Here is a 71,934-nt window from a genome sequence, read left to right as displayed (position 1 = left end):
TTGAAACGCTCTAACCTGTATCGTTACAGCTTGCGCAAAATTCAAATGAAGTATTGTTCAAAATGACTGACTTGATGCGGCCGTTTAAGCTTGGAGAGGACATTGGTTTGTTCCTGGTTAACTTTGAGCGAACGTGCGAGAAGCAGGGGTTCTCTCGGGAAACGTGGCCACAGCGCTTGCTCACTTTGTTACCCGGCGAGGCGGCCGACGTAGTCGCTCGCTTGAAGAGAGAGGAGGCAGAGGATTTCGACAAAGTGAAATCGAGTCTGCTAAAAAAGTACAGGCTGTCAGCGGAGGCGTTCCGTCGGAAGTTTCGGGAAAATGAGAAAGGCAGAAGTGAGTCATATACAGTGTTTGCCTACAGGCTAATGTCAAACATGCAGGAGTGGCTCAAAGAAGAGAAAGCGTTTGGTGACCACGAGAAAGTTCTGCAGTGTTTCGGGCTAGAACAGTTTTATAGTCGGTTACCTGAGAGCGTGCGGTACTGGGTCTTGGATAGGCCAGACGTTAGTACGCTAAAGCCGCCGAGCTAGCCGAGGAGTTTGTGACTCGTCGGGCTCGCGGAGCTAAGGACGGTCAAAAGGGTGAATTTGGCTCCAAGTTTGAGAGGCCGAAGTTCACACCCATGAGAGCAAAGGGGAACACACGTAGTGCGCATGCGCAAAGTTCACGCCCATGAGGAAGCGGTTCGAGACGAGGCAAGCGCGCGTGTGTTATACGTGCCAGAAGCCGGGTCACTTTTCGGCGCAGTGTCCGACCGAACGTAAGGAGACGGCGGCAGCCGAAGCCGAACGCAGAAAGCGGTTCGAGACGAGGCAAGCGCGCGTGTGTTAACGTGCCAGAAGCCGGGTCACTTTTCGGCGCAGTGTCCAGGAACAAAAACAAAAGTCGTGTTTTTGTCATTATGCAGCACTGACGAGAACATGAAGCTCCTCGAGCCTTACATGCGAGACCTCCTCGTGAACGGGAAAGAGTGCCGAGTGCTTCGCGATTCCGCAGCTACAATGGATGTAGTTCACCCCTCTTACGTAGAACCCGATATGTTCACGGGCGAGTGCGCATGGATCAAGCAAGCCGTGGAAGCTCATAGCGTGTGTCTGCCCTAGCAAAAGTGCTTATTGAAGGACCTTTCGGAGCACTTGAGACGGAGGCGGCAGTGTCATCTATGCTGCCCCCCCAGTACCCTTACCTATTTTCGAACAGGTCCGATCACCTCCTGCGCGAGAAGGGGCTTTTGTTTGGTGAGGCTAGCGTTCAGGCCTTAACCAGATCGAAGGTTCGGGAGCTCGCTGCAAAGGCGGTAGTTGCGGGGCCGACGTTGTCGAACAATGAGAAAGGGTCAGAGGCGCAGCAAGCTGATATTCAGAGCACGTCCGAACTGAATAAAATTGAGCCTGTAGCGTTGAAGGCACCAGATACCGGAGAGGAAATGCCCGATAAGGGAAAGTTAGAAGAGCTATCTGCAGATTTGCTCATCGCGCCTACGTCAGACGGACTTGATAGGTTGCTTTGATAGCCGAGCAAAAAAAGGATGGCAGCCTAGAAAACATACGCTGCATTGTCAAGGAAGGTATCGCCAAGAAAAATGCTCATTTTGTGGAAAGAGGCGGGGTCCTGTACCGGAAGTATTTATACCGCAGGGGAGTGGAGTTCGATCAGCTGATCGTGCCTCAGTGCTACCGTCAGGATCTGTTGCGCTTGTCGCATGGGGGTTCGTGGTGCGGACACCTAGGAGTTAAGAAAACTAAGGACCGTCTCTTGCAAGAGTACTATTGGCCAGGGTGTTTTCGGGACGCAGACCACTTTGTGAGGACATGTGACACCTGTCAGCGGGTGGGCAAACCAGGGGACAAATCGAGGGCGCCGTTGAAGTTGGTACCTATCATTACGGAGCCTTTTAGACGGCTTGTTATTGATACAGTGGGACCTCTGCCGGTAACAGCCACGGGGTACAGACACATTTTGACTGTGATCTGCCCAGCGACAAAGTTCCCTGAAGCAGTGCCGCTTAAAGAACTCAGCTCAGTTGAGACAGTCAATGCACTACTGTCCATATTTGCGCGAGTTGGTTTTCCTACGGAAATCCAGTCAGATCAGGGCATGGTGTTTACGAGCGCTTTGACGACAGCCTTTCTCGAAAGGTGCGGGGTAAAGCTGTTACACAGCTCAGTGTACCACCCACAGTCGAATTCCGTTGAGAAGCTCCACTCCGTCATGAAGCGCGTGTTGAGAGCATTGTGTTTTGCACAACAAATTGACTGGGAGCTGTGTCTGCCTGGGGTGATGTTTGCATTGAGGACCGCGCCGCATGCGGCTACGGGGTTTTCGCCAGCTGAGCTAGTGTACGGTCGCTCGCTGCGATCTCCGCTTCGCATGCTTCGAGACGGATCACTGCCCTCTCCAATGGCTGCAGACCATCTCTTCCATAAATGGCCGCCTCCTGCGCTGGAGCCTCGCTTTGCAACAATATTCCTTTGAGGTGCGTTACAAAAAGGGGAGTCTCAACGGTAACGCCGATGGCTTAAGTCGAAGCCCCTAACGTAGGAATCAGCCTCAGAGTTGTTTGTTACTGATGTTTTTCTTCCTGAGGCAGGATTTTTAACATATTGCTTTTGTTTAGTGTTTCAATGTGATGACGTGCTTTCTAGTGCAATTTTCCAATTTGTGGACGCGTTCTGAGTGCTGCTAAACTACTGTAAGGAACTAGGCAGTAGTATAAAAGGGCAAAGAGCCTGGCAGGACTTGGTGAGGGTTGTTTCGTGCTTGCTGACTGAGCGGTTGAGTTTCGGCATAGTGCTAACGCTTGCCGGGAACGAGAACAAAAATGTCAACTCTCCCGAAGTCACTTTGCAGTGTCCTGTGTGAACCTGAACGAGAGAACGAGGCCTTCTCTGTGCGCTGCGCTCAAGAAACGCCGAAGGACGCCCGACTTCGGTTATGAGCATCATCGAGCGACATCCCTCCGGACAGCGGATGCAGTCCCCTGACCATCGGGATCTCCTTCCCCCGGCGGGGCGGTCTGTTACGTTTCGCCTACGACGCGCGGTATAGCCGGCGCGGATGCAACGGACGCCGGGGCTTCGTTCAAAGCGGCGGACATTTTGGCCCGTTCAGCGCCGCCGATACGCCTCCCCGCCAAGCGCGTCCGGGCATGTTTCAATGCCACGTGTCTTCATGTGCGCGTGTGTGTGTGTGTGTGCATGTTGGTGCCCACGCTTGTCAAAGCGCGGCAGCCGGGGAGAGGAGCTCCCCAAGTGTGAAGCGAGGAGGTCTGACCGGCGCCGGCCCGGCGGATGCGTCATTACACTCGTCTCAACCTGTCTATCAGCGTGTCCGTGCGCCGTCACGTGCGCCTCTGACGAGACGTTCCTTCTTGCCAGCGACTGCGAGAGTATAAAAGCAGCTGCCCCGGACGCCAAGAGGGAGGCTCCGATTTCTTCCGTCGAGTTACGTGCTCTCCCGTCTCTCCACTTCGGTCGACCTGACCGCCCGCTCTTTTGCGATGCTAGAATAAACAAGTTGTTCTGTTACCAGTCGACCCATGATTTGCCGGGACCTTCGGATGCTTCCAGTTGTGCCCCAGGCCGCCAGGCCAACGCTACCCTTGGGGCTTGCGACCCATTTGCAACAACGGGTGTCAGCGCTGAGATTCCAACAACAGACTAGTTGGTGGTTAAGAGTATTAAATTTTAGTGCAAGCAGGACAACGCTGAAAGGAGTCAAGACAAGACACTACTGTCAAGTAACTTATCGATTATGTCAGACCATTGCTTATAAAAGAAACCTAAGGTGTATACACAGAGGAACCATGACGATGGGTAGTTTAAGAGATTAAATCATACAAATTATTCAAAAAGTTAGCGTTGTGTGGAGCGTGACAGAAGCAACAAGGACAGGCACACAGTCATGTCATCCCGTTGGTTTTGTGACACAACTGTATGAAGCAACAGAGCGATGAATTGGGCTGGTTGGTGTACGTTAATCGTTATCACGCTTTGAGCAGCACACCCTAACGGGGACAAAATGGAGACTGACTCTGAACGAAGACACAAACTAACGCACTAGAACCATCATTTGCACAATTTGCGCATTGTCTCATTAGAGCTGATTCTAGACTTGAGGTATCAAGGTTGTGGCGCCATGTATCACAAAGAATTAAGAAATAAGTTTGCGAAAAGAAACTTTCCGAGTCTGTAAAATTTACTGTTGGCATGCATAATAAAATTGACTTGACATGTTACAAGGCGTTCATGGGCCAGACTGGCCACTGTATGTACGACTGAGAGCACGAGCGGCCTCTACCAAAAGTAACTGGCTCTCATTTAGGACAACACGGCAATATATGCACGTGTCAAGCTGTTTTCAAACCGACCGAGATATTGAAAAGAAGCCAAGACACCACTGCCGAGGATTGTCACATATTTTTAAGACGCTTCATTTAAAGTTTGTTCTTAAGCAATAACAGTTTCGAAATTGTCTGCTACAAGCTTTTAAACCTGCCATTCTCACGCTTGTTGCAGGTACAGTCAGCAGCAAAAGTTTGCGGGATCTCCAGTGCGTGGCGGAGCGACGCGAAACTGCATTGCGGCGCCACCTGCCGCGCCCAGTGTCGAGGCTAATGGCACTTCCGCGTCAGGCATTCTTTGCGCATGTCTGTCCTTTCATCGCTGTCAGGCACGTCGCATCGCTTGGTTCCCCGGGATGCGCTTTTAACTCACGTTATAGCCGCTGAATCGCTGTAGGACCGTCGCCGCATGTCTGCGTCGGCTGCTGCGATGGTGGGCGGAGATTCCGAGTGTCTTTTGCGCGGCAGGCTACGTTCTCTGAAGAAATGTTATCTTCCATGTCGTGTTGCCGAACAAAGAAGCGCCATTTTTCTATTGATAACGCGAGCATCGATGCGCTGTGTTTGTGATCCACAATTCCTGTCCGTCCTTCACTGCTTCTGAAACCACAGTTTGTGTTGTAGAGTGTACTCCGACGATGCCGCCTCGCGTTCCGGAACACGAAAGAAGGTACATTGCACGCCTCTTCGTGGAACGCGTGCCCCCCCCCAAAAGAAAAAAATACGTCGCCTGACAGGAAGGTCTAAATCAGCTGTAGCGCGAGTGGTAAAAGCCTTCCGAGACGATTGAGGAAGGATTGCTGACGCCCACCGCAGTGGAAGACCGAGGATCTCTGGCGAAGAAGACAAACTGATAATTGCCGCTGTTGTCGCTGATTCTTTCTTGAGCGCCAAAGAAATCAAGAACGAGCTCGGCCTTCATATGTCATGCGATACAATTAGAAGGCGCCTTGAAGAAGCGGGATTGCGAAATTGTGTCGCAGCTCAAAAGCCATTCTTAACAGCGAACCAACGAGCGCAGCGGCTGGAATTCGCTAGGGCGTACGAGCATGGGGTGTTGAAGAATGGAGCGAAGTCATCTTTACTGACGAATCCACGTTCTGCACCAGGTGGGACCAACAGCAGAGTGTTTGGCGGCCTCTGAACTGCAGGTATGGCTGTTCACGTCTTTAACACAAAGTGTTTCAATATAAGATAAGACTCTGTACTGCAAAACGAAGTGGAACCTGCATTTTGTCTTTGGCGAGCAGCTTACTGTCTAAGTCAATACTAAGCTGTCTAAGAGTACTGTCTAAGGTTACTTTTAAGGAAATTTAGCAACTCAGCTAGCAGCATTCTCGTTGAAATGTTTTTTTTTTTTAACAGTACCCAATTCTCAACAGGGCAAACAGTCATGACAGTTTAGAATAGTTTAGCCTACTTTTTCGCCCGCCGAATTCTGTTAAAGCCTATTGTCTGTGGCGATAAATGTTGTACGCGCCGCAGGTATGGCGCAGTTCATAATGGCAGTTTTTTTTCTCGTTCTTTTTTAGATACCGACCGGAGTACACGCAGTGTGTGCTGTCGAGTGGTCGGTGCAGCGTTGCCGTCTGGGGAGCCATCAGCAAAGATGGACTTGGCCCTTTAGTCCGCATCGATGGAACGTTTATTGCTCAGTCGTACTGCGACATCATTAAGGAGACCCTGGTGCCGTACGCCCTGAACGGCCCGTTCCCTGACGGGTTTTACTGGCTGCAGCACGACCGTAGCCCAGTGCACACTGCGCGCCTTGCGGGAGCTACTCTCGACTCTTGCGGTGTGCTGCGTTTGCCATGGCCTCCAAGCGCCGCGTATGTCAATTTAATTGAGAATCTGTGGGGCATAATGAAAAGGCGCCTCGCTGCCGAAAGTCATCGCATCCCCAACGCCGATGCTCTTTGGAGAGCAATCCAAGAGTCATGGGACGCACTAAGAGCAGAAACTGAGACTGTAAGGGCGCTGTATGCGTCAATGCCACAAAGAATTGCCGAAGTCATTGCGTCAGAAGGCCACTACACCGGCCACTAACTGGCACTTGCCCTAGTTTTCTACATGCTGTCTTGTTTGCTTGCTTTTTCTGTTTGGATGTGTGTGTTTGAGCAAAACATCCCAGTATAAATATATCCTTTTCACCACCATTGATTTGGTACTTATTTTTCACATTTGCAAATGCTTTCTTGTAGCCTCATGCTCAGAATCAAACCCGGGCACGTAATGTATCCTATTTCACATCAGGTGCCACATTAGAGGTGTATGCATTCTACAGTTAAGCATGATGGCACGATCACTTACCGCGGCAAATCATTTTTTTGCGGTAACAGAACGTGAGGACCCACGCGCCGTGCGATGATACAAATGACTGTAGATAAAAATATGATCCAGATCACAGTGGACGACCTCCATGGGTATCCTCATAACTGAAGCGAAACTCGGACATGTCACGCCAGGAAGGTGGCCAGGAATTGTTTTTCGGGAATGGGCGAAGATTTCTGCACCAAGCAGTTGACGGAGATTTATTGGGTGGCACATGCCCATCAAAGAAAGTGCACTCGAATAATGTTCCACGTTCAACTGTCACGCTTCATGGGAGATAGCATTTATTCAGACAACAGCGCGTTGCGCAAAAGGCACCGGTGAACTCCGTCCATCGCGCCAGCCATACGAGATTAGCTACAATTACCACACGGTGCCTCAGCGACTTCTGCGAGTCCCATAGGCGCACCGCTACGGCACCCCTGGGAACCAAGCGATGCGACATGCCTGACAGCGATGAAAGCACAGACATGCGCAAAGAATGCCTGACGCCGAAGTGCCATTAGCCTCGACACTGGGCGCGGTTGCGGCAGGTGGCTCCGCAATGCAGTTTCGCGTCGCTTCGCCACGCACTGGAGATCCCGCAAACTTTTGCTTCTGACTGTACCTATCGTCTGGTTACGTCAGGCAAGGTATAGCCATTTCGTACACAGTGGGAATATAAACTGCACGCTTGGCTGTCCGAGTCAGATGCCGGGCACTTCGGAGCAGACTGCAGCCGCTCTACATGCCGGTTGGTATTCTCCGGTAAATTTGTTACAGGCAATCACTTCCAGTGTTCAAGCCCTAGTTGCACTTAAGAAAACGACAATTCGAGGTTGTGGTCGTAACAAACCTAGACAAGTTGAGGAAGGCAGTAAAGGAATGCGATGAAGAAAAACCTTAGGCGTTTATTTCTGGAAACACACGCAAACCGGGCTGTACGCTTGGAACGTTAGTCATTGAAGAGCGTGAAGAGGGGACGTGGTAAAGAACTGTTGGAAGACACCCACAGTGCAAGCTGAACACTATTTTTCCGTATGACCTTTTCATCATTAGCAATTTCGTTACCCTGGTAGACGAATTGAGACAAGAATTGTCAGAAGCCACATTAGCCTTTTCTGTTTACAGGACTTGGTTCTACTTAGTTCTCAAGATGAACATGTCGCAGTTAGAGACTTATTGAGAAATCTGGTGAACGGCCCTTGCAGACGGCTTGTAGTGTAAGTGTAGAAAACTTTTAAAGTCCCTAAGCAAGTATTTGTCTTCAACAAATACGGGCGTGGAACCGGCGAGATGACGGTGACCCTTACAAGTTTTCTACTGCTCACGCAGGTGTTTTCGGCGAATTTTTCCACGGCGGTCCTTTCTCACGGATTACCGTTCGACGACGTATGCCTGGAATTGAAGACGAAGAACCACTGTCGACCAACAGATTTGTTCGAGGCCTTCGAGCTGAAACAGTGTCCAGCCGGTGACGAATTTGAACATTTTCCGATTCCAAGCCGGCAACATTGCCAAGTGGGCGTTGACGCTGTCCAGTGTCAGCTACAAAACCACCGGAGCACCACTGTGACGATGGGGCGTGGAACTGGCGAGATGGCGGTGACTCTTACAAGTTTTCTACTGCTCACGCAGGTTGGCTCTGTTTAACCTTTGAAAGCGTCGCGCTACATTTTGCCGGTTTCACCCCAAAACAACGCTTTATCTTACTCTTTCCCGTCGGCGGCGCGGTTCTGTGTTGTCGAATCGTGTGCATGTCAAGCGGCATTTTTCACTTTTTCGTAGCCCGGCATTTTATCTAGTTATTTTGCTGCTTTGTGGCGGAGATATTGTGTAGCCCAGGTCCACCAACTGCTGAGCAAGTCCAAGAACTGTTAAATGGTCAAAGTGCAATACGTTGCAAGTTATCGCAGCTCACCGCAGACATTACTGACGTTAAAGCTCGGCTTCTTTCGTTGGAAACTAAGCTAGCAAAGATCGACACAATTGAAAAAAACCTTGGCTAACGTTGAAGATCTGCAGCGACAAGATCATGATGCTTTGGCAAGCATGATTAAAAAATTGGACGACTTGGAAAATCGTGAGAGGCGAAATAATTTGCTTTTTTATGTCTTGACGGATTGTAATGCCAATGAGACGGCAACCCAGTCTGAAGAACTCATCATAAGTCAGTGCACTGCGAAGCTTGAATTGCCTTCGTTAGCTATTGAACGTGCACACAGGCTGGGTAAATTCTGCGAAGGAAAAAATCGGCCCATCATTGTTCGCTTCAATTCTTTTAAAGACCGCCAAGCCTTGCTGACAAAAGCAATCAATTTCAAGGGATCGAACGTTGCTGTATCTGAAGACTTGTGCCGTACTGTCCGTGATAAGCGAAAGAAATTATGGGCGTATGCCAAACAAAACAGCGAAGAAGGCTTGAAACCAGTTCTGAAGTTTGATACGCTTCACTTGGGGAACAGGCGCTTTGAATGGGACAGTAAAGCCGGCGTAAAACCGGCACGGGAGCAAAGACAAAGTAATGTTAATGCTGCGATATGCCCCGTCAGCGTTCTGTTAGTGAACTGCCGCAGTGTCAAAAATAACGTTAATGATTTTAACTTTTTTCTACGTACCATCCAACCGACCATTGTTTTGGGAACAGAATCTTGGCTTGACCCGACTATCGCAAGCGCTGAAGTATTTCCGGACACTTACGAGCGTTTTCGTCGAGACCGCCGTGCACGTGGCGGATGGTGTTTATTCTTGTCCTTAATAGTATCCCGAGCGTGCAAATGCAATTTCCGGATAATGAAACTAAATCGATTTTTTGTAAAGTAAGGCTATGGAAACTTGTAACGGTATGTGAGACTTGTAACGAGCTATGGAAAGAAGAATGATTGGTATAACGTTAAGGGATGAGAAAAGAGCAGATTGGGTGAGGCAACAAACGCGAGTTAATGATATCTTAGTTGAAATCAAGAAAAAGAAATGGGCATGGGCAGGACACGTAATGAGGAGGGAAGATAACCGATGGTCATTAAGAGTTACGGAATGGATTCCAAGGGAAGGAAAGCGTAGCAGAGGGCGGCAGAAATTAGGTGGGCGGATGAGATTAAGAAGTTTGCAGGGACAACATGGCCACAATTAGTACATGACCGGGGTAGTTGAAGTATGGGAGAGGCCTTTCCCCTGCAGTGGCCATAACCAGGCTGATGATGATGATGATGAAGGCTGCCGAATGGGAAAGCAATTGTTCTTCGGTCATTTTATAGGCCTCCTGGTCCTTCTGTAGAACGACTAGTTCATTTAGCCAATTTTCTTGAAACTATTCACAATGAATGCCTTGTTATAGGGGAACTTTAACCTTCCGTGTATTGACTGGTCAGCTGGGGAACCGAGGGATACTGCTCGAGGGAGCCTATACTCAACTTCCTTTGATATTTTAGATCAGAACATTTTCTATCAGTATGTGCACGAGCCATCGCGCACTGACGGAACAGGTCACGTACTCGACCTTTGCTCTGTAACGTACTTGATGGTGCATATAATGTACGGGCGTTGCCAGGTTTGAGCGATCACAGCGTTGTTCTAGCAGATTCATCAGTTCTGTATCTGAAGGTTGCAAAAACACCTAGTCAAAATATTTATGCCTACAGCAAGGGCAACTACGAGGCGATTAGCGCTGCTTTCGAGTCGTTATTTGCAACTTTTGATGCACTCGCAGATAATATAGATATCGAACAACTGTGGAATACTTTCAAATTTAAATTGTTTGAACTAGGTGAAGCTTTTGTCCAATCACGAGTTATACCAAGTAGGCGAGCTTGACACAAACCCTGGTTTAACACAGAGTTCTGTGCCCTTGTTCGACAACAGCGACGAAATTATCAGACTCAAGGCGTCTAATTCGCCAGAGGATTCGGCCTTGCTGAAAGCAACAAAAACTGAATTTAGGCAAAAGTCCGACATCGCTAAGGACTTTTATTTCTGTAATGTAGAAAAAGACTTGTCAGGGGTACCAAAGAATTTCGGAGGTATGTGAAGCGTAATGGCAAAGACCACAGATCAATCAATACCTGCTTTGAAAAATGAGGAAACAATTATTCATGATAGTGAGTCTCAATTTGAAATTTTTAGCCATCATTTTTCATCTGTGTTATTGCCGTCTAGCTCACGTACTGTCTGTTTTGAATTACCTGCTGAGATAGACCGCACGCCAGAAGTCACCTTTTGTATCGATAGTATCCGTAAATTATTAAAAGATGTGAACCAGGCTAAGGCATGCGGCCCTGATGACATTACTGCCGCTATCATACGGACTTGTGCGGACGCTTTATGCTTTAATTTGGCCCGAATGTTTCAGAAGTCCTCAATGAAATCGACATGCCTGATGATTGGAAATTGGCGCGAGTCGTGTCCATACATAAGAGTGGGGTGCGCAACTCCGTTCAGAACTATAGGCCCGTTTCCTTAACTAGTATAACCTGCAAAATTATGGAGCATGTAATATACAGTTGTGTTATGGCCCGTTTAACTAAACATAATCTCCTAAGCCCCAGCCAACATGGTTTCAGGCGTGGTTTATATTGCAATACACAGTTGGTAGAATTTATTCATGATTTAGCCTCGGCAGTTGATAAGCAACAAGTTGTGGACTGCGTTTTCTTAGATTTCAGTAAAGCGTTTGATGTAGTCGCACACAGTCTTCTACTCTCCAAATGCATAGCTTATAACTTAGATGCTAAAATAATAGCCTGGATTGGTGAATATTTGTCATTGCGGAAACAGGCTGTGGTTCTGAACGGTGTATCTTCGCAATATTCATCAGTTACGTAGGGAGTTCCCCAAGGCTGTTTTGGGGCCACTATTGCTTTTGCTGTATATTATTGATATTTCAGCTGGTATACAGTCTTCATTCAGGATGTTTGCCGATGACTGTGTTGTTTAAAGAGTCGCAGATGCCATTTCCGATTCACAAATCCTGCAACTTGACCTAAACAGTACAGCAGACTGGTGTGTGCGTTGGGATATGTCATTAAATATAAATGAGACTCACCTTCACAAGAAAACGAGCCAATCATCCGTATAGGTATAGAATTCACGATTCAACTCTAAAAATAAGCAAGGAATTTAAATATCTAGGTGTGTTTTTTACTTCTTATTTACGATGGAACAAGCACGTTAACTATACTGGAAATAAGGCAGCATCAGTTTTGTGATTCTTGCGGCGCAATTTTAGTCATTTACCGAGTAGCTTAAAGACGCAGTTTTATTTCAGTCATGTACGTTCAATACTTGAATATGGATGCGTTTGTTGCGACCCACGCAGATCTGAGCTTATAAATAAATTAGAAAAAATCCAGAATAGGGCAGTTAGATTTATTCTTGGTAACTAGACCAGGCAGCTTAGCATGAAAGATAGCAAACTTAAATGGCAAGAGCTGAAGGATCGTAGAAGGCATATCAGATTAAAATACGATATTTATTATTCTAAAATGGGTGTAAACCGCGAACCACACTACATATCTAAGCGACTTGACCACTGTTTGAAGGTCAGGGAATTTTCTTGTAGGGGTGACGTCTTCCGTTATTCCTTTTTTATTAGAACTGTTCGAGATTGGAACTGTTTGCCATCGAGCATTGTATACATCACAGAAAATGATGCTTTTTTTCCACGCGTTGAAATAATTTGTTCATGTATTCATTCAAGTTTGTAACCTCCCTGCTGTGATGCCCTACGGGCCGGTGCAGGTAACCAATACATAATATAAATAAACGCTTATTTATAATAACTTTTATGTACACAAAAAGAGAGTTTGCATTGGGTCAAGCTCCAGTGCTTTGTAATATCTTTCTAGCAAACTTTGGCAGCAAGCTTAAACAAAAATTAGACGATAAGCGCATGCTTAGAATATTCAGGTACGCAGATTGTTTTCTGATTTTGTTGCCCATGTTGTTCCCCATGTTGTTCCCCAGATGTATTGCTGCCTTTTCAATCTAGCCATTTAATGCTATTCAACAGAGGAATTGTTAAATTGTGTTTTCAAAGTTCATTAGGTAACAGTCGCTCACACACTGGTATGACAGGCTTTCGATCACAACTGCAACATCTGTCGGGAGCTGGTTATCCCCAAGCACTGCAAAAAGCAGTGTCCTAGGCTCAGCCGAAGTATTTTTTTTCACACTCGCCAATCTGTCAAAAAGATTGCCAATTGTGAGAAATAGGTCGTCATGTCAGATGGTGCATGATGTCACCAGTAGAGGAATTGCAATGGAAATGTTTAACAATGCCTAGGAGACTGCTGATCGAATCGATGAATTTCTGTAGGTGAGGTAAAGAAAGGGTTAACTCATTATTGACTCGGGCCACAACATTCTTGGGAAGTCTCATGCTCTCTTACCCCAAGGGAGTTCATGGGTGCCCCTGTGACACAGGTATTGCGCACTGAAAACATAGCTTCATTCATTGCAGTTACAGTTCGAGGTGAAGCATTCGTGACGCCGATACTTAAGAGTGCTGTAAGATGGGTCATATAATACTCACCAGCAGCTGTAGCTTTAAGGTATTACATTGTTTGCTTGTCCAACATGCCCATAGGGGCATTCCTTATCGTGTTTTTGTTTACAACATAGTTGGAATCGGTCACCTGGCATGCCTGGTGAATCTGAAAATGGCATTTCTCAGCTTGCAGTACATTGACAAAGTACTACTCTTTACTGTAAAAATTGCTTCGTGTTCTAAATTTTCTTTTTCTTTTCTGGCGCATACAGAAACCCGACACTGCCGGCTGGCTGCAGATCGCGGACAGCTGTGGGCGAACCTGGTAGTTTTCAAAAGTGAGCTGGAGCTGTCGAAGACAAGCATGTGCACATGAAGTGCCCTGGCAAATCAGGAAACATGTATTTCAACTAGAAGGTGAGTATAATTTTGCAATATACAACAGGAAACCTGAGGCAATTCAGGCCAGTTGGTATGCGATGAAAAAAAAAATCTCATGGGATTAACTCGTCTACAATTATCTTCTGCCTTGAATAACAATACAGGGAACACAACAGGGAAGGAAGGAGCTTACAATGTGTGAGGAATTCTTTAAATAAAGCTTAGATAAGGTGTGTGTATAAACTAGAAAGAAGTATCTGAAAACAAAAAAAAACACTTTCCACAAAAGCCATGAGTACTAGTAGCCGGCCTAGAAATCTCGGACGCTCCGGTGGCAGAGGTAATTGGCGCCATCGATCAGGAGGGCGTGAAAGCAAATCCGCTTCCCTTCTACTACCTCCTACATCGGCGCGCGACCGCGCTCGCCGATCCAGGAAGCCGTGCCCTTTCGCCCCTCCTCTCAACTGCTCTCCCCTTTCCCTCTCTCGCGACGCCCTCACCCTAGAGTGTCATCGCGCGCGCCCGCCCGCCGGCGCAAGCTTAACCCACTGCATGACGTTTCATGTTTCGTTATCTGCTGTTGTCGGAAAGCGTGCGCTGCTGTGCGTTGACCGGCGTGGGCAGTTTCGTCAGTTTCGTGGCCCGCGATAGCTGTGTACTTGTGCTCCGCGATATTTCACCCGTTTCACGACTCGCATCGCGCGTGCATCGTGCAGTGGTGCAAGAATACGTCAAAAACAAGCCCTGCAATCTTGTACCGGGTGTCTAAAGAGCGCAGACTCAAGTACATCAGAAGGCGCATGTATAGACGAACACGGCCCTGTCCATGTGTGTGATTCATGAGTCTCCGGACTTCTTTGCGGCTTGATTGTGCTACACCGGTACAGAAAGATGGCAAATAGATGTTCCTCTTTGTCACCTGATCAATGACTTGTGTTTTTCTGTGCCAAGTCTCATTCTGCAACTTCACTAACTTGCCCCGTTTTTTGTTCCACCTTCAGCGCCTTTTCCGTGTGTCATGTTCTACAAACGTACTAACAGCTGAAACCTTAGTGTTAGTGTTTGTGTATTATGTCAGTAATCGCCCATGGGAAAACCGCGCGAACAACCTTCATGTGTAGGCATGATACGCTTTTTTTTTTCTTCTGGGAAGCATGAGCATAACAAATGTCCTAAATGCAGATTTTTGCAGTTCGTGTTTATTACACAAAGGAGTGCCCAGAAGGTACGACTTAGTGTCTTAAAGGGCAGCTGAAAGGTTTTCCAGAAAAAATGAGTGAACAGCTGTACATAATGGTTTTCAACCCTCCGAATTCGAATATCGTATCGAAATTGAGCGAAAGAAAGCGCAAATACATTTTATTTTGACGAAAAGTGCAGCAGCGGACACGCCCAGCTCGCGCGTCTCGTTTCCGCCTGTGATTGGTCGGGCGCCTCGTGACGTCAACACTAGTGTTCGTCCGAACCGACCGCTGCCGCTACACATGAAGCGCGGTGCCAGGTAGTTTGGTGCTGTTTTTATGACACGGTAATGGAAAATTTAGAGAGACTGCGTTTTTGTGAGGAGTTCGGCGTTACTCCCTACATCTACGAGCCGATTGCGAAGAGCCGGCCTCTCGAAGAAGCAAACGATGATGGTGCGAGCAGTGCTTTCGACGCGAACGAAAGCGAAGTCTTGGGATCTCCTCGTGTTGGGAATGCTCTTTGGTGAGTGTTTTTTGCAAAGCGATGTAGTGATCTCACCGATGTTTCGCCGATCGAGTGAGCTCGTTTCCGGTCAAACAACTGTAGTGTTGTGTTCCTGCATGCCTCCTCGTGGAACGTAAGCGGGCATGCGATCGTCGGCATTTGTGCGCTGTCGAAAGCTGTCGGCAATCTACAAAGACGGTTTAAACGCGTGAAAAGCTTCCCGGGTCATGCAGTACGTGTAGTGACCTCCATATGTGCGCCATCTGCAGCACACTACTCGTAACCGAAGTCGTAAAGGCGGCGAATTCCGTCAGCTACGTGAGACGGTCGGTTTCTCGCTGTGCGCGAGAGAAGGGGGGAGCGTAGCGTCCTGGCGTGCGCCGGCTTTCCAGCACATGCAAACTCTACATTTGCACTGAGTTATGGTAGCTGGAATATGAACCTGGCAACGTTTAATGCTAGAACGTTATCTAGTAAGGCGAGTCTAGCAGTGCTATTGGAGGAATTAGAGGGCAGTAAATGGGATATAATAGGGCTCAGTGAAGTTAGGAGGCCAAAAGAAGCATATACAGTGCTAAAAGCGGGCACGTCCTGTGCTACCGGGGCTTAGCAGAGAGACGAGAACTAGGAGTCGGATTCCTGATTCATAAGAATATAGCTGGTAACATACAGGAATTCTATAGCATTAACGAGAGGGTGGCATGTCTTGTTGTCAAACTTAATAAGAGGTACAAAATGAAGGTTGTACAGGTCTACGCCCCTACATCTACTAATGATGACCAGGAAGTCGAAAGCTTCTATGAAGACGTGGAATCGGCGATGGGTAAAGTCAAAACAAAATACAGTATACTGATGGGCGATTTCAATGCCAGGGTAGGCAAGATGCAGGCCGGAGACAAGTCAATGGGGGAATATGGCATAAGCTCTAGGAATAGCAGAGGAGAGTTATTAGTAGAGTTTGCAGAACAGAATAATATGCGGATAATGAATACCTTTTTCCGCAAGCGGGTTGGCCGAAAGTGGACGTGGAGGAGCCCGAATGGTGAGACTAGAAATGAAATCGACTTCATGCTCTGCGCGAACCCTGGCATCATACAAGATGTAGACGTGCTCGGCAAGGTGCGCTGCAGTGACCATAGGATGGTAAGAACTCGAATTAGCCTTCACTTGAGGAGGGAACGGAAGAAACTGGTACATAAGAAGTCAAATCAATGAGTTAGCGGTAAGAGGGAAACTAGAGGAATTCCGTATCAAGCTACAGAACAGGTATTCGGCTTTAACCCAGGAAGAGGACCATAGTGTTGAAGGAATGAACGACAATCTTATGGGCATCATTAAGGAGTGCGCAATAGAAGTCGGTGGTAACGCCGTTAAACAGGAAACCAGTAAGCTATCGCAGGAGACGAAAGATCTGATCAAGAAACGCCAATGTATGAAAGCCTCTAACCCTACAGCTAGAATAGAACTGGCAGACCTTTCTAAGTTAATCAACAAGCGTAAGACACCGGACATAAGGAACTATAATATGGATAGAATTGAACAGGCCCTCAGGAACGGAGGAAGCCTAAAAGCAGTGAAGAAGAAACTAGGAATAGGCAAGAATCAGATGTGTGCATTAAGAGACAAAGCCGGCAATATCGTTACTAATATGGATGAGATAGTTCAAGTGGCTGAAGAGTTTTATAGAGATTTATACAGTACCAGTAACACCCACGACGATAAGGCGAGAGAGAATAGGCTAGAGGAACTTGAAATCCCACAAGTAACACCGGAAGAGGTAAAGAACGCCTTGGGAGCTATGCAAAGGGGGAAGACAGCTGGGGAGGATCAGGTAACAGCAGATTTGTTGAAGGATGGTGGGAACACTGTCCTAGAAAGATTGGCTGCCCTATATACACAATGCGTCATGACCTCGAACGTACCAGAATCTTGGAAGAACGCTAACATAATCCTAATCCATAAGAAAGGGGACGCCAAAGACTTGAAAAATTATAGACCGATCAGCTTACTGTCCGTTGCCTACAAAGTATTTACTAAGGTAATCGCAAATAGAATCAGGAATACCTTAGATTTCTGTCAACCAAAGGACCAGGCAGGATTCCGTAAAGGCTACTCAACAATGGACTATGTTCACACTATCAATCAGGTGATAGAGAAATGTGCGGAATATAACCAACCCTTATATATAGTCTTCATTGATTACGAAAAAGCATTTGATTCAGTCGAAACCTCAGCAGTCATGAAGGCACTACGGAATCAGGGTGTAGATGAGCCATATGTAAAGATACTGGAAGATATCTATAGCGGTTCCACAGCCACCGTAATCCTCCACAAAGAAAGCAACAAAATCCCAATAAAAAAAGGCGTCAGACAGGGAGATACGATATCTGCAATGCTATTCACAGCATGTTAACAGCAGGTATTCAGAGACCTGGAGTAGGAAGAATTGGGGATAAAAGTTGGTGGAGAATACCTTAGCAACTTGCGATTCACTGATGATATTGCCTTGCTTAGTAACTCAGGAGACCAATTGCAATGCATGCTCACTGACCTGGAGAGGCAAAGCAGACGGATGGGTCTGAAAATTAATCTACAGAAAACTAAAGTAATGTTTAACAGTCTCGGAAGAGAACAGCAGTTTACGATAGGTAGCGAGGCACTGGAAGTGGTAAGGGAATACATCTACTTAGGGCAGGTGGTGACCACGGATCCGGATCATGAGACTGAAATAACCAGAAGGATAAGAATGGGCTGGGGTGCGTTTGGCAGGCATTCTCAAATCATGAACAGCAGGTTGCCACTATCCCTCAAGAGGAAAGTGTATAACTGCTGTGTCTTACCAGTACTCACCTACGGGGCAGAAACCTGGAGGCTTACGAAAAGGGTTCTGCTGAAATTGAGGACAACGCAACGAGCTATGGAAAGCAGAATGATAGGTGTAACGTTAAGGGATAAGAAAAGAGCAGATTTGGTGAGGGAACAAATGCGGGTAAATGACATCTTAGTGGAAATCAAGAAAAAGAAATGGGCATGGGCAGGACATGTAATGAGGAGGGAAGATAACCGATGGTCATTAAGGGTTACGGACTGGATTCCAAGGGAAGGGAAGCGTAGTAGGGGGCGGCAGAAAGTTAGGTGGGCGGATGACATTAAGACGTTTGTAGGGACAACATGGCCACAATTAGCACATGACCGGGGTAGTTGGAGAAGTATGGGAGAGGCCTTTGCCCTGCAGTGGGCGTAAGTAGGCTGATGATGATGATGGTAGCTGCACGCAGGCTGTTTTACAACACACGTGCAAATAGAAAATTCGCGGCGCTTTGCGACGAAACCTGCGTCAAGGGCGGGAGATAAACATGCACCTTCCGTTCAGCGTGCTAACACGAAGGAGCTCGCAGTAAATCAAAATCCAGGTTTGGGCGAGTTGGTGTATTCATAAGGCCTTCCAACACCAGTTATCATCAGTCAGTCCGCACTCGTGCCGTCTTTGTTTTCGTTGCTCCGATCTTTTCGCGCTGCGTTTAGAAAGCCTGCTAGTGGCAAGTAGTCCTCTCTTATTCTGTGGCCATATACAGCAACTGCGCAGGCCGAATTGCAGGGCTGGCCGTATACGTGCTGCGTGCTTGATAATCTATCAAGCTAAGGTGCACTTGATAATTTGATATTACTTCTTTGCATGTGTTCATGAGTGCAAATGCTTCTTTGGTAGTCTTTGATGCCATTTTAAACACACTTCACTTTTAATAGGTGTTCGTGCCATCACTGTATCCCAATGAACAATGAAGAGGACTGCTGCTGCTGTCAAGAAATTAACGAAATTACTCAAGAAGCGGAAGCATGCACAATGCATCACAAGGTCACGAAAATTTAAAGACTTTTGTCTGAACAGGACTGTGCTTGAAGTGGCACTTGTGGAGCAAGGTACTATATTATCAGGAAAAGACCCCACAAACAGGTGAGACTTGATATAGATCAGATATGTGCTGTAATATAATTTACTTTCACTTCCACAGACAGTTGAGATATGCTGCATATCGGCAATTTGCATGGCTAATATGGAGAAGAATGGGCAAACACAAGAGACGCCTTCTGCCAAGTTGTGTCCTGTGTGCTATCCGGAAGAAATATCCATCTCATAATGGACTGTACACAGGGTTCAAACATTCTTCAAGCTGCGTCGAAGTGAGTATTTAAACATGTGTTAGTAAAGGAACTGAATTACTGCATGCACCGATCTTGACATTATGAACCAATATGAATTGCATCACTTACCAATTGACTTTACAACTTTTATGCATGTAGTAAATGTTTTTGGCACAATAAGTAAAAAGTGAATTTGGAAGCACATATGTATTTTATTCAATGTCATTTGATCTGGTTGCCACACATGCAAAATAGAAAAACAGCTAACCCTAGCATGCACAAACACATATTTATAAAGTTATTTACATGGATGTCGTGAAGCTGTCACAAAGGTAGTTTGTCATGCACTGTGTCATGAGTCTGCAATGGCTTGTGTTAGGAGCAAACCAGCTTTTCATATTGTTGGCATTCTCATTACATTTTGCTACAAGACCATACATATCTAACTACTTGTTGAATCTTGTTCTCCGCCTGTTTACAAGCTCTTCCTTTGATGCTTTAGGAAAGCGGCTGCTGAGAGGTGGCGGAATCTTCGCATTTGTGGTCCTTCTCGTCCGTAACACTGTCACAGCGTCCAGCATAACCACTTCCAGTAGTCTCTTCACATAGCCTGCATTAGGATTTCACAACACAATGTACGTGTGAAGAAATAAAGTGCAATATCATCAGCTTACCATGTGTGGGTTGCTCCTTTACAGGACAGGCAACCGCATTGCCTCCTGTGGCTTCCTTCGTGTTCGAAAAGGAAGTGTCTCTTGCATTGTGGTTTTCCTCATCTTTATTTTGAAATGCGCCACTCGATGCTACAAGATTTTTTTATGTTTTATTTGCCGGGAGCCGGAAGCCTTCTCGAGTCAAACGCTTTCTCGGCGCTCCGAGGACGATGAAAAAGGTGCCGCGCCAATTTTCTAACATATTTTGGCCACAGAGGACTACACATGAATCCTACAATGCTTGAACTTAAATAGGACCAAGCGAACGCGGCTATGTATCACGCCTTCACACGTACGAGCTTTCCGAGTAGAATTACGCGCGGCGCGCAGTCTCCGGTTGCGAATTTCGCATAGCGTAGCCGCAGTCTTGATATGTGATAGGATGGGAGAGCTGCGCACGAGCCTAACCTTGAAACGCTTTTTTAGTACGGTGCCGTTTGCTACCGTTCTCGCACAAGCGCCGTTTAATTCAGGCGTAACGCCTCACTGTTACCAAAAACCGGTACACCAGCTCAAACTCCATTTATCTGAAAAAAGCATTGCAGCAATCACTAGCTTACACGTATTAAACTACACTGAACAATGGTTCGCGCAGTCAGGTTCTTACTTCAAGCTTCCTTCTTTTCGCAAAAGCTGGCCTTGACAGCGGTGACGAGCTCCTTGTGTCGGCGGCGTTTACCGTGAGCGGAAAACCCCGGAAGGCAATTCATAAACAAAAAAAAAAAAATTTGCAAGATAGGCTAGGTGGGAATCGAACCAGGGTTTTCGGAGTGTGAGAGGGAGTCACTACCACTCAGCCATGAGTTTTTATAGCATGGAATTATCGGTACTGTCAAACCAATGCAGTTACATTACATATGAACATACAAGAGAAACAAATTCACAGATAGTATACAGTCCAATGACAGTTCAAAATGCTGGCAAACAGACACAAGCGTCCAGACGCGAAATCCATTCGGGGACGGGATCATATGTAGCCACCACACTACGGACTTGAGCAGTCTCTTCTCGGAAATAGACCTTGTCGAGCGAGGTGGCTCGGCATGTCTGTCGATCATTCGACTTCTCCATAATGAATAAAGTCCTAATAACATAAACAAATCATATGGTGTATTACTGGCTGTCTTTTTGAAAGGAAGAAACCGGATACCATAACATGTGAGAGGAGTCTTTTTTGATAGTTCTTTGTAAAATGTCCCAAAAAAGAAATGCGTCACGACAAAGTATAAAGCAATGTTCTATTGTCTGGGGTTGATTGCAAAGCCTACAATTTGTATTCCAGGGTACATACAGTCCTTTTTCCTGAAGCCACCTTTTAACTGGCAGTGTAGAGGTGTGCAGCTTAAAGAAAAACGTTTTCGCTGCTGGCGCAATGCACATTCTACGGACACGGCAAAGAACTTCTTGACCAAATAGAGACAGATACGGTTTTCGGTACAGAGGTTCAGGGAAAAGGTTATCTATAAGTGCTACATTTAGCGACGTGCGATTAACGGTAAACAAATATTCAAGGTTGAATCTGGCTTTTAAGAATGAAATAGTGTCGACAAGTTCCTTTAAGAAGCCCCATAACGGTAGTTCTTGAGCAAAGTTTGTCGTGACAAAAAGAAAAGGGAGGTGTGACGTGCTCGATTAACGGCGAGAAGGAATGGATGGCGGGCATTTTTAAGGTAAAATAAGCGCATGACCAATTGTCGCACAAACAAATGCACAAGACCCAGGCCTCCCTATTCAAGCGGGAGAAAAAGGTTGTCCCTTCTCATGGATTCCCATGATAAATGCCAAATAAAACATGCAAATATTTTATGAAATGCCTGGACATGGACACGTGAGCAGTGCAAGACCTGCAGAACATAAAGAAGCTTAGAAGCGAGAAATGTATTGCTCGCCTTAGCTCTCGCAAAAATGGAGAGATCACGTCCTTGCCAGGTTGTCACCTTTCGACGGATAGTGGTTACCGTGGACGTCCAATGAGGTCCACTATTACGGAAGTTATCGAGAGGTACTCCAAGATATCGCAACGGAGACTGATTCCAATGAATATTCGCGAATACAGAGGGAGTGAGCGCCCACATGCCTAGCCAAAAGCCTCTACTTTTGTGAAAATTTACAGTAGCTCCTGCAGTCTCACAGAAACGCAGGGTAGCGTTTGTTGCCTTGGTAATGCTTGGCTTGTCGACGCAAAAGAAGGCAATGTCATCCGCATAAGCTAGCACTTTAATTTCCTCATCGGCATACATGTATCCTTTAATGCTCGAGTCGCAAAGCACGCTTAAGCAAAGCGGTTCTAAGTATATGGCGAAGAATGAAGGCGAGAGCGGACAACCTTGACGAACGGATGACTGTACTTGTATTATATCTGAGAGGGTACGATTCAGAATTAACTTTGTAGTGCAGTGTTTATAACAAAGTGTTATACCATTGTATAATACATCCCCTAACTGAAGATGTCGCAGTAGTTGGAACAAAAATTCGTGTTGAACCTTATCAAAGGCTTTGGCGAGGTCAATCTGGAGAAGAGCTATTTGATCCGTACTACCCTCTATGCACTCAAGGACTGAACGTGCGATATGAACATTTGTCTGTGTAGAGCGGCCTCGAATTCCGCATGTTTGATGATCACCTACTAATTTAGTAATGACTGTCTGCAATCTATTTGTCAGTATTTTTGCAAATATTTTGTAATCCACGTTACATAACGATGTCGGCCTATATCCGCTTACTCTCTTTATTGTTTCATCATCAGTGCTTTTTGTTATTGAGGTTGTGTGGCCCTGACAGAAAGATGGAGGAAGCTCACCATTAGATAGGCTTCCTCGAAAAGCTGCTCCAGAAAAGGACACAGGAATTCCTGAAATTTTACATAAAATTCAGCACTAAGGCCATCGGAACCAGGCGTCTTGTTCTTCTGCAGCGTTTCGACGGCAAAATTAATTTCTGCTCGAGTTATTGGCCCATGAACGCTGAGTCGATCATCTTCTTCTAAGTGTGGCATAAGCGAAGTAAACTGATCAGCGTTTTCTTCGTATCCATTCTGAGGCTTAACTGCAGCGAAAAGATCTTTATAGTGAGCTTCAAGTAAGCTTATTATTTGGGAGGTGCCTGTGTATGTAGACCCACCAGACTCAATTTCCAATATTTGCTTGGAAAGCGCGTATCGCTTTTCATCACCGAGAGCCCTTTTTGTGGGCTGTTCCTCTGTGAAGCGAGTTGTGCGTGAACGCACCATTGCTCCTTTGTACACTTCCGTCTCATATTTCTGTATTTGTGCGCGAACTGTGTTTATTTCATCCCTATACAACCCTGGTTCCTGGCTTTCGAAAGCGTGCAGCTTGTGAAGTAGATCATGAAGGTAATGCTTTTCAGCTTTTTTTCTTTGCGACAGCTCACATGAAATGGCAATCGCCTCATTTTTTACTCTATTTTTGACATTTCCCATTGAGCAAACAAAGGAAGCTGTTGACATTGTGTTATTTCTAGCCATAATTCTTTCACTTTGTTTACAAAACTTTCCTCTCGCAAAAGTTGTGTATTAAGTTTCCACAGTTCCCAGTTTGGAGCAAATCTGCGAAATTTTCGGGGACCCCATGAAACAGCTACTAAACAGTGGTCTGTGAAAAATACAGGCTTCACGGCGTAGCTGTGAATGTTAGACCAGAGATTCGTCGAAACATACACACGATCAAGTCGAGCATGGGAGACGCCTTGAAAGTACGTGAACCGCACCCAAGATGGTGTGTAGGCGCCCACGTCTATTAGATTGTGATCTTCCGTTAACTGATGCAGGAAAGTAGCACTTGCATCATAACGATTAGTTAGGTATGAGTGGTCTCTGGAATGACAAACACAGTTCAACTCTCCCGACAGTACCAAATCTCTGTCAGTATCTAGGAGCGGAGCAAGTGAGAGGAAGAAAGCCTTCCTGTCACTCACTTTTGAGGGAGCATAAACGCAAATAAATCGCCAATTACGGGAATGAAAAGAGAGGTGACAGCATATAAGGCGGCCTTCCCCATCAACACGCAGCGACAATGAAGAATGATTTAACTGCTTTCTGACTAACAAAAAGCATCCAGCGGAAGCACACATGCTTGGCTAATACACACCTCGTAATCAGGTTGAAAAGTTTGCAGCGCAAGGTTCACATCACCAGCAGGCGATATCTTTGTCTCTTGCACTGCACCATCAACTTCATGCTGCCTAAACACGTGTAGTAACTGCTGCTGACGCCTTATATTCCTCAGCCCACGTACGTTGAGTGTCGCTACACATAAGGGGAGGGTGAAGGCGGTAGCCATTTTGCTCACCTAAAGCTTTTGTTTCATCGCCCTTGGCCACAGGTAAATCTGTGGTCTTGCTACCTTTGGACTTCTTTGTGGCACTCTCCTGACTACGCTGATAAAACCGGCGCGGCACATTATCACCAGGAGAGGGAGTTCGCTGAGCACTAGGAGACACTTTCTCGGGCGCCTGTAGTGCACTTTCTGTTGCTTCGTCGTTGCATGGTGCCGGACGTTTCCTTGCCTGACTTACGTTCATCGCCTCTTCCTCTTCTTCCTTGTCATCAGGGGGCTTTTCTTTAAGGCTTGCTAGGCCAGGTGGGCAAACTGAGTCATCCTCGCCGGTAGCTTCGCTAGTATTACTTGAGCTGTTGTGACTGCTTGGCATTGGCTTCAAGGACTCCTGGTCTTCGTTCCTAATGCCACCTGTAGTCTCTCCGGTGGCATCTGCTACCTCTGTAGAATCCATGAGATGGTCCAGTTGTGGCTCGTCTGCGCTATATTGCCCAGAACGAAGCTTATTGGCGTAGGTGGACACGCAGGCGTCCGCTGAGTGACCAAATCGGTGGCACTGTAAGCATCTCGGTGTTCTGCATTGTCGTTGAACGTGTCCCACACGCTTGCAACGAAGGCACAGCGGAGGCCTACCGGGGATAAGTACGAGGCACTGGTGTCCATAAATGCACATAATGTGCGGTATTGAGGTTACGGTGATAGTGTCCTTGAGCACCAAGGAAACCTCCCGGTTTGTTGTTACCCACTGTTCCATGCCAGTGCATCTCCATACTTCTCTCTCCACCGACTTCACCTGACCATAGGCCTGGAACGCCTCTTCAACGCGTCGTGGTTCAAGGTGAGGTGGAAGCCACAGTAATTTAAGCTTGATGTTTTTAGTCTCCGGATCTATCACCATGCACTTCAGCCCTTTGACACGGAGCTCACCACAGGCGACGAGAGTCTGTTTTGCCGCACTACTAGCGCAAGTAACCATCCATACATGGCTCATTTGATACTGTCCGACACCTACAATATCTGAAGTATTCACTACCTCAAGCAGAGCGTCTCGGAAGTCGGGAGCATGGTATGGTCTGCCACTCAAGTCCGCATGAAGGAAATAGAATTCAAAACATAGTTACCGGTTGGTAGACGCGGGAGCACAACTTTGTAGCTTGCATCTTCGTTCAAAAACGGGGTCGACGATCCTCGGCCTGGGGCCGATACGCTGTTTCCAGCAGAGAGCATGTTCGAGCACAGCCGTTCCACACAGCTTCTTCTTCTTCCTAGATGGTTCAATGCGAGACAAAAGCGCCTCTAGTGAATGCGGTGTTGCCTTAGAAACGTGCCGTAGAAAGTTATACTGCGGTGTATATCGGTAATTATGAGCATGTAAATTACAGAAGTCGCAGTTAAACGATTAGCGAAGTATGTTTCCACTACATTTCTTCTGCGCTTGGCGCACATGCAGAGCCATCTTGCGGCAGACAGAAGACCCCCTCCTCGCAATGTACGGTGCTGCTCCGACAGGTGGCGTGCCACTCGCCCGCTTCTCCCCTTCGTCTCATTTGAGCGCATTGGGGCCGTGCGGGAACCGGTGCGAGGATGCCCCAATGCCCTTGCGTTTAATAAGTATGTGTGTGCTGAGTCACCGAGATACTCAGTGCGTGTGAACGCTAAAGGAACATGGGAGCGCGGCACAAACGGGGTGCGATAACGCTATCGCGTTCCACTCTTGCAGGCAAAGCTTCAGCATCCTCCAATTTTTTTCACTCCTTCTGGATGGCGGTAGTTATCGGCATATCCTGGGGTGTGGAGGCGAGTTTTCTCGTCGATTCGAAGCCCGCACGTATAACTCAAGATGAATTCAGTTGTCACCATCTATTGCAGCAGGCAGGGCGTAGTGGATTGTTTTAATTATATTTTATTATATTTATAATGCCCTACAAACTTTTTATGTCACCATCTATTCAACCATCAGGCGCATTGCTGTTCCTTGGTTAGTTCAGCCTTTTTTGTTTAGACTGATCCAGGGGCCAGGAAAGGGATTCGGTTCATATTCGGCTGTTCTGTATGCTCGTGGAACGAGTTGTGGCCGGAAGAAAAGTCAGTTGCAATTAACTTTTCCTTTTGCTTCATTATTTCCTCGAATGACGGCTCGCTGCGACGCTGGCACATCCTCGGAACGATATATCCGCGATATGGGTTAGATAAGGTGGAAAATAAAATATTGCGAAATAGTGTCCATCATCAGACCCTGCAATAACCGCTTAACCCATAAGCAATATGACTGTCACCCGTAACCTCGTCTGGTTTTTCCCTTATGGTACAGCACTTTTCGTGCAAAATTGGCAACGGGAAACAAAAGTCGCAAGGAGAGGAGAAATTAAGCGATCTACTAAGGGAGAAAGCCAAGGCAACAGCCAAATAGGCAAGAAAAGCGAAAATTGTTTGTGAAAATATTTATGGATTAAAATCTTTTTATTTAAAACGAAAGTAAAGACAACGCCCCCGGAAGTGGAGAATAGTTCCGTGTGTTTTGAATGACGCTTCTACAGTTATCAATCGAGCCGCCTGACGTAGCCACTTCCCTGCTGTGCTAATGAGGCGGTTTTTCTAACCTTCTGCGGTGGGCGCAGTACGTCTAGAACCGCAGCGTCCTGCGCTCTACGCGGTTGTACGATCTGGCGGCCACGCATCGTTACGCAACTTCCCAAATAACAATACCAGTCAGTGTTGGCATTTAGTAGAGCATTAAACGAGGGATCCAAAAGAACTGTGATTGTTCCGAGCATATACATTTCTCTATAATTCTTCCTGAGATGGACACCCTCCTCCGTACGGCAATAAAGGCAGCGCTGCGACTACCCCAACATGCGTCTACGCACCTTCTACTACGACTGGAGGTGCACAACACCATCCGCGAACTAGTCGAAGGTCACCTTAACAGCCAATTGCAACGTCTGCAATGAACAATGCAAGGGTGCCACATTCTATCTCGACTAGGATACCAAACACCAAGAAAACCACGACAGGAAAACCGCACACTTCTTGCGCTTAGCATTCGCAACAAAATTTACGTGGCCCCAATACCCCGGAACATGCGCCCTGACCGTCATAAAGGCCGAAGAAAGGCAAGAGCACAAGCCTGGCTTGACTCTTTGGCGATGACACATCGAACACACCAGCCCTATACAGCGACGTTGCCCGCTACCCAGAGAAACGTGCCCTATGTCTAGTCGTACTAGATAGTGCAGACATTCTGAGGGCTTCGGCCACGCTCAACACTGTGGACAGTGGCACGGCGGAAGAGGCTGCTATCGCCCTAGCCATCTACACGCTTCAACCACGCCGGCACCGGGTGGACCCATCACAGTGGTCACTGATTCACAGACCGCCTGCAGAACATTGGCGCAAGGGAGGGTGACACCCTACACACACCGCATCCTTACATCATTACACCCCACAGCGTTACACAGGGTGCGTATCGTCTGGACACCTGGACACGCCTCTCTCCATGGTAATGAACGCGCTAATGCGGTAGCCCGAGAGCTCGCTAACCGGGGGCCATTGGAAGAGCTGTCCAACCCAGACGACGCACCGACAGAACCACTGAACTACACTGAAACTCTACAATATTAGAGATACTTCCCTCCATCCCATAATTCACTTAACCGAGAAGATGCCGTCGCGTGGCGACGGCTTCAAACTAATTCATTTCCCTGCCTTTTTCATCTTCCCCTCTTTCACCCCACACAATATCCCTCATACTGTCCCTATTGTGGAGCAAAACCCACAGTATATCATTGCATCTGCGAGTGCTCGCACCCTCCGGGTTACTCCCCTATTCCTTCACCTTCCTCCTGGGAGACTGCACTGACCAGCTCAGACCCGCAAGAGCAAGGACGGCTGATCCGGCGGGCACGCGCAGTGGCGCGAGCCAATGGGGCCCTGAACTAAGGGCTCCACCATACGAAGAAGTCACGCAATCTCTTTACAAATAACTGTTTTCCCTCTCACTCTCTCTAAAGCTAATTCAAAACACGGTACTAGAAATCCTTATTTGGCACTTTCGCTTGTTAACTTGTTCTTGGCAAGGTTCTTCCTGCGCACCTTTCATGCACAAGTCCGCTTGATGTGCTTCTTCGTTTGCCAAGTAAAGAAGAGGTGTATCTCACTGCCGTACCTGTGAGATACACGTTATTTCAATTCTCCTTTGCGGCTTTACGCGTCTTTATGGCAAATGGTGGGCATTATTCACATTTGTACTAGTAAAAGTGCCCTCCCCCTCATTTGCACTCATTTGCATAGAAAAGTTACCTTCGGTTGCCCGCCTCCCCCGAAAAAGAATCCTGCCTACGTGCCTGGCGCAACAGCATCTGATAGCGTCCTCGATCACCTTCCCGGAATGGTGTGCTATGCACCGCCGTGCTGGCGCACTGCGGAGGGTTACCATCGAGGACAAAACTGCACCCCGTGCAGGGTGCTTGCGTGCAGCGCTACTTCGCCCCTGGCGCGCAAAACGTGCGCGAACACGCGCGCGCGCACCTTTCATTGTTTGCAGGTGCTGAGCATCTGCGACAAGTGCTCGAACTTTGTCAAACTGTGTGCTCCAACATACCTGGTTGCAAGCAAACACCAATGGATTTTATAATTAATCCTGACGACTCGTTCAACGAACCTGTCCTCGTTCTGCCGCTCTTCACCACATTGGTTTTGGACGAGGTCGAAAAAAGCTTATCCATTGCGGCAACTAGCAGCGCTTCCTTTCTCATTGCCGACATCACCACTAGCTAACTCCGTCAACTTCGTTGCAACCGCAGATATTGGGCCAGAGCATCCGCGGTTCTGCAGTCGGCAGTGCGCGCCCGCGTCCCGCAGTGCTTGCTGGGATTGCACCCCGGCGCACCACCGATTATCTCGGTGCGAGACGGGGCAACGGAAAACCGCTCCAACAGGGTGCGCTTCCGGTGATCGAGGATGGTCGGTGCGCACCGGTGTGGTTGATCGATGAAAGTGCGCACCAATGCGCCCCGAGCACCGGTGCGGGTGATCGAGGAGGCTACGAGATTCTGCTGCAGTGCATGGGCACGCCCGTTGGCACATTCGGAGGAACGTGGGTGTCAACTTGGACAAGCAGTTTCCTCGAAAGCGAAAATTTGTCAGTGAGCGGTAAATCTAACAGTGGCGAGAGTTCTATTTTGGGCTGTGCACAATGACGTTGGGTAACTGCATTGTGGCGTGAGAGCAAATCCCAGCCGAGGATAACGTAATGAGAGCACGGGGAAAGGATGGTGAATTCCGTGGCCTATAGAATGTCGTCAATGACAAGACAAGCAGTGCAAGCCGCTAAGGAGTGAATATGCCGAGCACTAGCTTTGTAGAGGGACATCCCAGAAAGGGGTGTCGTGACTTTCGGAAGTAAGCGACAAAGCTTAGTGTCCATAAGACATACCACGGCTCTTGTCTCCACAAGTGCAGATGCGCGAGTGCGAACACCGTCAACAAACAGTTCGGTTACGTTCGAGAGATTATATTACGGACTTTCACATTTCCTCAGTGTTCCAGCCCTTGCCACTTTGACTGCGACAATTACTTTTCCTCGTTCCGTGTTACGGAGTGAAGTCGCATCGGCGACAGTGACCGACGATGAGGAGACGGTGAAAGGCGGGTAGTTGGCATCCGGCACAGTGTAGGCGACATAGCCAACGGGGAGTCGTAATATAGAGGGTCAGCTGGCTTGTAACGTCTGGTGCGGCGCTAGGCGGCTGCACATGATTACAAAAGCGTGCAAAATGACTGGCGTAGCGGCACGGAAAGCACAATTATCAGTTGTCGGGTGTTCACTACCGGTTTGCTGGGGCAGGTTCCATCCATGTCAGAGGACGCATATTACGAGGCAGCTGCTGATGTGACTGTATGGCGGGCTGCAGTGGGGACCTAGCCACGATGTCGGCATAATGGATAGGCATACCTGGAGCGAGAGGTTGGGTCCCCGCGATGACTGCACCATAGCCGAGTGGTGCATTCATGGGGACCTGTTGGGGCGTCGGAACAACTTCAGCGCAGCTTAGTGGTGCAGCCGTAGGAATATGTTGGCGCTGGTCTTCTTGACGAACGGTTTCATTTCTGCAAGTAGAGCTGAGTAGTCGGAGATGGTAGCCGAACCACCAATGTGCTCATTGGGCGATGAAGGGCAACGTGTGAACGAGCGCTGCCTGTGGAGCTCCTCGTAGCTTTGGCATAGCGTGACAATGTTAGTCACGGACTGAGGATTCTTTGCAAGTAGCATGTTGAAAGCATCGTCCTCTACCCCTTTCATGACACTTCGGATTTTGTCGGACTGCAGCGGTGACCCTCTTACACAAGACCATGACATCTGCAATGTAGCTGATGAATTATTCACCCCGCTGCTGTGCACGTTCTAGCAAACGTGATTTTTCGTGCAGCCTGCGCACAGCAGGGCGACCAAACACAGCCACTACAGAGGTATTGAACGAGGACCACATTAGAAAATCGGTCTCATGGTTGTACCAGAGACTGGCCACGACCGCGAGATAGAAGAGCACACTGCTCAGTTTCGCGGGATTGTCCTGTTTCTTGTGGGCACTTACCGTGTCATATAACGTCAGCCAGTCCTGCACGCCAGTCTCTTCCGTGCCGCTGAAAATGGCAAGGTCCCTGTGGTGAGGCGCACTAGAGCACATGACTGACTGAGGAGGCGCTTGATGGGATGCGTCTTCAAGCATGGTTGAGCCTAGTGTACGGGATCGAAGTTCTAGGATTGATGTTGTAAGCCAAAGTACTCGCCATCACTTGTAAAGGTGTTTATCACCAGCGTTTGGACCGACCGTCATAGGTGTCAGCGGTGTTCCCCGAGCATAGCATTGGAGATTGACCCACTTGAAAGTGCTGGATAGGATTGCCCACTATAGCATTCTTCACTAAACACTATATATTAAGTGTGCGATTCAAATTTGACGGCGCTGTCTTTAGAAAAAAAAACGGAGTTACGAGACATGGAGAGGCAAAATATTGTCACGTGGTGGTGACGTTAAGAACACAGTGGCAATACTGCGAAAGGCAAAACTAGATTTTATTGGGCGAACCTGTGCCCACAAAACAGGCTACACTTATAGCACAACGAAAGCGGCGAACACAGTCGGCGATCGTCGAAAATCTGATCAGCGAGTCAAGCGCGTCGGCTTTTATACAGCAGTCGTCGAATGTTCCAGACTAATCGTTCGGACCCGCGTACCTTCCACAAAGTTCTGCACCATTCGCGTCACGCGATGAAATCAGATAACACAACGTTCGGCGACAACAGACAGCCGGGTAGAAGCATCGATAACTTTCCAGAAACTTCGGATACATGCAGGCGCATCCCGCGCTGTGCGATTACATTTTTTAGGTGGCGATACGTGATCGCCCGATAAAGATAAGTAGACGTGTCAATATAGATCGTACGAACGGCAAGTTTACAACTCGAGAATGCAACACTTATATGTTGCCGTGTCTACTAAATCATGGATTCTGTTAATTTTAATTTGGGTTTTGGGCTTCAATCAAGTTTCGTGTGAAAGTTCATGCGAGAGCCGAATTTGATATTAGACATACTGTATGCATTGTCATTGTACTTGCTACCTTGTTTATTGACGTGATGTCTGATGTGTTTATTTTGATGCAATTTCTAATAAAGCTCTGTTGTCGTGAACCCTTTTATCAGGGTCAGCGGGTTCGTCAAGCTGCCAAATGGCAGCTTTTATTCGCTGCTCCTATGTCTGTCAAATACTTGAAATAAATGCTTTGATTGATCAATGAAATGGACTAGGTTTGTGAATATTGAAATGCGTAATATTGTATATACTGCAAGCGCAGCAGCCTGTCATGCTTTGCTAGCAAATGAAAGCATTGAATGAAATCTGACAAAAAGCGTCAAATGATCACTCAAGAAGTTGGCCAGCAGTAACCTAAACCAGTGGAAGGTTTTCAAATGTTGCCTCTCTTCTCAGTTCTATCGCACCATTGAGAAATGCAAAAACAAACGTAAGGTGGGTCTGAAGGTTGCAATATAGGAAAGGCACTTTCCAGTCTTCCCAACTGGTAGATGTGATAGTGCCTGGAATGGTCCACATTTGAAATGCCTAAAAGGCGCTCTGCATACATACCAGCCATCTTTCTGTCGCAGTGCATTTTTAGTGTCCTTTTTCTGACGACTTAGTTCGCAAAGCTGTTTTCCTTAACCACCCCACACTTCTACTTTAGAAAGGCATTGATAGGAATGTTGCTCATGCTTTTCTGTATGACAGTGCAAGTCGCCTATTCTACAGAGACCCGCCGCGGTTGCTCAGTGGCTATGGTGTTAGGCTGCTGAGCACGAGGTCGCGGGATCGAATCCCGGCTACGGCGGCCGCATTTCGATGGGGTCGAAATGCGAAAACACCCGTGTACTTAGATTTAGGCGCACGTTAAAGAACCCCAGGTGGTCGAAATTTCCGGAGTCCTCCACTACGGCGTGCCTCATAATCAGAAAGTGGTTTTGGCACGTAAAACCCCATAATTTAATTTTTTTTATTCTACAGAGACTAATAACCACGTTTTTAAAGCGCCGCAAAAATCTGGAAGTTCTGAATTACCACCACTGCCGTGCGGCTCGCAGTACTCATCGACAGTAATCGTGAGATGAATTTCGCCGTAATTTTTGTTTATTTCAAATACAAATGCAGGTTTTCCACAATACAGGAAGCCTTCATTTACAACACGTAGCAAATAAATAATAGGCGTCAATAACAAACAAAAATAAATGAATGCAACATTTGCATGTTCTGTGAGCGGCTACATAGCCTTCTCTCCTCGAGGTGGGTTGAGTGGCACCAAGCTTGTGGGCACGATTCGTGCCTGATAGTGGTTTAGAATGTCCAGCATATGGATTTTGCACAATCCGAAAAGATTTTCATGTACCTTGCTTAACTGACTGTTCAGAGATAATAAAAAGCGTTCGTGATGTATTTACGTGTAGTTCTTTGTTGATGTCATCGAGAAGCCTGTCCGTGTCATCTTTCTTGCGTTTAGTCTTTGGTGTCTTTTCGAGGGAAGAGGTTGGCGAATTGTGCGAAACGGGAGTAGAAACATCCTGTGGAGAAGGCAAAGATGGAAAAGATTGTAAACAGGAAGAATGAGTTATGGAGCCTGAAATACGAGTAGAGGTAGCAGGGGCAAAATTAAAAGCGTTTGCCTTGTGTCGGTGTGATGTCCCTGTACCATGGGCAGAAGTATTTGCCATGGGCTCTCTGAATATTCACTGAGGATTTATTGAGCAGAATCGTCGTCAAAGCGGTCCAGGTTGGTTATTCTGTAAAAGAACACACGTTAAATTTCACTTTGTTTGTTTGCAATTTGTACGTATAGTGAACAACTGTTTAATGCATGATGCCTTTTGGCATGTGCACTTGTCTTCGCCAAGGCAACAGCTGAACTCATGCCTGCCAATTCGGCTAAACTTGTAAAAATGCAAATAAAAAAATTGTGAGGGTGCCGGTAATGCCCTTTTATGGCAATGCAAGACACTATGCGGAAGCATCGCATACTCAAGGAGTACAGGAAGCATACATGAAATTCTTGGGAAACATTTAAAAATATTATACAGCTACCTTGTTCCTGTGCAAGAACAGTACAAAATTTCCACTTAAGCAGGTCAGGCAAGGAGACACAATGAAATGCCATTCACTGCATGCATAGAGTAAGTATTCAAGCTGGGAAGGCTTAGTAATGACGATCAACGACAAATATGTCGACAACATTCGGTTTGCAGATGACATTATTCAACAACACTGGGGATGAATTGCAACAAATGATTTATGACAAACTGAGAAAGTCTAGGTCAATTACAAGGATCCGTGATCATGAGAAGAAAATTTAAAGCATGTAAACATGGGTTGGAATGCATACGACAGGCATTGTGAAATCCTGACTAGGATTATTTAAAAGTTAGTAATTGCATTCTACCGGTGCAAACGTATAAGGTAAGAATGTTGAGGTTAACAATTAGCCTCAAGTTAAAGGCTGTGCCAAGAGCGATGGAATGAAAAATGTTAGTAGGCGTAATATAAAATTACAGGAAAAGAGCGGTGTAAATCAGCAAACTAGAATAGCTGATGTTCTTGTTTACATTAGGATAAAGAATACAGCTGGGCAGGCCATGTAATGCGTAGGCCATAGACATACAGAATGGGTGGCGAGGGAAAGGCGCAGTCAAGGACAGCAGAAAATAAGGTGATGTGATGAAATTAGGCAGTTTTCAGCTGCAAGTTATCGGCCTTTGTCCTGCAGCAAAACAGGGCAAATTATGATGATGCACAGAGATTGCTTGCACTAAGCAAGCTGATCCTGACAACAAATACATCTTCAAGCCTATGCTTGCCTTGCTCTAAATGGTGCCTGTCATGATGCGCGGAAGAAAATGCAATGTGCGACTTTAGGCGTTCATACCAGGCATATCAAGTCAAGCATGTGCTTAAAGTTAAGGTGCATCTCGTAACACGGGGGTATCCGAGCTTGCTGCTCCTATGAGCGATCTGCCGAAACGTGAATAATTGTAAATTATGCGCATGTATCCCCCCGAAAGAAAGGTGTGCTGAAAAACAAAAATGCATTCTGCCTTCCTGCCCTTGTTCCTTCATTTCTTCATGTCCTTATATTGAAACTCAAACATTTCTAGGTATGCCTATGTTCACTGCTTCAATTATTTTTAATATTGATCTGACCTCCCGTCTTATTTCGAGCCATAATGCATCAAAGATAATGCGTTCAGTAAAGATTTGTTTACTCACGTTCGCGGCTCCAGAATGTCTCGCAGAAACAGCATGTCGTCGAAATACTTCCACGTAAATGTCGGCTCTCCAGCGGCCGCACATTTTTTTTGCTTCTCTCACCTTTTTCGCGAAAGTGTCTCTCAGATCCCGCCATTTCCTGCTGATTTTTAAGATTTCGTCTGCAGAGATAAGGCACAGTTGATACATTTTCTCTGAATGAAATCACATAGTAGTACCATGGTATTACCAGCACATAAATGTTCACATGCTCTTCAATAAGTTTTTTTAACCCACTACTCAATTTTCCCAAGCACAGAATGAACACAAAATTACAACCGATGCATCTGCTCTGTAGTAAACCACCGATGAACATAATTATAGGGTTTGTGGCAAAGCCGATAGAGAATGTAACTTGTATGCGAGTTGCATGCCCTGAATAAGTTTGTGGGCAGCTATGCATTTGATATTACTTTGCTATGTGAACATTGTTTCAGTGGGTGTATGCGGCCGCTACATTATTCGGGATTTGGTCGGAATAATTTACCAATTCCAATCTCGTGCCGTTCCTTTTAGCACTTCGCCAGTAGTCGGAGCGGAGCCCCGCCATAATCATAGGCCGTGTAAAGAGTAGCGTACATTGGCGCGGATTAATAACAATAGTAATGATAATAAAAACCGGCCCATAAATAGGCTTATCTGTGACATCAACTAAATGAATGGTGTAAGCAACAGAACGGTTCTTCAAAACGGACAGACGTATTTGTGAATCCCTCGAAACAGGCAGCCGACTTTTACGGGACACATGGTGATGAAATGACTATTCTCTCCGCCGTTACACCACACACACCACACACGCTCACACAGACACGCAAACTGACCTCGCTGCTGGGCTATAGAATATATGTTTGGTAGTTGTTAAACATTGAGCACTCACCGCTCGTGTCTGATAGCCCTAGGCTCTTGGCGATGGCAATCCAGCTTGCCGTATGAAGCGTGGCATTTCTGTAATCGACGCTTGTCTGATCCCACAGCGTGCGGTGGCCGCGAACTAATGAAATGAGCACTTCATTTCCGTTCACCCGAACTTTCGGCGGCGTTCATGATGATCTTCCTTCGACTAGCGCCGCTTTTATCGAACAAATTCATTGAGCAGTCAGGGCTGTCAGAGGTCGGGGGGCTACGCCATGTCGATGCCGCGATGTCATTGGCTGCGGCCGCACGACAATATTCAGCAAAAATAACGTACAGCGCGAAGGACAAGGACTGCGAGCGACGACATACACAGCGCTCTGTATGTCGTCTCTCGCAGTCCTTTTCCTTCGCGCTCTGCGTTATTTTTTATCTTGAATTACCAACTAGCCCAAGCAACCACCCTAATATTCAGCAAGTTGGTCGCATGCGCGGCGTGCGATTCGGCGCCGCATGCGGCGGATTCTTTTGAGAACCTGTTGAGTGCGGCTGCCGATGCCAATGGTCGTACGACGGATCGCACCCAAAATCGCACCATGTGTCTCAGGCTTAAAATGTGAAGGAAGTGACTTGAATTTTGTCCTCTCTTTTTGCTTTTTTCCTCTGTAGCGGCCATGTTTTCGGGCCACAATGGCGGCTTTATTATGGTTATGTGCGCTCACACGTGTTGTTCCGTGCATTTAGTACTGTGGCAAATGCCTATAGTGTGTGCTGGATGGCGTTAGTCTCCGTGTTTTGTACCGGCGTGTTGTGTAGATTGTGCTCTCCTAGCTGTTGTGGCCAGGTGGGACTGGAAGTAGAAAGCGTGAAACAAGCGCACATGGAACGCTGTACACCACACCGTAAAATCATTTACACCCCTGGGTTTTTTTTTAGTGTCTATAACTAACCCCCTAGCACCCCTATAAAAAGGTTTTTAAATTAGCTATCACACCCTTATGCTGGGTATTATTAATTCAAGTAACACCCTTAAGTTGGAGGGTGCTTTGAACAGTATAACAGCCTTTGTCTAATGGGTGCAAGGGTGTTTTCAGCAGCTTTCTGTGAGGGTGCGAGGGTGTATTTACAGAGTGTTGAAAGGGTGCAAAGGTGTTTTGAGCAGTGTCATAAGGGTGTAAGGGTGCTTTGAAGAGCTTTCGTAGAAGCATGGTGCATTGTTTGTAGGGGACCACAAGCGTCCTTGTGCAATCACCAAAGTGAGAAACACGAAAGGTTTTGTACATCAGAGTACCAACAGCTAATTTATTTGTGCGTTACTTCTCGTATTCCGCTTTATGAGCGGAAATAAACGCTCTTACAACACATTTTGGCTGTGATACATTCACATTTAGAAACAGGTGCTCTAGCACACAGGATAGATTATATGCTTGCTTGGCATAACTGAAGTCGAATGCCCAATAGGCAGCCATCATGGCAGTGGTGCCCTCCTGTGCATCAATGACTCTATCGAGCTGCTGCTTCTCGGCAAATAAGAAGAGCTCATCAGCAGCTTCAAGAGTACTGCCGCAGTACACAACGCAGGGTGTACATGGCTCGTCTTCATCCTGCAGGAAGGCAAAAGTACACAATCCTCCTGCTCCACCAGTAAAAGCTTACTCCACTGACAAAACCACAATGCCCTGATTACTTCCAGCATGGTTAACATTTCAAATGAACAGTGCACATGTGTCGTTTAATTGGCTAACTTCAATCCGTAAATTAAAACAAAGAAATGTGACATGCAGTCTTTCCTTTGTTTGCAGACCAACACAGTGGCAACATCGCTTAAAGAGATGCAAAATCACATCTTGTAGGTTTTCTTCAATCCTTTTTATAGGTAATTTAACTGTAGCCAACTTTCGATTAATTTTATTTTTAGAAGCTACGTACATAAACAATCACAATTCAGTGAATTATGCTAGTTCTATGCAACAGAGAAATTCTTCCAATGAGCGCATTGTGTTTACAGGAATGTGTCAAATGCCGTAGAACAAATGTGATATGATTACTATAAATTGGAATTATACGTCACTAAAATTATGAGAAATGATACGTACAGTATTATAAATTACGTAAAGATTGCAAGACATGCCTTACATCATTGTGTAGAACTTTAGCAAGCTTACCATATGCACAAACATTGTGTCGACTGCCTTGTGGTCGTTCAAAATTTTGGAAAGGAGCGGCAGGATTCGCACAGCCCGTATATCTGAAGAAAAAAAAAACATGAAGTCATTACCTTTTGCATTACCAAAGCACAATAGACTGATGCTTCACTTTATGAATTTCGCCTTTGTTTACTACCTTTGTATCAAGCTGACGGAGGCAGCTTGTGTGCTGCTTGGATTATGTCACTTCGCAATGGTAACTAAAGCAACTTTACAAGATTACCTAAGAATTAATTTTTAATTCTTGAAGTATAGTATGTATGTATGATGTATTTGATGCACCAGTTTAACAACTACAAGTTGATAGTACTAGCACAATGTTAGAAAAAGAACAGGGAGGCTCTACCAGCTGTGCCATTAAATGGCACAGGTGATTAGTAACAATTTTTTCTTTCAATTAGTGACAATGGACAGATTTTTTGCAACAAGGTAGCCAGCACTTGAACTGTAAGACCTTCATTGTGTGTAACTGCTTCTGCAATTGTCAAACAATCAACTGGCAGCTCAATTTCTTCTGCTCATCGAACCATAGTTACTGTTCAGCATATTTTGCAAAAAAGACAGCCAAGCAGCCTTACTGCTTCTCGCACATCAGCGACCAGCAATGCCCTCCCCCACTGCTTCCTTTAAGTTAACTCATGACTCGAATTGGTCTTAAAATAGATGACCAGAATTACAGCTGTGCAACCTTAAATAGCAGCACATCACAGGATAATAGGTTAGCAAGCAAAGTTCAGTGGAAAGCAGACCAAGATTTCGCTGCACACTTTTCACTCACGTTTCCTGCGCCTTGCAGAACCGCTTGCAGTGTGGGCCTCAATAACACGCTTTATATCTTTCTTTTTGACCCCCAATACTCCTCGCAAAGCGAGGCACTGCGTCTTCTCAAAGCCACTTTGAACACTCTTTGCGCCATCCTTCTTTATAAGGATGTTGAAGTCTTCAAGGAACTTAAATACCCTATTGAAGAAATATGTACGATAATTGAACGAGAACTTCTCTACGCTATTATTGCTTCGTAGACTCCACGACATCGTATGTCACATGTGTACGAGTGGACATCGTCACAGAACGAGATTCTCGTATGGCTACAGTAAGCGAGATCGTTCTCGTATGGGTATGTTAAACGAGATTATTCTCGCATAGCTACGCTCAACGATATCGTACTCGCTTGGCTACGCTCAACGATATCGTTCTCGCATGGCTACGCTCAACGATATCGTTCTCGTTTGTGTATGCTACATGAAAATGTTCTCTTCAGCTATGCAAAAGACGCTATTCTTATTTAGCTACATTGTACAAGTGTTCTCATTTGTGTTGAACGAGTTCTTTTGTTTATGCAATATTTCTGATGAAGTTGCACACAGTAACATCGTCTGCCAACACTGCAGCGAGTGAATTTCAATCGCACAGTCGAGCAATGAGCCAGCTCCGAAGAGGACACTTTTTAGGGCACGCAGCACAAACCATCTTTATTTCGCATCACGCAGCATGGTGGCCAGGTGCTTGTTAAAGTCCTTGAGCCTCCTGGCCTCTGTGTCCACAGCGCTCGGATGTTTCGCCACAAAGTGCTCGTATGACTCTGCACAAAAAATGCAAACAAAGCATGCTCTGTTAGATTCCACAAGCCATTGGAACTGACATGCACAGTAGGTGGCTCCACTGCGTAACTGATTGGGCTAGTTCTGGCACGATATTGAGTGTAAAGCGTGAACATCTCACAGAGAAACCGCAAGAAGAGAACACGGAGGCTTATGAGTTTTTTACCAACGTAAATTGATATTTCAACATTAACCACAGCAGTTGAAAGCAAGCGCTCGTCCTCGCATTGTCTTGTTCCCATTTCTGTGAAATGTTCACGTGTTTTACGAACAATATAAATGGCTGCAGAATTGCAATAAAAGACCACAGAAATAGTCCAATACATTTCCACACATATTTTACATTAAATTATCAAGTATATACCAGCTCATGCAAGTGACTACACAAATTACACAGCTTTTCGCTACCGCACCGCGGAATATGCAGATGGAAAACACTGCATAGATGCCAGTGCAGAACTATTAATAGGAAAGATTAATGCACCTATAATACCACTATAGAAACTAAGTGATAGTTTTTTTTAGCGAGAGCGCATCACTAAATATGCACATACAGCTATGCATGCCCCTGATGTGTAGATGTAAACTATGTCGGCCCATATAAGAAGATCACCTCTATACAACCCCATCTTACCGACAGCCCATTATATTCGTGCTGAAATAGCACCATGCGATAGGCATTGCTCCTTTAACTTCAAAACACTTCGCAATCGTTATGAAAACATGAGCTAGCAGGACAGGGTCTACTTACTTCGAACTGCACCAAGTTTTTCTGGTGTTAATGCTGGCTTTGCCTCGCCACCTTCCTTCAGTTTGCGCATGCAAATTTTGCCCGTCACACTCCTGCCGACCAATTCATGTGGCTGCCACAGGCACCGGGCAACCTCCCGGGCAAATGTGCTGTCTGTCTTTGCTTGATTGACCCACGTCCACTTGTTGGCACAGATAAATAGGCCATTTCCAATGTGAACCTACGAAAGATAAAAATTGCAAGAGATTAATTACTCAAATACAAAAGAGCATATGTACTCTCAGAAAAAGCCTCTGTTCTTGAAATAATGGATAAAAAAGGTAACAGTTATTAAGGAAAAGTAGGTTGCCAAACAGTGATGGCACTCAAGGATAAAACCAAGATATATGCAAAAGGTTCAAAGTTTACGCCCTGACTGTAGGAAGCCCTAGTCGATGAAGCTTCACTGATAATGGCCCAGGGACAACAATTCTACCTCGGAGGATTCACCACATTTAATCCCACAGTCAGCGACAAGCACCTTTTGTACGGGATATACTAGTTTTTATTTAGACTTGAGAAAAAGTCTAGGGAAGCAGATGGGAAGAGTAGAAAACCCCAGTAAAACTTATTGCACGCTTAAGGAGCTGCTTTGTCCCAGAGCTAGCAATCTTACCCTTGAGGCTGAAAACAGTTCTTGCAGTACCCCAGTGAGCTCAACTTACACATGCGGTGAAAGAAGGGGTGTAATACAGTAAAACCTCATTCATTCAAATTTTACAGGACTGGAACTAAATTCTGAATTAACCAAATGTTGAATTGTTAAGGGTATGAAAAGAAAAAAAAGAAATGTTCACACCAACACACTTTTATACTGAATCAATCCGCAAATCCTGTTTCTACTTCACGTATAAGCAGTGCAGGAGCTGCAGATGTCATTTCGCGACTGATCATACTGCTCGCAGCGGCAAGGGCCTTGAGGAAGTACTTTCTTTGCAGTGCAGTCATAGCACAAGACGTGGCCGCATCTTTGTCGGAGGCATGCTATTCACTACCACATGTCCATCCCGATAATTTTTTCACCACTGAGCTGGCTGTACAACAGATTGTACAACAATCTCAATGTAACTGGCTGATTGGATGCAAGCCTGGCCACAGTACAATCACTATCCTCGATAGCCACTATGTTTGTGAGACAGCATGCATTGCACCAAGTCACAATGAACTACTACTTGTCACAACAGCTGCGAGCGAAACCGTGGTCATGATCATCACGACTACAGAGGGCAATTATGCAGTTCTGAAGGCAGGTGGCCAATGCAGTGTCATGCAAGGCAGCTAGCAAATGCGAGAATAAAGACACAACAAGGCATGACACATTTTGGCATCCCTGTACAATTTCCCCCAATGACAAGGCAATGTTGACTTGCTGTGTCATTTCAGTTGGACACTGGCACTGCTTTTGCTCTTTTGCATTGCACAATAGTCGCACACCTAGCTCAGAGTCATTAGGCAATACCTAATGTCACGTGCAGTGCTGAACTAATTGAATAGAAGTACTCATCCTCTGGAGGAAAAAAGAAATGTCTTACAATGCAGAAAGGATGACAGGACAGAAAGGGCACTAGTCTTCAACTGGTTTCATGGCATTGAAAAAAAAGCTCTTAAATGTTACACAATAGCATAAGCAACTGTTCAACACATAGTACTTTCACCAAACCACATTCCACGCACATGTAGGATACCACCGTTAGCATGGGTTTTTCTTTATTGGGTAGCGCAACAGATGCAGGACTTCAACTATATCAGATATCTTTTATGCAATGAGCTTCCTGCAACATTCTGCATTACTCTATTATTTTTTCTCTCCTAGAACGTATGCTGCCAGTTCCTTATGGTATAGTGACAAGGGCACAATGTAAACGCACCTGTCTACTAAGTACTTAATATGAACAGCTTCTATTACACCACATGTCAGCTGCTGTCCGGCCCTGCCCCGATACTGCACTGGTCAAACAAAGGTGCAACCACACTTTCTACAATGGCACGCTATCGACTAACTGCCAAATTTCTTTACATTGTTATGCTCCCGTAGCCAATCATTCAGGCATCATCCTGTTTGTCCTACATAGAGAATCTAAAGCACTGCAGGTGTAATTGCCCGATGATGCACGAGGCATAATCAACAAACTTATTGTCACGCCTTTTTTCGCAGTGGAGTTTGGCATCATCATTTGGGTTAGTCATCCAGCATACCCTTGCTAGCTTGTTAGGTGCAGAGAATGCTAGTTGTACATTCAATCGCTGGCCAATCTTTTTCGAGTTGTGTGATAACTTATGTATTTAATAAAAAGAAAAGCCTCGCAGTTGAAAAACAATTTGTCCTGGTCTGGAACTCGAACCTGGGACCACTGCCTTTCCGGGGCAGCCGCTCTACCATCCGAGCTAACCAAGCGGCTAGTAGATGGCAGGGCGAAGTCAAATTTGTCGACAACTCGAAGCAAAGGCAAGAGTTTGACCTAATAGTTCTACAGAAACCCGCAAGTTGGAGAGAAGTAATTAATAAAGGGTAAAGCAGACATCCAACCGTTCACAGCAATTGCCAAGATATTCTTTCAGAAAAAAAAGGGGTTGATTAGCAGCCGAGAAAATTTAAACCAACTTGATTTTTGCTCTCTTTTCTCGTACTGAATGTTGCCTACAGTCGTGGCTGCGAATGATTTGCGGTTGCGGATTATCAATGCCTTGGCACGCCCCTATTTACCTTGCGGTTTTCCGCAGAAATATTAGGTCAAACTCTTGCCTTTAATTGCTTCGACTTGTCAACAAGTTCGACTTCGCCCTGCCATCTGCTGGCCGCCAGGTTAGCTCAGATGGTAGAGCGGCTGCCCCGGAAAGGCAGTGGTCCCGGGTTCGAGTCCCGGACCAGGACAAATTGTTTTTTAACTGCGAGGCTTTTATTTTTATTAAATACATAAGTTATCACACAACTCAAAAAAGATTGGCCAGCGAGTGAATGTACAACTAGTATTCTCTGCACCTAACAAGCTAGCAAGGCTATGCTGGATGACTAACCCGAATGCTGTTGCCAAACACCACTGCGTCATCTGCTACTTACACCTGCAATGCAATCTTATGTAGGACAAACAGGATGATGCCTGAATGATTGGCTACGGGAGCATAATAACAGTGTAAAGAAATTTGGCAGTGAGTAACTGGCCCAATATTGTAGAAAGTGTGGTTGCACATTTGTTTGACCAGTGCAGTATCGTGGGCAGAGCCAGACAACAGCTGACATGCGAGGTAATAGAAGCTGTTTATACTCGGTACTTAGCAGACAGGTGCGTCAGCACTACGTCCCTGTCACCATCCCATAAAGAACTTGCTTAATTAAAAAGTGATGTTTGCGTGCTGTCATTTACAGGATGTCACAACATTGTGGACGTGTGGAGAGTCCATAAAAGGACATCTTCCTTTCCAAAATAAGCAGTTGGAAGTTAGCACCATATGCGGCAGTCATTTATCTGTCCCTGCATTTTAACCAATATTGAGGCTCCCAGTACGAGACCAACTAACCTGAATCAAGGCCTTGGCACACTACTTAGTAAACATGGTAAGAACTCCTGAGCTGCCTTATCATACTACAGTAATACCGTGTTAACTCAAACTCTCATATCTAAAAAAAAAATCGGCTGTGGAAATTTTCTAAGGCATCGAACTATTTTTGGACCAAATAGCGGATACCTCAACATCTTCACTAAGAGTGGAACAAGAACTCTGCCGCAGGACCGTTAAACAAGCTTCGCGCAAGACTGCTGCACCTACCACAAAGTGGACACTTTCCTAGGATGTGAAGTCAGAACCTAGAGGCATAACAACTTTGTCAAGCAACCATGTAGCACATCATGTGATGGGAGAGACATGCGCAGAGGCAGGCCCGGCAAAATAGCATGCTTGACACAGTTCGTTGTGTTCGCTTTGTGCAACGCATGCGATTTACCATCAGAGGTCCAATTTCCGTTTTACTTTTATTCTACACAATGCTCGCGGCACTGAATTTTAGTCTATACAGCATAGAATAAAAACCCATGTGCAGCATGCGTTTCGGTATGCCCTGCTTGCATATAGCGCATACTCGTGAATGCTCACGTTGCTTTCTGTGGCAGGGTTCCCTGCAAGTCTGTGCTACGTGTGTTGCGTAGTAGAAAGCGACATGAGCAGCATTTACAAGTGTGTGCTATGCAACCAGGATGTACCGGTGATAGATGAATTTACTGACACCGAAATCGCTGGGATGGCTACAAACGGAAGGGGCGGTGAAGGCAATGATAATGAAAGACCTAAAAAGGTGCCGACATCTGCTGAAACAAGAAACGTGCTTCACTTGCTGCGAAATAAAGTTAAATGCAGCGTCGGGAACGATCAGCTCATGCGATGTGTGAAGCGGCTCGAGGACGCTTTTCTAGGTCCAGGAGCTACCACGAAGCAGACCAGCCCTACGCACTTTTCATGCACAGAATAAGACTGCAGTGCCACAAAATGGAGCCGATTGATATCTCTGGCATGTTTTTATTTATTTCTTTGAAACCTTTATGTTTAGCTGTTGTTGAAAAGCTTGTCAGTAGCAGTAAATTTTTTAAAACGAACTCAACTTTTCACTGCAATTTCCACGACTGATTATTTGGAAAATTCACTTGTCTCAAAATTTTTTCCAGATTTTACTACTTTCAGTTAACAAGGTATTACTGCACATAAGTACTCTCATAAACCATTGCTCATAGACGATTGCTGTCGACTTTTCCTGCTCACACAGCAATGCACCACTGCTAGCAGAGCATTCATTTTAATAGACGAATAAAACAATTGTAGGAGTGGTACATTCCCAGAAATACGAATTTTAGTGGAATAATGGCAATCTTTATATGCACTGCGAATGAACTTGAAATACTAGCACGTCAGCACCTGTTATTTCTCCAGAACACTGCTGTACTGGCTGCTTTGACAACTGCACACACTAAGCTCCACAGTTAGTACCGAGTAAAGTACTCGGCACATATTTTCGTTTATAATGACATAAACTAGTTTGAGATAAGCAAACACAGCTTGCCTTTCCACCAACTGGTGTGAAGAGTGGAGCTTCCACACCCAGCTCTCCTGGTACTGGGACTGGCCCCTGAAATAAAAGCAGCACACCTATGTGGTTAGCCAACCTACCTTTCCTAGTATTTCTGTTTTACACAAAAAATATCAAACCTGACATTAGAAAGAATACCCTACAGAAGACTGCATACAATAAGCATGCATAATCAGTGAATGTGATTATATCTCATTTCCACATTGCTTGTGCATCAAGCACGTGCTATAAGACTAGCCAGCATCGCCACTGGCAAAAAGTAAACTACAAACTACGTAAGCAGAACCTATCTGGAGATACATTAAAAGTTTTTTTTTATAAATGGTTCTTGAATGCTATAAACACAAATTTTCCCACGCCAAACAAGTTCATTAGTGTAGCAATTAACACATAGTCGAACCTCAGGATAGCAAAAGCCTGAGACAATATTCTGGCCACAATGAAATAAGGTTTTCAGCTGTTGGAGAATTGTGAAACAATCCCCAAGCTTTGTTTTGATTTTTGAGGGCTTTCCTAGATTCGTCATTCCACCATGGGTTGCGACGATTCTTTGCCAGTCCGTTAAATTGTTTAATACATTTTGTTGCAGCATCAATAACACAATCAGTTAGGTATGCCACAGCATCATCTACGTTAAAATCAGAATTGTCATCACCGCCTAAATATGCGAGTTCTCGGAAAAGTTCCCAGTTTGCAGATTCGAGGTTTCATCAAAGAAAATGCGGACAGCATGCATCTGGTTTTGTTACCTTTAATGTAATTGGGAAGTAGTCACTCCCATAGGGATTCTTCAGAACAGACCACTCCGTGTACGGAAATAGTGAGCTCGAAACTATGCTCAAGTTTATGGACGAGTATATTTTATGTGTAACAGTGTAGTATGTTGGTTCTTTTTTGTTCAATAAGCATGCACCTGAAGAAAACAAAATTTTCTATCAGGCGCCCACACGCATCCGCACATGTGTTGCCCCACATGGGCCTATGTGCATTTAGATCACCACGACTATATATGGTGGAGGAAGTTCATCGATCAAGCTGTGAAACTCTGCTTTAGTAAGTTGACAGGAAGGGGAGACGTACATCAAGCTAACCGCGATTAGCTGACCAAATAGCACAGCTCGTAATGCAACTGCCTCGAGGGGGGTTCAGAGATTTATTTGCCGACATTCAACGCCCTTATAGACTATTACGGCTACACGCCCTGAGAAGGCGAGTGCATCATCACGGTCTTTGCGGAAAGTGGCATATTGCCTTAGAAAGTTGGTCTGCATTAATTTTAGGTGTGTTTCTTGTACACACGGCACCTTTGGAGTGAATTTGCGGAGGAGTTCTTTAACATCGTCAAGGTTGTAAAGAAGTCCGCTCACGTTCCTTTGTAATATTTGCGTATCCATATGGGAACGAGGTTAGTGCTGTGTGTCTAACAAGAAAAGTTAGGTTACAGGGCCCTTTGCCGGTCCCATAATGCGATGTTTCTCTGTTATGGAACGGTCAAGATTCTCGCCGCTCCTAAGGCGCTGGTGGTGCCGTTTGACTAAGTGTTGTGTCTATCGCCTCCTGCGAGGCGCTGGACACCGGCTCTTGAGAGCGATTTGTTTGTCGAGAAAGCCTCTTAAGTGATGAGGCCTGTGAGGCCACCAGCCCAGAGGTCGATGGCCCCTTGATCTCGGACGGTGGAACAGCGCCAGCTGCAACCGCCCAGGGGGCAGGTGACGGCACTGCCGGCTCGCTGTGTAGGGGCCGGACAGCCGCTGGAGGCAGATGTGGCACTGCCCCGACGCGCCACTTTGGCAAGAAGGATACATGCCTGCGTGCCTCTTTAAACGAAATTTGCTCTTTGATTTTGATTGCCATTGTTTCTTTTCCTTTTTTCCAAGATGGGCAGGACCGCGAGTACGCAGGGTGCTCCCCTTCACAATTCAGTGTGCAGTGTTCGCGCATGACTCGGACGGATGTTCATGGTCGCTGCCATTTAGCACAGGTTATTCAGCCATAGCAGTTCTGGGAACTGTGGCCGAACCTTTGACATTTAAAGCATCGGAGGAAATTTGGTATATATGGCCTGACCCTGATCTTCACATAGCCTGCCTCGATTGTTTCAGGCAGAACACCTGAGCCGAATGTGAGAATAAGATGCTTAGTCTTTATTTCTTTACCATCGCACCTCATCTTGATTCGTTTTACACTGATCACATTCTGGTCACCCCAGCCTTCAAGTAGTTCAGTCTCTGTCAGATCAATCAGGTCACTATCAAATACAACACCACGGCTGGTGTTCATGGTGCGATGCGGCGTCACATTCACTGGAACGTCACCAAAAGACAAGATTCGGCAGCCTTTCATATTGATTTTTATCTCGGAGTTCTAAAAGGAGATCTCCACTAGGAAGTTTGGAAAGTTTATAGCCTTGACTAAGAACATCGGTTATTGATTTCGACACCAGAAAAGGAGATCATTCTCACTGACATTGCGGTTTTCTCGGAATGTATGACATGGAATTTGGGAAAGTTTTCACTATGTTGGCCATAGAAGCTAAATACTTCTTCGGTGCGCCCTCGTTTATGAGGGCGATCAGCAAGTGGGGGAAAAGAACATGCCATAAATATATGCAGAAATTCGGCAGCACCTCCAGGCACCCACCTCTATATGGAGCCCAACAAGGGGAGGCTGCAAGACCGTGAAAAAACACGTCCTGCAGGCGCCAGCTGTACGACGCTACAATAACCAAATCTGTTATAACCAAGGTAGGCCATTCCACACAAGTTTAACCCTTGCTGCCTGGAAAAAGTGGAAGTGAAAGGAAGCCAAAAGGAGACAGGAAAGATCGAAAGCAAGTGAAAGACGAAGATTAGAGAGGAGGATAGGAAAAGACAACTACCGATTTCTCCCGGGTGGGTCAGTCTGGGGGTGCCGTCTACGTGAAGCAGAGGTCAAAGAGGTGTGTAGTGCGCCTTTTGCGCAGGAGGCAGCCGCATAGCATTATTCTCATAATGAGTTGGCATAAACTAGTATACAAAGTAGGATTCTAAAATTCGAGCGAACCAACTGCAAGTGCATTCATGGCAATATTAGTTCTTCAGTATGACACAATGTTTAACAAGAACAAATAAACAGTTCGTTAGGCTTTGTCTAGCAAGCATAGCGGCTTAGCAGGTGCAAATTATCAGGATAAATCTATACACTCACATTGGTGGAAGGCACATGGCTGGCTACCTGGCTGCCTGCCACCTCTTCTCGAGGCCCAAGGACGCAGCTGGGCTTTGCCAACTCGCAATGAGCTGGCAGTGCCCCATCCATTGGGGCAGTGCCGAGATCCAAATCCTGAACACAAAAAGCAAGTTGATAGCACATCATAGCAACGAGTACCTCAAGGGTGTACAATAGATGCAGGTTAGAGAACAAATACAACTGAGCAATACAGTGTGGCAGCCCATGCAGAACACCAAAAAATAATTATGCAGATCCAAGACACACTGGAGTCAACGTGAAGCAAAGTCTTAGTGACATGCTTAATGAAGTGCTATAAAAGTAAAGGTGCATATAATAGTGTTTACTTTCACCCTGTGGGACCTGTAATTTTAATTATGCAATGTTTATGTTTGTTCACCATAAACATATGTGCGCAAGTGTCTCATGCAATTTCTTTTTCTTTATGCACTACACTGCTCACAGGTTATGCCATATTGCAAATGCCAAACAAAGCAGATGCAGATACACATTGTCAGATGTCTACTGCATGCAGCGATGCAACAATGACAAAAGCAACATCATGATGTTTGTATGGCAGACATCTAGCTAAATTTAATGATTCTGTACCCCCTTGGGTCACAGTGGCACATGCCGAATGCCTAAACCCAAGGTGCCACTGGATATAACATGTTATTCCATTAAGAGGTCAGTGTGATTTAAAAATACCTTCAAGTCATCATTATACCCACATCTTAAATAGCAACTTTCTTTTTCTCCAGAATATAGCATGCTAACTGGCATTAGTGAGTCCGAGAGCGTACAGAGCTATGTCAGCCCAAGTGCTGGAGCCTGCAATCTTTGCATATAAACCTGCATATACATGACATGAAAACTGTTTACAGCGCAAACACATGCAACCACAAAGTATAAGGGACAGGACACAAGCGCTTATACTTTGTGGTATAATACTTATGCTTATACCTTATACTTGTGGTTATACTTAACCACACCATACCATACCTTATACTTTGTGGTTACATGTGTTTGCGCTGTAAACAGTTTTCATGTCAAGTATGCACCAACTCGCCCAGAAAGAAGTTTTAATGAACTGCATATACATATCCACAATCATACCTACAAAGATACCACAGCAGCAGCAACCATGCCAAACACAGGCTTAGGAAAAGGGGAGATAGAAAAATATAGGAAAAAAGCTTAGCTTCAAGAAAAAAGTGCTCGCAATCCAAAACAGCTAAAGACAATGTTCACTAGGTCATCTTATTCTGCTAAAAATTAACAAGACAGTGCTTTCGCCCACTCACTTCAGCATCCGCTCTCTTAGATAAAGTGGCGAAAGCAACAATATCATTTATAGTCCCGTGGCTGCTACATTAGGCTTGCAAAGTACAAACTAAATGCGTACAAATCTGTCTTCGTTCTGGCTGTTGAGATTTCCAGATCTTAATTTTTCGCAGCACCATGCAAAACACACTAGCTGGGCTTTCATTTATTGTGTATACATACCTCATACAGCGTGGTAGACTCTTGTTGATCAATTGCCATTCGGGAGTTTTCCTGAATGAAATTATCCTGAAATCCAGGAACCAACCACATTGCAATTACCACCACACATCAATTCTCTAAATGTGTAGGCCACAGACTTATCAGCATTAGCACATGAACTATAAAGAAGCTATGCGAAGTGTCTAAGAGCAATGGCAAAGTTCTTTTTGAGCCCTTTTCTGAAATTAAACAGGGCCTAACCTGCCACCTTCCTTGCCAATGGCTCAAAACACATAGATCTAGACCGAGAAGCAAGAAGCGTGCTTGTCAGCTATTACTTAAACATATGTCTGAGCTAGAAAAAACGATTGCTTGGGAGCAGAATGTAGGAATGACACAGCACAACAGGAAAGAGAAACATCAAACACTGATTGTTCATTTGGTTGCTGCATGGGGACAACCTGAAGTGTGTGCATTCTTCAGTCGAAATTCAATGCAAGCTTACCCAATATTTGAAGCTTTAAACCACGTAAAAATTTGTGTCACACTACATGGTGCTCTTCAGCTGAATGCATAAGGTTATCTTGCTGGCGGAAATACTACGGCCCATGTGTTGCCTCATGTGTGACAACTATGCAACACTGCAGAGCACTACATGCTATCACTATTGTTGAGAACTAGTAAAGCCCCAGAAACTTGTAGTGAATAATTATACTATTGCATATTGCTGCGCTGGAAGAAAAACACCAGCTTTTTAATTTGTATAGGTCAAAATGTTCACAAGTATACCAACTCGTACTTGCTCCACGCTTATTTCACAGGCATAGGAGGGTGCTAGTGAGTATTGATAGGTGCAAGGATGTGTGTATGAATGGGAGTGTTAACAAGCTTGAGGGGACGTATGGATAACAGCAAGTGCTGATAAACACGACTATGAATGAAATTTGGTAGCAGCGAGTTTCAGTGAATGCGAGTATAATAGGTGGCTGTCCACAAGTGCGAGTGAATGTAATGTGAGTGAATGGTTGTGGATGCAAGAATTATCATGACTGGGTACCATTAAGTGTCAATGCAAGCAACTGCAAATGCCACATGATACTGTATACCGTTTTGTATTGCACTATGCGGGAATAGATTTTCTTTCTTTCATGAATGCAAGTGCCAATGACTGCGAGTGAGTGCGTAGCCTCCAAATATATAGGCGAGCAAGTATGAGCGAGTATGTGCTTTTTCTGCCTATGGCTGTTTAATGCAAAGGAGATATAATAACCTGGCCTTTGGACGTGAATCCCATAGATTATGAGAAAAGCCATGTAAAGGGCTCCAGATACTTTTTTTAAAACCTCAGGTTCGTCAATGTACACATAAATCGATGCATGAGCTGTTTTGAATTCTGGCTTCATTGGATTGTGGCTCACAACACTGATAATTATTTCTTTTTACTTTGTGCTCTGTGGTAGGACGTCGCAGTGGCTGAACCACAGTGGTGGGTATAACTTTAGCTAAATTTGAAACGGAAGTAACAGCTAGTGCTACAGGCACTTTCCTGTGTCGTATATTTTTTCTCCCTTGTTGTTAGTGGTGTTATGTTTATTTGACAACGAATGCCAATTCACTCAATTTGCCACTCTGCTAATTATACTGCTACTGCATTGAAACATAACCCTTAATGAAAGTTTACACATTATTTCTTGCACTGCGAAATACATTTTTATTTCAGAAAACAATTGTAATGATCTTGTCGCTGAGAAATCTACACTGCAGACATATTAGCAGGATTCCATGCATTGCACAAGAATGCTACCTAGTGCTCACCAGTGATACAGAAGCTAGACTGTACACAAGCAGGAATGTGCAAAGAAGCAAAGAAAAGCTTATCCACAGTAACTAGTATATAGCCATAAGTACAGTATTACGTGCGCTAACATGCACGAAATGTGCATAGCCCATAACAAAGCCCCCCGCAGGGGCGTCTGCGTAAGCAGGCGTTTGGTGTGTTGTGACACCACGGACCCGAGCACATGAGGGTCGGACCCTCCCGCGTGTAGCCGTGCGCGGCTTAGCCGTGTCTGGGGAAAAGGGGATCCTGGGGGTTGAGCCGAAGCTGGGTGTTTGGACCTTTAAGGCCCCCCGGCGGAGGCAACACACCTCTTCGGCCTCAGCTTCACATAGACGGCACCTCCAGACTGACCCACCTGGAGGAAATCGGCAGTCGCCTTTTCCTGTCTCTCTCTCCCTACAATCTTCGTCTTTCCCCTACTTTCCACCTTTCCTGTCTCCTTCTCTCTTCTATTTACTTCCTTTCTCCTTGGCGGCAAGGGTTAACCCTGTGTGGTTATCCAACCTTGGGTACACCATATTTGGTTATAGTGGCGGCGTACGACTGGCGTCGTGCAGACTTGCATGCAAGCTCTGCCGCGTCCCCTCGTTGGGCTCCGTGGTGGGCGGTCGGCGCTGTTGCCGAATTTTTATACATTTTCATGGAACCTTCTTTTCCCAAACTTCCTGATCGCCCTCAGAAACGAGGGCGCACCGAAGATATCTTTCAATTTTTCGGACGACAAGTCCTCAACTTTCCCCGATTCCACGTGATTCATTCAGAAAAACCAGACAAACTAGTGCGATCCATTTCACCGTTCCTTGTCTCCAAGACTCTGACCGAAGTTTTCGGTACAGGATATAAGGTGTCCAAAATGTCAAGTGGCGATCTCCTTTTGGAGCTCCAAGATCAGAAGCAGTATGAGAAGCTGCCGAAACTTGTCTCATTTGGAGAGACCCAATTAATAGTAACCCCGCACCGTACCATGAACACAAGCCGCGGTGTTGTCTCAGACGATGACTTGCTGGAGCTCACTGAGGATGAACTCTTGGAGGGCTTCAGTGACCAGAATGTAATCAATGTTAAAAGAATTAAGATTAGGCGTGACAGTAAAGAAATCAAGACCAAACACCTTATATTGACTTTCGGCTCAAGTATTCTGCCCGAGTCTGTAGAGGCCGGGTACATCAAGCTCCGTGTTAGGCCATATGTGCCAAATCCCCTTAGATGTTTCAAATGCCAACGCTTCGGCCACAGTTCGCAGAGCTGCCGAGGCCGTCAAACCTGTGCGAAGTGCAGTGCCCACGAACATAATTCTGAAGCTTGCAAAAACACTCTCCACTGCGTAAACTGTGAAGGCGAGCACGCCGCATACTCGTGGTCGTGCCCGTCCTGGAAAAAAGAGAAAGACATAGTCACAATCAAAGTTAAAGAAAACATATCGTACAAAGAGGCACGCAGGCGGGTAGCATACCTGTCTAAGAGTAGCTTTGCCGATGTGGCGCGTAAGGGGGCAGCGTCACAACGGCCTCCGGCGGCTGTCCGACCCACAGGCAGTGAGTCGGCGGTTACGCCATCTGCCCCCGCGGCGGTTGCAGCTAGCGCTGCTCCGTCTACCCAGCAGACGGGGCCATCGACCCCGAAGGTGGACGTAGCCGACGGTGCCCCGGCCTCCGAGGCCCCTTCCAGCGCTGGCAACGGCCAGCTTAGCCAAATCCCTCTGGGAGCCCCATCGACCTCCGGGCTGGTGGGCGCAGGGGTCTTGCCCTCCAAGGCGGGACTCCCTCTGAAAACCTCTCGCTCGCAAGAGCGCTTGTCCGGCGCCTCACACGAGGCAATGGACACTACACCTGTCCCCAAGGCGCACCAAGCGCCTAAGGAGCGTCGAGAATCGCTCGAACGCTTCAAAAAGAACAAAACACCTATTACAGGGCCTCGAAAAGGCTCTGTAATCTAAGGCATCTTTCCGTTTCCGTACACACAGCACTAATTTACATTAAATATGGACACACAAATCATACAATGGAACGTCAGAGGTCTCCTTAGAAACCTTGATGATGTACAAGAACTGATCCAACAACACAATCCAAAAGTGCTGTGTTTACAGGAAACACATTTAAAATCCAAACACACAAGCTTTCTCCGACAGTACATAACTTTTCGCAAAGATCGCGATGATCCTGTCGCATCATCGGGCGGTGTCGCCATTGTTATCCATAAGAGCATTGCGTGTCAACCTTTCCCGCTACAAACGCCTCTCGAAGCAGTGGCGTTTGATCCTATAGATCAATTGCCAGAACCTTATGTTGTTCTCGGCGATTTCAATGCGCACAGCTCCCTGTGGGGCGATTCTCGTACAGACGCGCGAGGTCGTCTCGTTGAACAGTTCCTTTTCTCTTCTGGTGCTTGTCTTCTGAATAAGAAGGAAGCGACATACTATTCTCTCGCAAACAAAACATTTTCTTCAATAGATCTTAGCCTAGTCTCCCCGTCACTACTGTCTGAACTTGAATGGGAAGTAAACGACAATCCTTACGGAAGCGACCACTTCCCTATACTACTAAGAACATATAAAGAACACGAATGTCTACCACAGGCTCCCAGGTGGAAAATCGATACAGCCGACTGGGAGAAATTCCGAACCCTCACCAGGATCTCATGGGATGACATGTCCTCTTTAGAAATTGATGCTGCCGTTCAGTATTTTACAGCCTTCATTATAGATGCCGCGTCTAAATGCATATCTGAAGTAAGTGGTTTCGCATGCAAACGGCGCGTCCCGTGGTGGAACGACGAGTGTAGGACCGCCCGTAAGAAACAAAACAAAGCGTGGGGGTTGCTACGCGCCTCTCCCACTGCGGAGAATCTCATTAACTTTAAAAAAGCAAAATCTGAAGGAAGGAGAACGCGCCGACTGGCCAGAAGAGAGAGCTGGCAGAAGTTTTTATCGGGTATCAGCTCTTATACTGAGGAGGGGAAAGTCTGGAACAGGGTTAACAAGATAAAAGGACGACAAACTTATTCACTCCCTCTAGTAAATACACAGGGCGGTACACTGAAAGATCAGGCCGACTCACTTGGGGAGCACTTTGAGAGTGTATCAAGCTCAAAACATTATTCGCAATCCTTCCTAAAATATAAACAAATAGAAGAATGCAAGCCACTCGTCAATAAATGCCGACAGAATGAACCCTACAATTGCCCTTTTAGTGCAGCCGAGTTGAAAGCTGCCTTGAGCGCATGCAAGAGCTCTGCACCGGGATCCGATAGAATCATGTATGAAATGCTCAAAAACTTACACAATGACACGCAAGTAACACTACTTACACTTTTCAACACTATCTGGGACGCAGGGTACCTTCCAACGGCATGGAAAGAAGCCACTGTGGTCCCTGTTTTGAAAGAAGGGAAAGACCCTTCTTCAGTGGCAAGTTACCGCCCGATAGCCCTCACAAGCTGCATGTGTAAGGTATTTGAAAAAATGATAAATCGGCGACTCATCCATTTTCTTGAACAAAACAAAATGCTTGATCCCTTTCAGTGTGGCTTTCGAGAAGGGCGCTGCACAACCGACCATCTTGTACGTATTGAAGGACATATTCGTGACGCGCTTGTACACAAACAGTTCTTCGTATCGATATTCCTCGATATAGAGAAGGCGTACGATACGACCTGGCGCTACGGAATCTTGAGAGATTTGTCAGAAATGGGCATTCATGGTAATATGCTAAACGTAATAAAAAGCTACTTGTCCAGTCGTACCTTCCGGGTGAAAGTCGGCAATGTGCTGTCACGTCCTTTTACACAAGAAACTGGTGTACTCCAGGAAGGCGTGCTCAGTTGCACACTTTTTATTGTTAAAATGGCAACGCTTCGTGCGTCCTTACCACCAGCCGTCTTGTATTCCGTCTATGTGGACGACATTCAAATAGGCTTCAAATCCTGTAACCTCGCAGTATGCGAGAGACAGGTACAGCATGGCTTGAACAAGGTGTCAGGGTGGGCAGAGAAAAATGGTTTTAAAATCAATCCTCAAAAAAGTTCTTGTGTGCTGTTTACAAGGAAGAGAGGCCTAGTTCCGGATCCTTGCTTACAAATGTGTGGACAACAGATTCCTGTAAACAAAGAGCACAAATTTCTAGGTATTATACTCGACAATAGACTTACTTTCGTCCCACACATTAAACAACCCAAAGAAAAGTGTCTGAAAACAATGAACCTAATGAAACTTCTATCCCAGACTACGTGGGGTAGTGACAGGAAGAGCCTAATGAATCTGTATAAGAGCCTCATCCGGTCACGATTAGATTATGGTGCCGTGGTATATAACTCTGCCGCCCCAAGCGCACTAAAGATGCTAGACCCGGTTCACCATCTAGGCATCCGTTTAGCCACGGGCGCTTTCAGAACAAGCCCAATTGAAAGCTTATATGCCGAATCGAATGAATGGTCTCTCCACCTACAGAGATCATACAACAGCTTTACATATTTCCTTAAAGTACGCTCTAATCCTGAACATCCATGTTTTCATACCGTTACCGATATGACGTGCGCTACACTTTTCAGCAACCGTCCCTCCATAAGACAGCCTTTTTCGCTGCGTGTGAAGGAGCTTAGCAATGAAATGCATGTCCCACTCCTCGAGCATCGCCTAATGCACACAATCAAGCTCTTACCTCCCTGGGAGTGGCAGGTGATACAATGTGACATATCCTTTATAAAAGTTACAAAGCACGCTCCTGAGGCCGAAATCAGAATGCATTTCCTAGAACTACAGCACAAGCACTCCTGTGCAGATTTCTACACAGACGCTTCGAAGTCAAATGCCGGGGTATCCTATGCAGCAGTCGGCCCATCCTTCTCGCAATCCGACGTACTGCATCCCGAAACAAGCATCTTTACGGCCGAGGCCTACGCATTACTCTCTGCCGTGAAACATATAAGAAGATCAAAACTTTCAAAAGCAGCGATCTATACAGACCCCCTAAGCGTCGTGAAGGCCTTGATGTCAGTCTATACACACAAAAATCCTGTACTTAGTGAGCTCTACACCGTCTTGTGTAAAGCGTACATATCTAACCAGCGTATCATCATATGCTGGGTGCCTGGCCACAGGAGCATTGAGGGTAACGTTCTGGCGGACGAGATGGCCACGTCAATCGCATCGCAAACTGTTAACCCTACCGCTGCGGTGCCTGTCACAGATCTGAGGCCTTTCTTGCGAAGGAGATTGCGGGACCACTGGCAACGCATGTGGGACGCGGAAACGAATAATAAGCTCCACCTGATAACCCGCAGGGGCGTCTGCGCAAGCAGGCGTTTGGTGCGTTGCGACACCACGTACCCGAGCACTCGAGGGTTGGACCCTCCCGCGCGTAGCCTTGCGCGGCTTAGCCGTGTCCGGGGAAAGGGGGATCCTGGGGGTTGAGCCGATGCCGGGTGTTCGGACCGTTAAGGCCCCCCGGCGGAGGCAACACACCTCTTTGGTCTCTGCTTCACGTAGACGGCACCCCCGGACTGACCCACCCGGGGGAAATCGGTAGTTGCCTTTTCCTTTCTCTCGCTCTCCCTCCACCCTTCGTCTTTCCCTCACTTTCCATCTTTCCTGTCTTCTCCTAGCTTCCGCTCACTTCCAATTTTTCGAGGCAGCAAGGGTTAACCTTGTGTGAATAACCAACCTAGGTTATCTCATATTTGGTTATAGTGATGACGTACAGCTGGCGTTTACAGGACCTGTTCATACAGTCCCTGTAGCGTCCCCTCGTAGGGCTCCATGGTGGGTGGCTGGCGTTATTGCCGAAAACTACATTTTTCTATGGCAAGTTCCTTTCCTCCGATTCCTGATCGCCCTCACAAAAGAGGGCGCACCGAAGATGTATTCCAGTTCTTTGGTCGTCAAAGACCGAACTTCCCACGGTACCATGTCATCCACTCTGAAAAATCCGATAAACAAGTGCGAAATATCTCCCCTTTTCTAGTTTCCAAGTCCTTAACAGATGTCCTTGGTCCAGGCTACAAGGTATCAAGGCTGGCAAGTGGTGATCTCCTGTTAGAACTGCATGATCAGAAACAATACGATAAGTTGCCCAGTCTATTGTCATTTGGGGATGTTCCATTGACAGTAACTCCTCACCGCACTCTGAACACCACCCGCGGCGTTGTGTCTGATGACGATTTGCTCCAGCTGACAGAGGCTGAGCTCTTGGAGGGCTTCAGTGAGCAGAACGTTGTCAATGTCAGAAGAATTAAGATAAGAAGGGATGGAAAAGAAATTCAAACAAAGCACCTGATACTCACATTCGGTTCAAGTATTCTGCCCGAGTCTGTAGAGGCCGGGTACATCAAGCTCCGTGTCAGGCCATGTGTGCCAAATCCCCTAAGATGCTTCAAATGCCAGCGTTTTGGCCACAGCTCGCAGAGCTGCCGAGGCCGCCAAACATGCGCCAAATGCAGCAGTGCCCTTGAACACGCCACTGAAGCTTGTGCAAGCACTCTCCACTGTGTAAACTGTGATGGGGAGCACGCCGCGTACTCGCGGTCGTGCCCATCCTGGAAGAAAGAAAAAGAAATCGTAACGATCAAAGTGAAAGAAAATATCTCATTTAAGGAGGCACGCAGGCGGGTTGCATACCTGCCAAAGAAAAGCTTTGCCGAAGTGGCGCGTCAGGGGGCAGCGTCACAACGGCCTCCGGCGGCTGTCCGACCCACAAGCAGTGAGTCGGCAATCACGCCATCTGCCCCCGCGACGGTTGCAGCTAGCGCTGCTCCGTCAACCGAGGAGAAGGAACCATCGACCCCGAAGGAGGGCGCAGCCGAGGCTGCCTCAACTTCCGAGGTTCCTTCCTGCGCTGGCAACGGCCGGCGTAGCCAAATCCCTCTGGGAGCCCCATCGACCTCCGGGCTGGTGGGCGCAGGGGTCTTGCCCTCCAAGGCAGGACTCTCTCTTGTAACTTCTCGCTCGCAAGAGCACGTGTCCGGCGCCTCACAAGAGGCAATGGACACTACTCCGGTCCTCAAGGCGCACCAAACGCCTAAGGAGCGGCGAGGCTCCCTCGAACGCTCCAGAAAGGCCAGAACCCCCGTTACAGGGCCTCGAAAGAGCTCTGTAACCTAAATCATCACCTCCCTTTCCGTACACACAGCACTTATTTACTTTCAACATGGATACACAAATCATTCAATGGAATGTCAGAGGTCTTCTTAGGAACCTTGATGATGTGCAAGAGATCATACACAAACACAATCCAAAAGTGCTGTGTCTACAGGAAACACACCTAAAAACACAACACACAAACTTTCTCCGACAGCATGTTACTTTTCGCAAAGATCGCGATGACGCAATCGCATCATCGGGAGGTGTTGCAATTGTAATCCAAAAGAGCATAGCATGTCAACATTTACAGCTACGAACGGCCCTTGAAGCAGTGGCGGTTCGAATAGTTTTGCTAAACAAACTTATCACTATTTGCTCGATTTATATACCCCCACACTACAAACTAAGCAAACATGAATTTCAGTCATTAATAGATGAATTGCCAGAACCCTATGTTGTTCTTGGCGATTTCAATGCACACAGCACCTTGTGGGGCGACTCTCGTATCGATGCGCGAGGTCGTCTCGTTGAACAGCTCCTTTTTTCTTCCGGTGCGTGTCTGCTTAATAAGAAGGCACCCACATATTACTGTCTTGCCAACAAAACCGTTTCTTCAATTGATCTGAGCATAGTTTCCCCGTCCATACTGCCTGAACTCGAATGGGAAGTTACTAACAATCCTTACGGAAGCGACCACTTCCCCATACTATTAAGAACACTTAAACAAAACGAATACCCACCACAGGCTCCTAGGTGGAAGATTGACACAGCAGACTGGGAGAAATTCCGAACCCTAACTAGCATAACATGCGATGACATGTCCTCGTTAGAAATTGATGCTGCTGTGGATTACTTTACAGCCTTCATTATAGATGCCGCATCTAAATGCATACGTGAAGTAAGTGGCTTGGCGTGCAAACGGCGTGTCCCGTGGTGGAACGACGATTGTAGGATCGCTCGTAAAAATCAGAACAGGGCGTGGGGGTTGCTACGCGCTTCTCCCACTGCGGAGAATCTTAGCAATTTTAAAAAAGTAAAATCCCAAGGCAGGCGAACCCGCCGACAGGCCAGACGAGAAAGTTGGCAGAAGTTCCTATCGAGTATTAACTCGTTCAGAGATGAGGCCAAAGCCTGGAACAGGGTCAATAGGATAAGAGGGCGACAAGCATATGCACTCCCTTTGGTAAACACAGAAGGCGATACCCTACAAGATCAGGCGGACTCACTTGGGGAGCACTTTGAGAGTGTGTCAAGTGCCAACCATTACTCACAATCCTTTCTGAAATATAAACATATAGAAGAATGTAAGCCACTCATGAGAAAATGTCAACAGTATGAACCATACAACTGCCCTTTTAGCATTGCCGAGTTGAGAGCTGCCTTGAGCGCATGCAAGAGCTCTGCACCGGGATCTGACAGGATCATGTATGAAATGATCAAAAACTTACATAAAGACACCCAAGTTACACTAGTCACAATTTACAACACCATTTGGTCTGCGGGATACCTCCCGACTGCGTGGAAAGAAGCCATTGTGATCCCGGTTTTGAAACAAGGCAAAGATCCTTCCTCAGTGGCAAGTTACCGCCCGATAGCCCTGACAAGTTGCCTTTGTAAGGTATTTGAAAAAATGATCAATCGCCGTCTCGTGCATCTCCTAGAGTCCAGTAAAATGCTTGACCCATTTCAGTGTGGTTTTCGGGAAGGGCGATCTACAACCGACCATCTCGTGCGCATCGAAGCGAGCATTCGCGATGCCTTCGTGCACAAGCAATCTTTCCTATCTGTATTTCTGGATATGGAAAAAGCTTACGACACAACCTGGCGGTACGGAATCCTGCGCGATCTTTCCGCGCTAGGTATCCGCGGCAATATGTTAAATATTATAGAGAGCTACCTAGAGAACCGTACATTTCGAGTGAAAATAGGTCCTGCACTGTCGCGTACATTTATACAGGAAACTGGGGTACCCCAGGGTGGCGTACTCAGCTGCACGCTCTTTGTCGTCAAAATGAACACGCTTCGTGCATCTTTACCACCAGCTATTTTCTACTCCGTCTACGTAGACGATATACAGATAGCTTTCAAATCATGCAACCTTACAGTATGTGAAAGACAGGTACAGCAGGGCTTAAACAAGGTGTCCAAGTGGGCAGATCAAAATGGATTTAAAATCAACCCGCACAAAAGTTCTTGTGTTCTCTTCACAAGAAAGAGAGGCTTGGTCCCAGATCCTTGTGTAGAACTGGGCGGACAACAAATTCCTGTAAACAAAGATCACAAATTTCTTGGTGTTATACTTGACTCCAGGCTTACTTTCATTCCGCACATAAAACATCTGGAAGAAAAATGTCTTAGAACAATGAACTTACTTAAAATCCTATCCCACACAACGTGGGGTAGCGACAGACAGTGTTTGTTGAATATTTACAAGAGCCTTGTTCGATCACGGTTAGATTATGGTGCCGTAGCATATCACTCTGCCGCACCGAGCGCACTTAAGATGTTAGACCCCGTTCACCATCTGGGTATCCGATTGGCCACTGGCGCATTTAGGACAAGCCCTGTTGAAAGCCTATATGTAGAGTCAGATGAGTGGCCACTCCATCTTCAAAGAACAAACATCAGCTTAACATATTTTCTCAAGGTTCGCTCTAATAAGGAACATCCGTGTTTTACAACCGCTAACGACTTGACGTGCGAAACACTTTTTCATAACAGACCCTCTATGAGACTTCCTTTCTCACTGCGTGCAAGAGAACTTTGCACGGAAATGGATGTCCCAGTTCTCGAGCAACGCTTAATGCCTCCAGCTAAGCTAGTACCACCCTGGGAGTGGCAGCTGATAGTGTGACACATCCTTTATAGAGGTTACTAAACATGCGCCAGAGCCACATATCAAAATGCATTTCTTGGAGCTCCAGCACAAGTACTCGTGCGCAGAGTTTTACACAGACGCTTCTAAGTCGCATGCCGGGGTGTCCTACGCAGCCATTGGTCCATCCTTCTCGGAATCCGGTGTACTGCACCCTGAAACAAGTATATTTACGGCTGAGGCGCATGCACTATTGTTGGCTGTGAAACATATCAGAAAAATCAAATATTCAAAAGACAATTTTATTTACAGACTCCCTAAGTGTCGTAAAAGCCTTGAAGTCACACTGTAAACACAGAAACCCCGTAATAACTGAGCTCTATTCCATTCTCTGTAGAGCGTATATGTCTAACCAGCATGTCATTATATGCTGGGTGCCCGGACATAGGGGCATTGAGGGTAACGTTCTAGCGGACCAGATGGCCACATCCATTTCATTGCATGCAGTTAGTCCTACTGCTTCGGTCCCTGTCACAGATCTGAAACCTTTCTTAAGAAGAAAACTGCGAAACCACTGGCAACGTATGTGGGACGCAGAAGTAAATAACAAACTGCACGTGATAAAACCACAGTTAGGTTCTTGGCCCCCCGTAACAAAATCACGGCGAACAGATGTCCTATTCTGTCGCCTGAGAATAGGACACACATTTGGCACGCATAACTTTCTACTCACTGAAAATGATCCTCCAACCTGCGGTAGATGCGGGGAGAGGCTGACCGTCCTCCACGTCCTCCTGGAGTGTCGGGCAGCCGAATCTGAAAGAAGAAAACATTTTTCCCTAGCATACCGGCAGCACATCCCCCTACATCCCGTAATGCTACTCGGTCCAGAACCTTTATTTGACACCAACACAGTCCTAAGTTTTCTGAAAGATGTTGTCTTGCATGTTTTTAGCCCCACGTGTTCGTAGCGGGTCCTCTCTTCAGAGGATGCCGCTGTGATAGCTCTTTCGTATAGCACGCGCCTCTAGGCCCTTGTGTTTCAAGGGCTCCGGTGAGGCAGCAGTGCTCCAGGTAATTTTACTATCTCATATATCTTTTATTCTGCATCATTCTTTTACGATGGATTTTAATGTTCAAAGTATTCGTCATGAGTCATCGCCATAATTTTATAGCACGTAGATTTTACGCACTTTACAGCGACAATTTTTAGGCCAGTTTACAGCCAATTCACATCTCCATAATACATCGTCAACATCACCACTTGTCATGGCGCTCTTTGGCCACACCTGGCCCTTGCGCCATTAAACACCACATATCATCATCATCCTCCACCTGATAAAACCACAGTTAGGATTCTGGCCCTCTACTACAAAATCGCGCCGAACAGATGTCCTATTCTGTCGGCTCAGAATAGGACACACGTTTGGCACCCATAATTTTCTACTAACCGGAAGTGAGCCTCCAACCTGTGGTAGATGCGGGGAGAGGCTGACCGTGCTCCACGTCCTTCTGGAGTGCGGGGAAGCCGAATCTGAAAGAATGAAACATTTTTCCTTAGCTTACAGACAGCACATCCCTCTCCATCCAGTAATGTTCCTCGGCCCAGAACCGCTTTTTAACACAGACACAGTCCTAGGTTTTCTGAGAGATGTGGTCCTACATGTTATTAGCCCCATGCATTCCTAGCGCTTCCTCTCTTTAGAGGATGCCGCTGGGATAGTTGTACGGTATAGCACATGCCTCCAGACCCTTGTGTTTCAAGGGCTCTAAGGAGGCAGTAGTGCTCTGGCATTTCTTATAATCGTGATATATTTTACTTATCGTATCATTCTTTTTATATGCATCTAAATTTTCATAGAACAAGTCATACGTCATTGCCATAATTTTATCATACAGATTTTACGCACTTTAGCGCGTATATTTTAAGGCCTCTTTACAGCCACCTCACACCAATTTCATAGTAATCATAGTTACACTGCACACCCACTACCACAGACATGGCGCTCTTTGGCCATTCCTGGCCCTTGCGCCATAAAACCCCATACATCATCATCATCATAACAAAGCCGTACATATGCAAACTAGAAATGCTGTTGAGTAACACACACTCCCCATTCCTTGGTTTGATTACCTTAAATTATAATTCAGCATAAGATAAACGACACCAAAGCTCAATACCATCAAGTTTACACTAGCATTTCGTGGTAAGTTAGATTTGTTTTAAAGTTGACTACATAAATAATGAGCAATGCATAATGCATAGTCATTTCTAACAAATAAATATACCAATGTCAATGAAGTTCTCACCTCACATGGCTTCATGGGAGCTTCCCGGACTGTTTGCTGCAAATCATCGCTGCAAACATTTGCAGCACAACCCTAAAGGGCAATTGAAGAGCAGTACAGTTATCAGAAGTCCGTTTACATTTTCTCCAATAGGCACTGGTAAAAGAGTAAGGCCATTAAGGCTTGTAGGGTTTTGTTTTTGACACAAAGCTTTACTGCAAATTAAAAAGTTTAGCTGCTTTAGACAAATTGCTGTAGCTATTAGATTCCCACGTGCTTAGAGATATGCATTGATAATTGTGCGGTTAAATGCATGGAGGAAGGAAAGATATAGGAGGGAGCATTACGTCAGGCAGCCAGCCTTGGCAAGCGAACGCTCCATGAAGCCACAGTAGTGGCCCAACATGTGACCTCTTTGGTCGAGATCTGCTAAGACGTTTGGTTCCCAGTAGCTATGCCAATATTTATTCGGTGCACGCTTGTTCAGCTGCCTTGCCGTGGCTCTGCCTGCAGAGTGGGAACACTAAAACCAGCCGCAAACTTCGGCATGCGACCACAGGTTGGGTCACCAGGTTGCCTTCAATCGCGTTGCGGTACGCTCCCACCTATCTTTTTCCTTCCTCCATGGTTAAAGGTAAACAGGCTAAAGTTTTGCAAAATGTGAGATCAGTGCATGAGCAATACAGAAGTGTCATTTATTAGTTGTTTATTAGGATGCAGCTAGACTCGTGTACTTAGATCGACAAATATTATTTTGCTGCTGCTTAGATGAGAAATTCTATATCAAGTACTATGGGTGCAAATCATGTCAGCTGCCAAAGAAATGTCATGATAGAAGTGTGATTGTGGCAGCAAAAGGTTAAACTAGATCGTCAAGTAACTAAATTTATAAACGTGTCCATGGGAAACAGTGCATGACTTGATTTGGCATTTCAAAATCATGAAATTTTGCTCCCCATAAAATTTCAACATGCCACATTACATACCTGTGCAGGCAGCCTTGCCGCACGAACTTCTTTTCTTAGTGCCTCAATTATGGAGGCCTCCATGGAATCTGCATGGTGCACATTTACATAAACACAATCATAATTGTCACATAAATGTCCACACATAGCACAATTAATTCCACTGACTAGCATTAATCTAACACCTTAGCTTGCATGCTGAGGCATTTTACAACACCATTCATGCACAAGGACTGACAGCACACTTGTGAGGCGACACAGAATACTGCAAAAATAGATTTCTAAGCAAAGTGACACCGTCATTTAAAAATAAATTATTGCTCACTCATCCTCTCCTCGAGTAAGCTGTGGAGTTTCTGGTTTTGCTGCCGCTCTTCAATCCGCTGCTGCTCGGATATTCTTAACTTGTTTTTGAGCCCTGCAATTTCATTTTCCGCTTTCTTCAGCATCTTCCGGGGCACCAAGTCATCGTCACTGCTGGAGTCCGTATCTCCAGCAGCAGATTTCTTCTGAAGGATCTTCTGCATTCTTGATTTTTTTGCACTTTCTAGTCGGCGCCGCTTTTCCTTTGTTGGTACATCCTAGTAATAATGTAAATGGCAAGAGGAAAATGAAGTTGCATAATATTTGTTTCGGCAAACTTTGCAATTGTTAAAGCATTATTATCATTATTATTACCTTGAGGGCTGGCTTCTGCTTGTGGCGATGTCTCTCACTTGATTGCTCAAACACGTCCATGGGAACAGGCTTGTGCTGCTTCGACATCCTGGCAATCAAATCAGCTTTGCCACCTGAAGGATAATGTAAACAAAATGCTGATTACAATAAAATATGGCATTTGTGATGGTCATCGCAAATGCCATATTAGCGCCTAATGTGGCACCTAATAGCGCCTAAATATAACTGAGGGATTCTACAAGACATACAGAAAAGGAAAAGTAACAAGCGGAAGCAGTAAGTGCCCCAAAACAAGCACACTACAGCAGTGGCGTAGCCAGAAATTTCGTTCGTGGGGGGCTCACTTTGCAGCTCGGCCTCCTCCTTATAGAATTAGTCGAGGGATATATATATGTATATATATATATATATATATATATATATATATATATATAATCTGTCATTCAACAACCTTGTTTACATTGTCGTACATATGCAACGACCAGGGGAAAATCTCAATGACGCTGTCCTTTGTTAAAATGTATTGCGCAGAAGCAGCTGTCACCGCTCGTGTATGGCGAGCACATGTAAAAAAGCAGGAGTTCTGCAAAATATACGAGGGCGAGTCAAATGAAAGTGAGCCAATGCGAATATATGATAAACGGGGTACTTTATTTAAAAGTAGTCACCATGAGTATTTACACTTGTCCTACTAACGAGTCACGTAATTCCCGTCTCATAAAACTCCTTGGATTGCTGCCTCAAAAATCTGTAAATGACTACACCTCATCTTCCGACACGAACTGGTTCCCTTGAGCAGTTTTTTCAAATTTTACCAAATGTGGAAGACGCAAGGCAACAGGTCTGGGCTGCATGAGGAAGGTTGCAACGTTTCCCACTTGAACTTTGCCAGTTTCGTATTAACCACATCAGCGACGTAGGAACGGGCAATGTTGTGAAGCAAGATGTTTCCAATGCTCAATTTTCCACGTCGTTTGTTCTTGATTGCGACACGCAGCCGATCCGACCTTTCACAATATCTGAAATGATTTAGTCTCTCCAGGTTTAGAAAATTCGATCAATAATGGCCCCTAACTATCTAAAAAGAAGTCAGCACTTTTCCGGCAGAAATGACGACCTTTGTTTTCCTTGGGAGGGGTGAATTCAAATGCTTCCACTGTAAGCGTTGCCGTAGTGTTTCAGGCTAGTAGTAGTCATCCCCGGTCACAATTGCAGACAAAATGTCGTCACCCTTATCTGGGGTTCTTTGACGTGCACTTAACTCTAAGTACACGGGTGTTTTCGCATTTCGCCTCCACCGAAATGCAGCCGCCGTGACCGGGATACGATCCCGCGACCTCCGTGCTCAGCAGCCCAACACCATAGCCATTGAGCAACCACGGCCTTTTCAATTGTGTTGGGGATGATTGCACGGTGGCTTTGGCCCGGCCATGGATAGTCTTTGCAACTTTCATGTCCTCCTTTGAACAGTTTGCTACAATGCTTCACAGTGGCCAATGAAACGCAATGTTCAACGCATACGGCAGCCATATGGCGAATAATTTCTTTTTGGGAAACATCTTCATTTGTCAAAAAACTCACGACACCAAGCTGTTCAACTTTTGGAGTGTCCATTATGTCACGTAACCCTGTTCAACCCAGTGTATGAGAACATTAAAGAACATTTAACCTCACCTCTGCATGTCACTTGTAAATGAGATGCGTATGTGCTACGCACATGCCTCGAAAATAATGAACCGAACCATTATTGCGCGGGGCGGCTTGTCTCACTTTCATTTGACTCGCCTTCGTACATTAGAAATTCGAAGAAACAATGGAATATACAAATGTGAAGACACAGCGTGATACAGGGCAAAAATTGGCAATGGAAACAAAGTTCACTGGGCATATACAGAAAACCTCGCAACAAGATGTTTAAATATGCGTATAAGTCTCCAATAAATCTACGTACCTAAGAAAAAGTCACTAAATATAATGCGTCAAACAAGGCAAATAAACAGGTTGCGCAACCACAGATTCACAGATCACAGCACCCCCCCCCCCTTCCCTCCACTCCCAAAATCTATCGCGTGCGGCAGAAGGCGGCGCGCTTCCTCCCCGCTTTTCTCCCTTGCGCACACAAGCGAACGCGTTGCAATCCGTCGAGTCCCCGCAGTGCTGGCGGCGAGCGACTATGCATTGTTTCTTTTTTCTCGTCTGCTAGCCAGAAAGCGTCCAAAACTATGCCAGGTGAAATTGCAGTCGGCCAGAGAAAAAACGTACATCATTAAAACTTCTTTCTGGGCGAGTTGGTGCATACTTGGCATAAAAAATTGTAACAGCGCAAACACATGCAACCACTAAGTAGCAAAGACGAGACCCAAGCGCTGTGACACAAGCGCTTGTGTCTCGTCTTTGCTACTTTGTGGTTGCATGTGTTTGCGCTGTTACAATTTTTATGTCAAGAGAAAAACGAACGCGCATCCAAGTGCGCCGCGCGGTTGTCGATGCAGCACGAGAAAAACGCATGCGCTCTGGCTGGATCAGCAGCCCGCTGGTTGCGAGAACAAAAAAAAAAAAAAAAAAGATGAGAAAGAGGCCTAACGTATCCTCGCGAATAAAAGTTTAGGTAGAAAAATCAATAAGAACTTAGTTACAATGGTGGCTTTAATGTCTTGACGTGGATGCTTTGGCGCAGGTGAAAAAAAATTCATATTCTTTTCTGTGACCTGATGGCACAAATGAACCACCACAACGCTTTGTCTGATCGGACCTCGCTGCGTACTTTGTCAACTTGTATCCCGATGTACGACTTTAGAAAGGTCGATGCACCTTTGGCGTCAAATGTTTACAACAGCATTAAACCCACAAAGTTCCGGAATCGAACATCTAAAGCACGACTTTGGAAATGTCAATGCACCTTTCGCATCAAAATGTTATTGGAACTTTATACCCACAAAGTTTCAGAATTGAAATCCAAGCTCTCCGTAGATTCCGCGGCCTCCACGAGATGCCGAGACGAGCCCGCTCGCCATCAAAACGCTCTTGAAATTTTGTGCTCGGTGGGGCTCCTTGCGTTACGATATGTGACTCCCCATGCATCGGCGTTTCCGCGAAATCCAGCCCGATTTCGCAATGTTCGCGCTAAAATGTCTTTTCGAGCGTGAATACAGGACGTTCTAGACAAAAATCGAGCATGATTTCCGGCGCCGAGAGTTGTTTTTGTCGGCGGCGCATGACAGCACGAAAGAATTTCGGGGGGGGCTCAAGCCCCATAAGCCCCCCCCCCCCCCCCCCTGGCTACGCCCCTGCACTACAGCATGGGCATTTTGTTGCTTCACATCACATCCGTTAACATGTTGCGTGCTAACGTGTGTTAATTAACACAGATTAAGTCTTGATGCAGCAGGTTTCCGTTCTTTTGAACACATGTCGCACGTGTCAAATGAGAAACATAGGGTCTGTTGAGCTAAAATTTTCGGTAGAGTCGGCAACGAGGTCCAATTTCAGACCAAGTAACGCGTGGCGAGCACATACAAGGCTACATTTTTTCAGTTATTTTCCCATTTCCTTTATCAATGACATATAAGCCGCCTATGTTATAACCACGATCGCACCGTGAGTTGTATGCTAAGATAGGCCGCGATTATGTGACAATGCCTTACGCCGATTCTATGCCACTCTAGCGCGGTCGCAGCGTCACTATGACCACTGATGCTGCGAGAAGGAATAACGTTGGAAAAGTCATCGCCATAACATCGCAGCACTAATCTCGTCGATCAGGACTCGTTACGATAACTGGACCCAATAAAGGAACGCGCACACAGCGCTGTGTGCATGCTTCATTTAGCGACATAGAGGCTGCATGAAATGCAGCGCAAAGCACCGCGATCTGCACCTGTTACTATAATCTCAGGTGCTTTCCTGAGGCCTCCGTTTGCCTGTTACATGTGCCCTCCTGGAGAAGTACTTGTGAAAAATTCAATATATCGTCGCAACGAAAAAAAAAAAAGCACCCAGCTACGAGAAAAGCCCCCCGCGACATCTACAACACCAGTCACAACTTTGCCCTGCGATCGACCCCCGCGAAGCAAATGAAGTGTTGAAAGTTGATATATACTCACATCCCGACACCATGATGTTGCCGGAGTAGTGCCCTTCCTCGCCTTCGACGCCTTTTCCATGGTCTCTCCAATAAATGCGCTTGTTGCACGCCAAATCGTTCATGTTGTTGGGACTGAAATCCTTTATGAGGCTTACGGAGACGATCGCCTTGCCTCCGTCCTCATATTCCACATACGCGTGCGTCGGCGCTGACATTTCCAAGGACAAATATAAAAAGCACACTAACACAAAGAAATAAATACGAGGCCTACAAAAGTACAAAAAGTAATCAAAAAAGTTGTATATATAATTAAAGATGAAGGAACTATACACTGAATACGCACATACAAATAAATTAATATAAGCACTTACAGAGAAAACTTAAAAGAAAAAAGAATCACGGCACTACACTGAAATTAAGCTACATATAGACACAGTAATAAAGATATAAAAGATAATATAAAAGAGATACAAAAAAGATATAAAAGAGATATAGAAAAAGGAAATATGAATATATAGGAATAGGAATATAAGAATGAAAAAAAACGTGGCGTATGCAGAAATATGGCGAGGGAAGCAGCGACGATAGCAGGAGCTAGGGTAGCAGGGCTTTGCACAAAGACACACGCTTTTATAGTCTTGTATGGTTTGTAGTAAATATGCATAGACTGCTGACACCGTATACGAATTTATGGAGGTACTGAATGTGTGTGCTATGTGTTGTCACATGGCAGTGGAGAAAAGAAAAATTAAAAAACGTTTATGCACAATCTTTAACACATGTCGGCCATGCCGTATTCTCAGTTCCGTCGTGTGCAGGCCGCAAAAGCATAGCCTTTGGGATCTAATACCAATTCAAATTGTCGATGCGCCATGGATTCAATACTACCTATTTGCAATATGCTTAAGGAACCATTTAAATATCGCGTTATCTTATCTTGATAATACCTTTTTGAGGATCCTCAGCGCCGAATTTGACGTCTATGACGTGTTTCTGACTCCCGCAACCACTTCCGCCTTCTGCTGCAAGCAACAGCATGGCCTTCAAGATCAACGTTTATTACGTTGATGAGGACATCGCTGGGCCGTGGATTTCGACACCACCTGTCATTATTATTGAATCTCCACCCTCACGCGGACCGATTCGCGGAACATAAAGATCTGTTCGTGTCTCACGTGCTTAGGTGTGATAACCTGAATAACCGTAGTGTACGTTATGAATCAAATTTTCGATACGTTTCTTTCCTCCTGTGGTGCGTGTGGCCTGCATTTAGTTGCGTGTGCCTGGTACATCGTCAGGGTATTTTTGTCACAGAAGTGATTGAACTTAGAGCCGGAGTAATAGCTCAGGCCTGAGCTGTTAGCAGTTAAAAAATACGGCCAGTATATATTGGTCCCTGGGCCCCGAAACAGGGAATGGGAAGCTCACAAAGATGGTAAAGGCAGCAAAAGGAGCTCCGACACAAATACTGGAGAGAGTCACTCTGGAAGGAGAGCTGGAGCTTGCGCTGCATTTGCTTTCTCTTCCGCATGATGTGGTGAGGTTTTGCGAAAAACTGCTTGGCAATGTTCCTATTAAGAAAGTGACTCGAATTGATAATGTATGCTTATTTGGAGCACCAGTTACAGCTATGTTGTCCGAGCGGGAACTGCAATCTGTGCAAAATTTCTTGGACACAACATGTGCTGTAATTGAGGAATATTCAAGAATGAGCTTTGAAGGCACAATTATACACAGCCAGCAGTATAGAAAAGCAAAGAAAAGTGAC

The 71,934-nt window shown here is 45.9% G+C and overlaps 2 protein-coding genes, 1 long non-coding RNA gene, 1 other non-coding gene and 1 pseudogene across 4 annotated transcripts; 1 reads left to right on the top strand and 4 right to left on the bottom strand.

The window, feature by feature from the left end:
- Nucleotides 1-22,807: 22,807 nt before the first annotated feature.
- Nucleotides 22,808-25,587, bottom strand: LOC126516620 (uncharacterized; annotated as a pseudogene).
- A 14,145-nt stretch (nucleotides 25,588-39,732) lies between these two features.
- LOC140219628 (BEN domain-containing protein 5-like) lies at nucleotides 39,733-48,011 on the bottom strand. Its single transcript, XM_072289558.1, has 4 exons — nucleotides 47,799-48,011; nucleotides 45,705-45,770; nucleotides 40,619-40,838; nucleotides 39,733-39,848 (listed from the first exon to the last, which is right to left on the bottom strand). The coding sequence occupies exons 1-4, from the start codon at nucleotides 48,009-48,011 to the stop codon at nucleotides 39,739-39,741; spliced, it is 609 nt and encodes a 202-aa protein (XP_072145659.1). The 3' UTR covers nucleotides 39,733-39,738.
- Nucleotides 43,456-43,530, top strand: TRNAS-GGA (transfer RNA serine (anticodon GGA)). The gene has a single exon. It is a non-coding gene; the product is annotated as a tRNA-Ser (tRNA).
- Nucleotides 48,012-48,926: 915 nt separating the features above from the next.
- Nucleotides 48,927-64,534, bottom strand: LOC129381308 (uncharacterized). The gene is made up of 3 exons (XR_008609508.1): nucleotides 64,461-64,534; nucleotides 50,445-50,510; nucleotides 48,927-49,052 (listed from the first exon to the last, which is right to left on the bottom strand). It is a non-coding gene; the product is annotated as an uncharacterized lncRNA (long non-coding RNA).
- Nucleotides 64,535-64,922: 388 nt separating this feature from the next.
- On the bottom strand, nucleotides 64,923-66,244 carry LOC140219624 (uncharacterized). Its single transcript, XM_072289556.1, has 4 exons — nucleotides 66,083-66,244; nucleotides 65,730-65,985; nucleotides 65,426-65,493; nucleotides 64,923-64,946 (listed from the first exon to the last, which is right to left on the bottom strand). The coding sequence occupies exons 1-4, from the start codon at nucleotides 66,167-66,169 to the stop codon at nucleotides 64,923-64,925; spliced, it is 435 nt and encodes a 144-aa protein (XP_072145657.1). The 5' UTR covers nucleotides 66,170-66,244.
- Nucleotides 66,245-71,934: the final 5,690 nt, after the last annotated feature.

Source organism: Dermacentor andersoni, chromosome 1 (genome assembly GCF_023375885.2).
Source record: "Dermacentor andersoni chromosome 1, qqDerAnde1_hic_scaffold, whole genome shotgun sequence".
In the NCBI taxonomy this organism is placed as follows: Eukaryota; Metazoa; Arthropoda; class Arachnida; order Ixodida; family Ixodidae; genus Dermacentor; species Dermacentor andersoni.
The sequence above is the reverse complement of the archived record's forward strand: the minus strand, read 5'-3'. Positions and strand labels throughout refer to the sequence as shown.

What these genes read in the sequence shown, in the direction of transcription:
- LOC140219624 (XM_072289556.1), bottom strand. Translation starts at nt 66,169, where the DNA reads ATGTCGAAGCAGCACAAGCCTGTTCCCATGGACGTGTTTGAGCAATCA. An exon ending in AGCAGAAGCCAGCCCTCAAG is followed by an intron (nt 65,986 to 66,082) that starts GTAATAATAATG and finishes CATTATTACTAG; the next exon opens with GATGTACCAACAAAGGAAAA. An exon ending in CGGCAAGGCTGCCTGCACAG is followed by an intron (nt 64,947 to 65,425) that starts GTATGTAATGTG and finishes CCCACTCTGCAG; the next exon opens with GCAGAGCCACGGCAAGGCAG.
- LOC140219628 (XM_072289558.1), bottom strand. Translation starts at nt 48,011, where the DNA reads ATGAACACCAGCCGTGGTGTTGTATTTGATAGTGACCTGATTGATCTG. An exon ending in TCACACCAGTTGGTGGAAAG is followed by an intron (nt 40,839 to 45,704) that starts GCAAGCTGTGTT and finishes TATCTTTCGTAG; the next exon opens with GTTCACATTGGAAATGGCCT. An exon ending in AAAACTTGGTGCAGTTCGAA is followed by an intron (nt 39,849 to 40,618) that starts GTAAGTAGACCC and finishes TTTTTTGTGCAG; the next exon opens with AGTCATACGAGCACTTTGTG.